The sequence below is a fragment of the Callithrix jacchus genome, chromosome 8, assembly GCF_049354715.1.
Source record: "Callithrix jacchus isolate 240 chromosome 8, calJac240_pri, whole genome shotgun sequence".
Lineage (NCBI taxonomy): Eukaryota > Metazoa > Chordata > Mammalia > Primates > Cebidae > Callithrix > Callithrix jacchus.
In genome coordinates this window covers 68,531,386-68,603,474 of record NC_133509.1, presented here as the reverse complement: position 1 = coordinate 68,603,474, position 72,089 = coordinate 68,531,386, and the positions used below count along the sequence as shown (strand labels likewise).

The window sequence follows — 72,089 nt, the reverse complement described above, 5'->3', positions numbered from 1 at the left end:
GGCAAAAGAAACAGTCACTAGAGTGAATCGGCAACCAACAGAATGGGAAAAAATTTTTGCAGTTTACCCATCTGACAAAGGGCTGATATCCAGAATTTACAAAGAACTCAAACAGATTTACAGGAAAAAAACAAACAAGCCCATTCAAAAATGGGCAAAGGATATGAACAGACACTTTACGAAAGAAGACATATATGAGGCCAACAATTATATGAATAAATGCTCATCATCACTGGTCATCAGAGAGATGCAAATCAAAACCACATTAAGATACCATCTCACGCCAGTTAGAATGGCGATCATTAAAAAATCTGGAGACAACAGATGCTGGAGAGGATGTGGAGAAAAAGGAACACTTTTACACTGTTGGTGGGAGTGTAAATTAGTTCCACCATTGTGGAAGACAGTGTGGCGATTCCTCAAGGCCTTAGAAATAGAAATTCCATTTGACCCAGCAATCCCATTACTGGGTATATATCCAAAGGACTATAAATCGTTCTACTATAAGGACACATGCACACGAATGTTCATTGCAGCACTGTTTACAATAGCAAAGACCTGGAACCAACCCAAATACCCACTGATGATAGACTGGACTGGGAAAATGTGGCACATATACACCATGGAATATTATGCAGCAATCAGAAATGATGAGTTTGTGTCGTTTTTAGGGACATGGATGAATCTGGAGAACATCATTCTCAGCAAACTGACACAAGAACAGAAAATGAAATACCGCATATTCTCACTCATAGGCTGGTGATGAAAAATGAGAACACATGGACACAGGGAGGGGAGTACTAAACACTGGGGTCTATTGGGGGGAAAAGGGGAGGGCCAGTCGGGGGGGGAGCTGGGGAGGGATCGCCTGGGGAGAAATGCCAAGTGTGGGTGAAGGGGAGAAAGGAAGCAAAACACACTGCCATGTGTGTACCCATGCAGCTGTCTTGCATGTTCTGCACATGTACCCCAAAACCTAAAATGCAATAAAAAATTAAAAATAAATAAATAAATAAAAGTTCTGGCCCTTTCAGCACACAAAATTAAGAAACACACAAACCCACACCCACACCGATATGCGCGCGCACACAGACACACACACACGTATAAATTTATATTCAGTTTCAATCCAGCAACACAAGATTTTTCATAGCCTACCTCTTCTTTATTCGTATCTCCCTTCTCTAACAGTGAGAGACCTGATTCACAACATCCTGAAAACATTTATTTGCCCTATTCTTCATGCCTAGAAAATAATTTCAGAATTGTTCATCTATACCACTGTGTAAAATGTACATGCTAAAGTATAGTTCACCATTTGTTTGTAGTTCTTTTTGTCTTTAGATCAAGGTTATATAAGCAAAACATTAAATTCAACAGTTATGTAGGGTGTGCACCTATAGTCCTAGCTACTCAGGAGGCTTGATCCCAAGAGCTCCAGGCTGCAGTGAGCTATGATGGTGCCACTGAAGTCCAGCCTGGGTGATAGAGCGGGACCCTATCTCTTTTTAAAAAAGAAAAGTTATTTGGTATTTTTCTCCAGATACTTATTCATTCAAGAATGTAAAGCTCATGTGTTTTTGTTTGTATTGCATTTTGGGTTTCTCATCTACCTCCATTTTTGTTGGTTTAACTTTATGATTTTGAGTAAGTAAAACTGAGTAAATAAAATAGTAACATGCTTTAAAGGCAAAATGGTGCCAGAAAAGTATATTTCAAGATCTCTCACTTCCTCCCCTATCCCTTTGCCCTGTTTTTACTCACACCGTATTTGTAACCAAAATTAGTTTTCTATTTATTCTTCCTGTGTCCCCTTTTGCAAAAATAAGCAGATACATGCATATTTTCTTATTTAATTTTTATTTTCTTACACAAAATGTAGCATACCGTCTTTCCTCTTTGTACTTCACTTTAGCTTAGAAATTAAAAAGTATACTCCACTTTTTAATTTTAGCTTGAAGCGATCTTCTGTAAATCACTCCATATCATCTCATAGAGATCTTCCTCTTTTTTTTTATAGCTGTACTATACCCCATTGAATGGATGTGCTGTTGCTTAATTACTGTCTTATGTATGAAAATTTAGGTTGCTGCCAGAAGTGTGCAATCACAAATATTGCTACTATGAATAACTGCTATGTCTTCTCTTATTGGTAGAGTTGTAGATGGGTGAAGTCATGAAAGTGGAATTGCCCATCAGAAGGGCAATTTAATTAGGTATTGCCAAATTCCTTTCTATAAGTGTTGTACCATTTTTGCATTTCCAGCAGGAATATATGAGGTGACTATTTCTGCACAGTCTTGCCCACAAAATATTTTGTCAAGCTTTTTATTTCTTGATAACCTTTTGATTAAAAAAATTTCAGTATTATATTAATTTATATTTCACTTATTTTGTCTTGGAACACCTTTTTTACATGTTCATGATTTTTGAATTTTTTTTTCTGTAAGTTGTCTGCTAATATTTTACTATCAGATATTTAGTCATTTATGTCCATTTTTTAGAGTTTATGCATATTGGGTGTATTTGGTTAACATCCCTAATATATAGAGGTCTCTATTATTATCTTCATCTCCATCTTTATCTCTATCTCAGTCTTCTTTTTTAAATGACACAATTCTCTCTTTTACTTTTTTTGGCCCATGTCTGTAACAACATTGTTTTAGAGACATTTAATGCCAAGTGACTTTGCCTGGATAATTACTGGTAAAGAGAGACCCTTGAGAGATGATAGAGGCCGGGTGTGGTAGCTCACACCTGTAATCCCAGTACTTTGGGAAGCCAAGGCAGGAAGATTGTTTGAGCCCAGGAGCTCAAGACCAGCTTGGGCAACATAGAGAGACCCTGCCTGTATAAGAGAGAGAAAGAGGAAGAAGGAGGAGGAGGAGGAGGAGGAGGAGGACAAAGATGAGGAGCAGGATGAGGAGGAGGAGAAGGTGGAGAAGGAGAAGGAGAAGGAGAAGAGAAGAGAGGAGAGAGGAGAGAGAGAGAGAGAGAAGATTACATTTCACCTTCCACCTTGGTGACTTTGTTAAGCAACACATTGCTTGTCCAGCAGATGGTTAAGGGATAATACTTATTGGAAAGGAAGACATAATTTGAAACCCATCTAACTATATAACTAGAACACAGACCAGGAAACCCCGTCAGAGACCACACAGTGATCTGCTGTGTTTTCTGCAGCAGTTTGCCTTTGCCTATAACCTCAGGCTGAGTCACAGGCAGGGCTTGTCTTAGGGGAAGAACTGGAGGATGTGAGTCCATGAGATTCCAGGCCAATGTCAGCAGCTGGGATCCCTGTGTGTGCATTAGGTAGGTATGGTGGAGTCATACACCCAAATATGAGACTTAGAGGAGAGCTTGCAGATCATCTGTGCTCAGAAACAATCTAACCTCTTCAGTTTACAGGCAGGAGTTAGAGGCCCAGAGTGGTGAGTAACTTGCCCAAAGTCACAAACCAAGTTATGTTCAGAGCTACGTAAGCCTTAAAGCTAATTCTTAAATATTAATGCTTAACTACTTAAAACTAATAAGCCCTTTCAAAAGGGCTTATTGAAACATCTATATTCAGATGAATTTTATATTTTAATGTTGTCATTCTTTACATACTTAAGAGTACATTAATATACTTAATCATATCAAAGTACACTTAATTCGAGGAACTGCCGCTGCCAGAACTTTTCTGAAATTCTCTTATCAAAGGGAAACTGAAAACTTGTTTTGGCTGGTCTATTCCTTCATTCATTATAGTAATACTGACCCATTTTTCTGATTTTTTTTTTTTTACTTTTAGACTTGAGTCAGGCACCATACTCTTCTATTAGCCCAGGGGTTTTTGTTTTTAAAAATACATTTCGGTATAAATAACTTTTTTTCTTTAGTTACATTCTAGTTTTAAGGATACACCTGAATTAACTTAATTAGACTGCTGTGTTTTGTAAGTCTTCGAGATAACCCATTTCTACCTAGATTAATCCAATCTGTTATGTTAGTACTTCCAAATCTGAGACTCACATGGGGTGCTTGTTGGACATGCATATTCAAATCTATTCCAGACCTCCAGAATCAATCTCTACATGACTGGAAATGCACAATTTTAACAATTTAACATGAATGCAAATTTTGGAAAATGATTCTGTGTTAGTTTTGGAAGTTTAACTGTCAGCTGGCAGCTTTAACCCCAAATCCTCTTACATGTGGATTATCCCCAGGCACTGAGGGCAATGCCAATAAAATTTCGGTTGATGGCAGAATCATTGGAGTAAATGTATAGTTTCCTAACAGAGGCAATTCATCAACACTCGCATGGTTCCTTTGAAAGGGAGAGAGTTCCTCAGACTGATTAGGCTTGTGTATGCCAAATCTGTCACAGTATTTTAGAGTGACAGCCATTATTTAGAAGATGAGTGGGGCAATGGTGATCAGCTCCCAACGCTGCTGTTACAGAGTTAGATGATCAAGGCGGTCATTCCTTCAGTGTCTAAGATCTGCTGACTAGAGCGCTTGACCAAGTATTAGGGCTGATTCAATGACATCAACAACACAGGTGGTATTCTGGACAGACTGACATCTCAGGTTGGGCTACTTATCACCCCAGTTGCCTTCCATTTCTGCCAATAATGCTGTCTGTTTCAGCCTCTCATGAATTCAGCCTTTCAATGTCTATCTCTTTGAACATCTTGCTATTTCTTCTTTAACACTTAGAATTTAATAAATGAGTGATTACTTTGTGCAAATCACTGTTGGGTGGAGAAGCAGGATGGAGAGCTACTAAGAAAAATAAATACTTACTCAGCCAGGCTGTCAAGACTATAAAAATGCTTAAGCAACAGTTCCTGCTCTAAAGGAACTTAGGCCCACTTAGGGGATAAAACAAATAAATAACCATTAAAACTTGGCAATGAGAACAGCCCAGGAAAGGCAGGTATAAAGAAAGCATTTTTATGCAGTAATTAAAACCGTGTGGTCCTGGTGTAGGAATAGATAGGCCAATGAAATGGAATTGTGAGCATAAAAATAGAACCATGTATATAAAAATAATTAATATTTAATACAAATTTTATTTCATATTGGTAGAGAAAATACCGATTATTCAATAAATCATTTTGGGAGAACTGGCTAGACTTTTTTAAAATAAGCTGAATTCTTACTTTCTCATACCAAATTAATTCCAAGTGAATTTAAATGTAAAAAATTAAACCATAAATATTTTAGAGAAAACACAGGTAAGAGGCTTTCTAATCTTCAGTATACAGGTTTTTCCAACCATGAAATGAAACCTAGAGGCTTTTCTAAAAAAGTAATTTTAATACCTAGAAATCTAAAACATACCATAAACAAAGTTAAAGACCAACAATGGGAAAAGTATTTGGATCACATATGACAGACGAATGGCTAATATTCACAATAACAAAACAGGGCTCACAAGTTAATAGACAACAAAGAAGTCAATGGAAGGATTAAAAAGGAGTCATGAATTAGGAATTCATAATAGAAGAAATACAAGTGACCATTAGGCAAATGAAAACACTCTTCAATAATTTTTAAAATGTAAAATAAAGCACTTTTTTGCCAGTTCGATCAGAAATAAGATTTTATTGAGATTGTTTTGCCTATTTGATTGATAAAGTGCCCAGTAAGATATGCTATAAGTGGAGTATAAATTGGTATATACTTTCAGGAACAACTTGGGAATATTTATTTAAAATAAAAATGTAGATTCTCTGATTCAGAAATTCTGTGTTTATAAAATTATAGGATTACTAAAACAACTGTACAAAGATGCACAAGGTTATTCATTGCAGCACTATTATGTGAAGGACTGGCAACAGTAAGTTTATTTTATTTTGTTCTTTTTTTTCCCACCATTCAGGAAGCTCATCCTTAAAAGGTAAGTTTAAGCAGATTATAATATATCCATACAATGGGATAGAGTCAGAGGCCTTGATGAAAACTGCAACGGGTAGTTGTTTAATTGAAAATTTTGTTAAAATTGAGAATCATAAAAATTAATACATTTTAAATGTAGCATTTTGACCTAAACTACCTAAAGGTAGAATGATTCATTAATCTTTCAATGCTAGGACAAAGCTCTTTGAGTAAGGGTTGGTTAACTAGAGTCCTACTCACTTTTCTTACATAAGCCACACCTCCCAATCTTGTCTCTTTCTTTTCCCACGTGCTTACACTGGCCTCCATTGCTCCAGCTTGCTAGCCTCTTTCCCACTTTATGGCCTTCTCACTAGTTATTCTCTCTTCTTCCCTTCTGCCTCTACCTCATTGGCTCTTGTGTCTTAAATGTGACTTCTTCAGAGACACCTTCCAGAGAGGTACCTCATGCTGTAACCATGTGAGGTCACAGCAAAAAGACAGTCGTTTATGAACAAGAAAGTGGGCCCTCACCAGATACCAAATCTGCTGGTGCCATGATCTTGGACTTCCTTCCCTCTAAAACTCTGAGAAGTAAATTTCTGTTGTTTAAGAAGCCAATCAGTCAGTGTTATTTTGTTGTCACAGCTTGAATGGACTAAGACACAGAGCAGTAACAAGAGCTCAGGTCAACTCTAGTCTTGGCCTGATCTGCAGAGGGAGCCTAAGTCACAACGTGGAATTGGCTCCCTTGGAGGCAATGTGGCCTTTTGCACCCACATATTAGTTATCTGCTGTGGGCTACCGTCAGGTGAGGCATCTCCTGTCAGCCAGGATAATTCTCTGGAAAAAATGAGCAGCTGGAAAAGTTTGCTGTCAATACTCATAGCAGCTGGTGCGGGGATAGGGGCAGCAGGGAGGGTACTGTGCCAGTAAAAGGTATCTAAGCTTTTTTAAAGGGCACACAATATCCGCTCCACCAGTGGGGCAAGAAAGATTGCTGTGCCAACTGGTTTAAGTTAGTCAAGGCCCACCTTTGGAGCCATGGGTTGTGCTATGGTCTGAATGTTGGTGTTTCCCCAACATTCAGGTATTAGGTATTGGAACCTAACACCAAATGTGACATATTAAGAGGTGAACTTTTGTGAAGTTATGAAGTCATGAGGGCTCCACTCTCATGGATGGGATTAGTACCTTAGTAAAAGAAGCTTGAGAGGGCTCCTTTGCCCTTTTCTCCATGTGATGATGCAGTAACAAGGTGCCATATCTGAAGCCCTCACCAGACAATACATTTACCAATGCCTGAATCTTGGACTTCATAGCCTCCAGAACTGTGAGCAATGAATTTCTGTTGTTTAAAAATTACCCAGTCTAAGATATTTTGTTATAGTCACCTGAACAAAGACTTGTAGGCTCAATCCCACCCAACAAACATTACCAAGCAATTCATGGTAATGTAAGAATGGGGAGAATGTATGATGATCAGTCACCCAAGAAATGTTCATACACCTCCTATCCTTAATTACTCAATATTATATCACCCTGTTTATTTCCTTCAGAGCATTTGCCATAATCTGCAATTCTCTCATTTATTTTTTTTAATTATCTGTCTGACTACTAGAATTTAAGTTCAATAAAAACAGGAACCTTATTTCTTTTGCTCACTGCTGTAGCCTAAGAACCTATTGGTATGTCTGGTACATAGTATTAATCAGTACATTCGGATTGCATTCCAGACAGGACTCTAAATATGTAGAGGCATGGAGATAAAAAGGAAAATAAATATGTAGGTAAAGAAGAGAATTCTGGCCAGGTGTGGTGGCTCACGCGTGTAATCCCAGCACTTTGGGAGTCCAAGGTAGGCAGATCACCTGAGGTCAGGAGTTCAAGACCAGCCTGACCAACATGGCAAAACCCCGTCTCTACTGAAAATATAAAAATTAGCCAGGCATGGTGGTGGGCACCTGTAATCCCAGCTATTAGGGAGGCTGAAGTAGGAGAATCTCTTGAACCCGGGAGGCAGAGGTTGCAGTGAGCTGAGCTCGCACCACTGCACTCCAGCCTGGGTGACGAGTGAGACGCCTAGACGCTGTCCAAAAAAAAAGAATTCTAGACAAGTGATTCTCAAACGATAGTCCCTGGACCAGCAGCATCAGCATCACCTGGGAACTAGCTAGAAATGCAAATTCTTGGGTCCCACACCAGCCTTAGTGAATGAGAAACTCTGGGATGAGGCTCAGCAATCTTTATTTAACAAGGCTGCCAGGTGATTTTGATGCACAGCGGAGCTTGAGAACCACTGCTCTGGACCAATTTGACTAAAACATGGGACTTGTGCAGAGTAGTCAGTGGTTGATAAAGTGGTAAGGGAAATTCAGGACCATGTTATTATGGGATGTCAATATGTTAACAATTTTTACCGTGGTGATTGCCCTACGTGTTGTTCATTTAATCTTACTTCTCTGAAACACAGGCAAGACAAGGGAGAACATGTAATTTGCCCTCCTGTTTTATCAGAGAAACCATTAGTTCTTTGGATTCTGGATACCCTTGCTGGTGGCTGGGAGAAAGAAGTGGGTAGATATGATGGTGTTTTGATTTTTCAGTCAGGAGGGAAGTGCCACCCTAAGGATGCCCCTCATTATCCCCAACCTTACCCTCATTCACTACCAGCTCCTTGCCCTCCCTGTGCACATGCAGTTTTAAAAAATAAACATAACTTCTATGCACAGTTTTAGATTTACAGATAAATTGCAAAGATAGGACAGAGTTCCCATATACCTTGTACCCAGTTTCTCCTAGTGTCAACATCTGACATTAATATGGTACAGTTGCCACACTTAATAAACCAAATACATAAATAATTAAAGTCCACACTTTATTCAGGTTTCTTGGTATTTATCTGATGTACTATTTTTGTTCCAAGATCTACCCAGGATACCACATTAAATTTAGTCATGATGTCTCCTTAGGCTCCTTTTGGCTGTGAGATTTTGAAACTTTTCTTATTTTTAATGACCTTGACAGTTTTGAGGAGTAATGGTTGGATATTTTGTAGAATATTTCTCAACTCGGACCTATCCAATGTTTTCCTCATTAGATTTGGGTTATGGTTTTAGACAGGTAGACCACAAATGATAGTGCCTATTTTCATCACATCATATCAAGAGTACATATTATTAATATGAATTATCACTGTTGACATTGACTTTGATCTGAAGTCCAGGCTAGGGCAGCCATGGAAGGAGGATGAATTTGTGAAATGCTACATGGGGATTTCAGAACTTGACAATTACTTAGATTTGGGGAGAATGGTTGGAGTAAAAGGAAAAGGAGAGAGAAGAGTGAAAACTGTTGCTGAGGTTTCAAAGGTAGGTGACTGGGCACCTGGCTAGTATAGGACAAATCAGCTGAGTGCCAATGATCTATCCCAGGAGAGAAGCCTAGTCTGCAGTTGACCTTCTCCTTTTGAAGCTGGGGAAAGTTTAGGGCAACCATGGCTGAGGTTGTCACTGCCCTAGAACATGAGGGTAGAGAAGTATGATTGCCACATAGTCCCTGCTGGATGCATCAGGCCACCTGAAAGAGTTCCTCCCAGAATAACTTGCACAGTCACCTGGAGGTGATGGCAGGGACATCATCACCTTAGATGACTTAAGACATCTGGCTCTGAGTTTGGGGGTATGGTGGGAGGACTCAGGGGGCACTCCTCAGTATTCTCCCAGCTACTCAGTTATTTGGAAAAGCAGTAAATGCTGTCTGAAGTCAATTAGAACTGTGGTTGAAATTTTGACGAAGGCAACTGGATGCCTGTGGAGGCCAAAGCAACCCCTTGGATGCTAATCCACCACATTGGCTTCTGATTAACCCCAGTTCTGGGAAGGCCTCTGAGATTTCCAGTTTATCTATTGTCCCTTGTGTAAGAACACCTACTTATCATAAACCCTGCCCTTAGGGCAAATTCCTAGGCATGTCCTCTGCGACACATGTGCTCCTCCCCTATGGTATGTCATCCCTGGGTCTGGGAGATAATGGTGCTGGGATCCACCATGGCTCAAGACACAAATGTGGCTTCTGTTCATAAATTCTTATTAAGGCTGGGTGCGGTGGCTCAGAACTGTAATCTCAGCACTTTGGGAGACTAAAGTGGGTAGATCACCTGAGGTCAGCCTGACCAACATGGTGAAACCCCGTCTCTGCTAAAGACCAGTCTGACCAACATGGTGAAACCCCATCTCTACTAAAAATACAAAAATTAGCTGGGTGTGGGGCACATGCCTGTAATCCCAGCTACTCAGAGGCTGACGCAGGAACTGCTTGAACTTAGGAGGTGGAGGTTGCATTGAGCCAAGATCATGCCATTGTACTCCAGCATGGGCAATAGAGTGAGACTCCATCTCAAAAAAAAAAAAAAAAAGAAGTCCTTATTAAATGTTTCTTCCTAAGGAAACTGGATTTGTCAGCCTGTTTCTTTAGCATCTCAGCTTCCTCTGACTTTGGGGTGGGTTTGCATAGACTTGCCCACTCCAAAACAACAACGATTTCATAAGATACATTTGGCTATAGAAAGAACTGAAGGACAGACATGCATTAAAATATAAATAGTGTGTCACTCTGGTTGGTGGGTTTAGGGGCTGTATCAGTTTTCTAGGGCTGGTTAATAAATTACTACAAACTGGGTAACTTGGAATAACAGAAATTTATCTCACAATTCTGCAGGCTAGAAGTCTGAATCCAGGTGTTAGCAGGGTCATGTTCTCTCTGAAGCCTCCAGGGGAGGATCCTTCCTTGCTTCTTCCTAGCTTTTGGTGGTTTGCAGCAATCCCTGGTGCTCCTTGGTTTGTAGCTGCAGTATTCCATTCTTTGCCTTTGTCATCACCTGGCATTCTGCTTGTGTGCCTGTGTCCAAATTTTCCTCTTCTCATAAGAACACCAGTAATACTAGATTAGGGTTCATGCTAATTTGATACCTCTGCAATGATCCATTTCCATTACAGGTTCTGGATGCACATAAATTGTAGGGGAGCACTATTCAACCCTGTACAGGAGTGATGATATTTCCTTCTTCATATATTTCTATTTCATCCAAGTTTCTTTTTGCAACCTCTATATATTGTTTCTATACCAGCAAAAATGCATATGAAAAACGCAATCAGGCTGGGTGTGGTGGCTCACACCTCTAATTCCAGCACTCTGGGAGGCCAAGGCGGGTGGATCACCTGAGGTCAGGAGTTTGAGACTAGCCTGGCCAACATGGCGAAATCCCATCTCTATGAAAAATACAAAATTGGCCAGGTGTGTTGGCGCATGCCTGTAATCCCAGCTACTTGGGAGGCTGAGGCAGGAGAATCACTTGAACCCACGAGGCAGAGGTTATGGTGAGCTGAGATGGCACCATTGCACTCCAGCCTGGGCAACAAGAGTGAAACTCCGTCCCAAATTAAAAAAAAAAAAAAAAAAAAAGAAAGAAAGAAAAAAGAAAAATGCCGTCTCCACCACCAATAAAATTTGTTCTCCTTTGAAAAAGACAACAAACTGCATTTATTGAAGAGGTTAATGCTGTACTGGAACATGCTGGGATGGTTACTTGTGCCAGTCATGGTGTCTTTGCTGGGAGCCTCCCTATACTCCCAGCCAAACCCTGTTGAAAGGACAGGGAGGAGTGTTGGGTTTTGGGTGCCTGGGGAAGTGTCTGGGCATCTCTGCTCAGGCCAGGGCCAGGGATGGGGAGTGTTCTGTCTTGCTCTGGGGTGAACTGTTGGTTTCCTTGATATGGGGCTCACCCGGAGAGATTGTATAGCTCTTCTGTGGCAGCACCCCTTCCTGAACCAACACAGGAGGTAACTTGGAAGAGCAGGGCTGTGATAACTGAAGCCACATGCAGCCTGGCTGGATAAACATTCCCTGGGAATCAGATGCTATTTTCCTGGCCTTTCTCAGGTACTGGGGCCCAGTGGGGAGGTGATTTCTCTCATGACAGCCACACCCCAGGCTGTCCTCTATTAGTCACAGCACATGCCTAACTCTGTTTGGTTTTGTTCCCCTGACGCTCTGCACGTCCCACCATCCAGCAGTGTGTGTTTACCCCTCCCCACAGCTAGTTGGACTGAACAACATCTCTCGTGCAACACGTTCTAAAGGAGCAGCTGGGAATCAGGTTTACATCTTGGATTTTCAGCATAACTGAGTTAAAAATCCCTGAGACGTTTTTGTCTGTGGGTGCCAAGGACAGAAAGCAAACAAGAGAGAAAGAAGGAATTCCTAGTGTGTTTCACTTAATCAAAAGTTCAGTCTGCTTCTCTCAGAAGGCACTGGTGTCAGAGTAATTTTTTAAATGTAAGAGCATCCTGTTTGGGGCTTTCAGTGGGTAGTTTTAGCTATTAAGAAACAAAAACACCACTGGTTTTTTAAGTGGGGGAGGGTGGGCTTCTCCAAACAGTTCCTAGGCAAACTCTTGTAGAATGTCAATTTCAAGCTCAGTCCCACCTCATTGAGAGGAACAGGCTTTCATTCTTTTCCTACACAGCTATTAACCATGTCCTAGGGTAAAGGATAGTCAAAGGATAAGAAAAAAATCTCCTCTTTAAAACAGGCTCCATCTGCTATCAAAAGACCCCACTTCCTGTTCAACACCTAACCACTATTTACTGAGGGCTCCCTGGGGGAGCCACTGTACTAAGTGCTTTGCATATATTATCTATTCTGTTCCCACAGCACCACGGTTATCCCCATTTCACAGAAGAGGAAATAGAGTGTCAGAGGAACTGAGTAATTTGCCCCAAATTGTAGTCATTGGCTACTGGAGCCTAGGTCTAAGTAACTACAAAGCCTGGAATCATGACTGATACATTGAGCGGCTCCAAAAGAGGGCAACACCTATGAAAGGGTCTTCCACAGAGGCTGAGAATAGTAGGCATTCATAGATACAAGATGGATATGGTTTCCGTTTCTACCTTTACCATTTACTTGCTGACTTGCATCCAATGACTCAGTTAATTTTCAGAACTGTAGGGGGGAGTCACTTGCAGAACATGAATCATTCCCTGTCCTGAAGGGTTCTGCTTCCCTGTCCTGAAGGATTCTACTGTCATCTGGTGTTTCCTTATCAGGCACCAACCAGAATGCCATATTTTAGGGAGGCTAAGGATTGAAAGAAGAACCTGCAAAGCATGGGCACCAATAGCATCATGCTCAGGACAGCCCTGGTCCAGAAGCCCTGGCCAGCCATGGCATTCCAGAGGCACCCAGCCCCACCCCAGGGTGCAGTTAGAGCAGAGGGGTCTTGGGGAACTTGCTCCATTCTCTGCTGTGACCAAAGATTGTGGATGTACAAGCCTAGCCTCACCCGAGACATGCTCTCCAGAACCACCCCTTTTATACCTTTATCATAGCACTTAACCTGCGAGGCTGTAATTATTTTTAATTTGCATATTCAGAAAAGTACAAATGAAAAAATAATGATTACTCATAATCCAACAACCTACAATTAGCCAGTGTTGACATATTTGCTTCTAGTTTTATTTTATATCTATTCCTTAAAATAAAAACCTGCATGATATATAAGCATATTTTTTTGAAACAGTTACTACAATATGAGAATAAGCTAAATTCCTGTGACTACCATTTCAAATCTGAATTCCTCCTTCTCCATTCAAAGACAATTTTAAGTTTGGTATCTATTTTTCCAGCACATATGTGTGTGTCTGTGTGTGTGTGTATATGGAATTTTTGTGTGTATGTATATTTTCTCTCTATAAATGACATAATGCTGCATGTATCATTTTGCAACTTGCTGTTTTTCATTCAATATACTTTTTTGAGATTTTGATATACATAGATGCAGCTTATCCTTTTAATAGATCTAATAGTACTCCACTGTACGAGTGTACCACATTTATAGATAAATGCATTTGAATTTTCCATTTTTTATGAACTATGCTAAAATAGACATCACTTGTACTCAGGACCATCACACTGCGCAGCTCCAGAAAGCTCCACTCACTTCTATGAACACGTCTTCTGGAGTTGTGCAGCTCACAGCCTGCTCTGCTGTGCTTGGCAGCCCCTGCCTGTATCTCCTCCATTTATTCCTTTAACAATACTTATTGAGTGCCTACTGAATGCAGGGCATTGTTCCAATGCTCTGCTTGTATTGATATATTTAGGCCTCTGAAATGTCCTAAAAAGTAAGTCGTTTTCACCATTTTTATTTTTCAAAAGAAGAAAGTGAGGGCAGATGGGGGTATTCACTTGGCTAAAATCATACAGTCTGTAAATTACAGAGCCAGCATCAGAACCTGCATAGCCTGGTTCCCAAGTCAGGGTGCTGAACCATTATACTACCTTTTCCTTATGTTTTACTGTGTACTTAATGCCTGCCACTTATCTGTAACCCTGAGAGCAAGGACCACGGGGAGCCACTTATTTTGCATCACTGGTGCCCAAATAGTGCCTGCTCTCCATGACAGGTTCAATAACGTTCTGTCAGTCACTTTACTCATTACTACATGCTCTTTTCCCAATCAACGTTTCCTCTGCCTCTCCCCCATATATCTTTTTCCCTTCATAAGCACCCACCTCATCTCCCTCCCCATGACATTCCAACCCCTAAGCAAGGCTTTGAAAAAGTGACGTAGGCACACCACAGATGTGCCTTTGGCTCTAATTTGTGAAAGAACATTTTACCAAGGGACAAAGGAGGACTTGGAATTTTTTTCCTGCCCCCAGGAGGCCCAGAGTTGCAACCCTGTAGGTCTAGAACTTAAGCGGAGGTCCTGCTATGTTCACACATTGAGTAGAGAGTACTTCTAATTCTGTCTTTCAGCTGTCAGGCACGTAGGCCACTTCCTTTTACAAAGCTGGTTGTCCTAACGAAACAGGTGCAGATTTGAGGAAATGCAGACGGACTGGAATGATAAGTCCCACTGCATGTGAGATTATGTTGGTAGAGGACTCCCCACCCACCCTTTCCTGACCTCAGCCTCCCCAGGCCGCCCTGCGCGCCACCCCCTGAGGCTTGGCTCTCGCAGCTACATCTCCATCTACCTCCCTGACAGCTGCGCGGGTCAGGGGCAACTAGGTCGGGCCAAACGTGAGCGAGCGAGTGTGTGGTTCAAAGACGCGAAACGCAAGGGACGAGGAAAGGTCGAGCCCCGGCTGAGGAAAAACCACGGGCTGGGCTCGGTCCTGCTCCTCACCCTCTCTTCCCTACTTCGGAGCGGGCAGGCGCCAATGGGAACTCCGCAGAGGGAAGGCGAGCCGCACGCCCCCGTGGCTTTCGAGGGGGACGACCTGGGGCAGGGGGGCAACTGCGGGGCAGAGGGAGCCCGCGAGTGGAATCCCCCAGGCGCCCCCTCCCGGAGACTGTACGTGCGGGCCGCAGGCGCTGCGCCCGGGAGCCCTCCCACAGCCCGGGGCTGCACTGGAACGCGCTGACTCACGCTTGCGCTACGTGAGCTGCGAGCCTGCCGGGCGGGCCGCGCTGTCCAGCCCTGGCCGCCGCCCGCCGCGCGGTGAGTTAGCGACTCCCTCAGGGGCAGCCGCGGGCGCAGGCGCAGTGTGCGGCGCGCCCTGGCAGGACTTCACTCCCGCGCCCCCTCGCGCGCTTGCCGCGGCTGCCCGCTGGGCGTTTTTTATCGTTTCGGTTGTCCCTCCGGCTCGAAAGCTGCAGCGGAGCTGTGATCTTGCCTCCGAAGCGGGGCACCAGCCAGTATTTGCTAGACAGGAGAGGCCAGAGTCGCGTTAGGGCGGCCTTGGGCAGGGTGCTTTGGTCCAGCCTCTCTTTGGCTCCTGGGGTAGCCTGCAGAGGCCGAAGGCCGGTCTCTGGGTCTGCACTTGATGGCCTCCTATCTAAGGAAGGGCCAGTTAGTATCCCACCTGCTCCGTCGCCATTGTAGCTCAGTTTATCCCCAAGGAACCCCGTGGAGTGGCAAGGGCAGGCACCACCCAATCCCTTTGGCAGAGGAAATCAAAGCTGAGGTTTAGGTTTTCATCTGTTGACAATGATGAGGATGTTTCATCGTAAATTTTCTATCTAGAACTTAGCTCTCAGTTCATCAGTTCTAGTGCTAACGTGGCCTGTTTTAGTGGTGTGGCCCATTCTGTGTTCTCTGGAAAGTTAAAGGGGAGAGTTTATATTAACAGATGTCACATCTTCCCACTGTAACTTCTGGTAGATTTAAATGGACACAGCTGTGCTTACAAAACCAGTAACTGGCCAGTCTTCCTCAGGTCCACCTAGTGGGTCCTTGGGTGCCATGGACAGAAGTCTTGTGGGGGCATGGATAAGGGGGGCCTCCAGCCCCTGAGGACTAAGGCCAGGGTCTTGCAGGGCAGCTGAGCTTCACATTGTCCCCATTTAGCCACTTATCGGGGTTGCTGTGTGGCTCAAGATGGGAATACATAGAGTTTCCCTAACTACCATGGGTCACAGAAGTGACACATGGGATTCTTTTCCTTGGTTGTAGGATACTGGAGGCAGGGGCAGTGAGAGACACAGTCCACCTCATGTAGCACTCTTGTTTGCTCATTTTGAGGAAGCCATGGAGAGCACAGTTTCTATGGATACAGCAGGAACAAAAATGAGATTAATTCACATGGAAATTCTGCCTTTAGATACAGAGACCTAAGTTATAGGATCTTGACTGTATACACAGTTAAGCCATTTGTAGAGTTTTCCCTATTTGGTGGTAGTTTTTGTTCTGATTTTTTTTCTCCCCCACACGGGATGTTTGCCAAATTCTAGTTTATAAAATGAATACAAACTCTCATAAAAGAGAGTAAACTAAAATATAAAGAAGAAAAAATCCTGTAATCCAACATTCATATACCCATAAAATATTAGCATTTGAGGTATATTTCTTTCCAAATATTTTATTTTATTTCATTTTTTGAGAGACAGAGTCTTGCTCTTTTGCCCAGGCTGGAGTGCAGTGGTGTGATTATAGCTCACTGCAACCTCCGCATTCTGGGCTCAAATCATCCTCTCACCTCAGCCTCTGGAGTAGCTGGGACTACAGGCACATACCACCACACTCAGCTAATTTTTGTATTTTTTGTAGAGACAGGGTTTCACCAGTTTGGCCAGTCTGTTCTCAAACTCCTGGACTCAGGCAATCTGCCCGCCTTGGCCTCCTAAAGAGCTGGGATTACAGATGTGAGTCACCATGACCAGCCACCAAGTACTTTAAAAATTTATTTTATATAATGTCTACTATAATTGAGGCCACATTCTATGTCTTGAAAATATTATTTGCCTGGTTTAATATTATCTCATACACATTTCCCATGTCGTTAAACCTTTTATAGTCAATTTATGAATGTATTATGTATTTTTTCAGCAATTCCTTTACTGTTGAAATTTAGGTTGTTTCTATTTTTTTGCTAAAGCAATACTCTAATGAATATATTTGTGTATAAATATTTGACCAACTTATTATCTCCTTAACATAAGTTTCCTAAAGTGAAATTTTTAGGTTTAATAATGTAAACATTTTCATGACAAAATCACATTACTTGGTGGCAATTTCCATGAGGACAGGAACTATCTCTGCCTGCTTTACTACTATTCTGCTTTTTTTTTTCTTTTCTTTTCTTTTTTTTTTTTTTGAGATGGAGGCTCACTCTGTTGCCCAGGCTGGAGTGCAGTAGTGTGATCTCGGCTCACTGCAACCTCTGCTTTCTGGGTTCAAGCGATTCTCCTGCTTCAGCCTCCAAGTAGCTGGGATTACAGGCTCATACAACCATGCCCAGCTAATTTTTTTTGTATTTTTAGTAGAGTTGGGATTTCACCATGTTGGTCAGGCTGGTCTTGAGCTCCTGATCTCAAGTGGATCACAGATGTGAGCCACTGTGCCTAGCCTTTATGTGCATTGTTGAATAAGTGAAGAAAGGGAGGAAGAAATTTCCCTTCTCGCCTAGGAAATATCAAAACTGAAGACTGTTTTAACCCAACTGGTTTTAACCTGCTGAAGCTGACCGTGACCTTTAAGGAAACTCCCCACCCACACACAGGACCTGATTGAAACCTCCTTCCTGACCAATGACAGTGACACTTGTTTAAACAACTGACTGTCTAGAATGCTGGTTGTCAGTGCTTAATTAGAATACTCATCAGGCACTTCTCTCCAGCACTTAAAACACAGCCCCCAACTTTTCCCTAACAGGGATACATGACAAATTTCTGTTTGGGTTTGTGTTCCCTTGCCTGGTAAATTAGTAGACTCAGCTGTGATGAAGCAACAACAGCAAACCTCTGGCCTTATTCTTTGACAAATGAATATTGCCAAAATGAAATACAGAAAAGTTGTAGCAATCTACAGTTCTGCCATCAGTTTACAGTTTCTATCTCACTGCTTCTTTAGTGCACTGTGTCTTAACCTTTGTTACTTAATGGGTTAAAATGTGGGATAATTTTTTGCCTATTAAATGAGGTAGACTGCTGAACCTTTTTTTTTTTTTTTTTTTGGAGATGGAGTTTTGCTCTTGTTGCTCAGGTTGGAGTGGCTGGAGTGCAACAGCGCAATCTCAGCTCACCGAAACCTTTGCCTCCTAGGTTCAAGCAATTCTCCTGCTTCAGCCTCCCAAGTAGCTGGGATTACAGATGCCCACCACCACATCCAGCTAATTTTATATTTTTAGTAGAGATGGGGTTTCTCCATGTTGGTCAGGCTGGTCTAGAACTCCTAACTTCAGGTGATCCACCCGCCTTGGCTTCCCAAAGTGCTGGGATTACAGGCGTGAACCACTGCACCCAGCCGTGAGCCACCGAGACTGGCTGACTGAACTTTTAAATACAAATGTGATGATTTACATTTTTACTTATCTATTGAGATGTTAGTGATGTTCTTATTAGTTTGTATGACCCTTTTATACACTAAGAATATTGGAGAGTAAATATTCATAATAACTTTAAAGTGAACCCCCACCAGGAAGATCTTTATGCAACACATTAATTTTGATGTATTAAGTTTTTGAAGTGATTGTGTATTTAAATTACTGCTGGAGGTGTTCTAAGATGAAATGGGTAGTTTCTAGTTACTGAAAATATCTAAGTAGAGGCGGTTCGATCCCTTGGGAGGGATTGAAACATATGATGAGAGGTTGAACTAGCACTCTTTCAGTTCCCTTACAACCTTGAGATTTTATGATTCCATAACCTGTCCAAAAATAAAAGGCTAATAACTTTTTTTTGGGGGGGGTAATTTTCTTTCTACTAATACTGTGTAAGATTGACAGGCTTCTACAGAAGTCTAACAACTAAGAGAACCAAAGGATGATTTTCTGAAGCTACTGCCTATATTCGCACTTCTAAAAAGCCCAGGGTGGCTGGGCACGGTGGCTCACACCTATATATAATCCCAGCACTTTAGGAGGCTGACGCAGGTGGACCAACTGAGGTCAGAAGTTCGAGACCAGCCTGGCCAACATGGTGAAACCCCATCTCTACTAATAATACAAAAAATTAGCCAGGCGTAATGGTGCATGCCTGTAATCCCAGCTACTTGGGAGGCTGAGGCAGGAGAATTGCTTGAACCTGGGAGGTGGTGGTTGTGGTGAGCCGAGATCATGCCACTGCACACCAGCCTGGGCAACAAGAGTGAACTCTGTCTCAAAAAAAAAAAAAAACAAAAAAACCCCAGCGTGGTTGAAGAGTATGAATGTGCTTTACCTTGCAGCTGTATCCTGGCCCTTTAGAATTTGTTATCAGAACAAAACATGCATTTCCACTGAAAATTTTTAGAGCATTGATTTTGCAAACTTTTTCTAATTTCACTTTTTGTTTCTTCTGTGTAGTAAAATCTATAAACTTCTATTTTGCATATTTATTCTTTGTTAAGTATCTGTTGTAGATTATTACATATTTATATACACACAACAATATATACTTATACACCAAAACCATGTATACTGTATTGTATGGATAATTCAAGGGATTGTTTTTTAAAGTGACTGCTTTCAGTTATGTGCTAACTTTGAAAACTACCACCAACATAAAAATCTGCTCTACTGAGATAATCTGCATAGATTTTTATTGTGGAAGTGCTTGATTCCTGTCCTGTGTCTGACCCTTAGCATAAATGACCTAGAGCTCATTTTACATCTATTATATAATATGAGAACTATCTGTGTTCTGACAGCTCCTGTATTTCCTTTATTGGAATGTTCAGTGTTCATTTGTAATACATATAATCCCTAGCTTCTCCTATACGCTACAGGTTTTGGGGGGGCATGGGGAGCAAGGGGACCTGATCCTGTTGTATCCCCAGAGTTTAGTGCTTGGCATTCTGTAAAATCTTCATTGAATTGAATTGAATGTAATAAATTACATATAAAAGCTAGGTATGAAAAGGTGGAAGAGGCTATGGACTTAGTGTGAGGTCAGAAAGCTGACTGAGAAGCTAAATGATCTGAGTGCCTCCTAGAACGTGGTTACATATCTGGCTTATCACATGCCTTATCTCATTGAATCCTCACAACTAGCTTAGAGAGTTTTTATGTTTGTTTTGTTTTTACAGAGGAGGAATCTATACTTCAGAAAGGTCAATGAAATTGGTCAACTGGTAAATGGGAGGACTGGGACTTGCTCTGAGTTTATGCTGGCTTGAAACTCCAGGCTCTTTTCTCTTGAGTGGGATGCCTGCAGTATGCCATCTAGTCTTGAATGGGGCAGAGCTGGGGAGGGAAGATGTTGCTTTAGGAAAGGACCTGGTTCCATCAACTTAGTTGAATTTTGTCTTTGTAATCTCTCTTTGCCACACCCTTTCCACTTCTCCATGCCCTTAGCTTTGTTCCCCTCACCCTGTCCAGAGAACAGTGCCCTCATGATGCCGCCCCTCCTTGCAGTGCCAGCTTTTGACCTCTTCTAAACAAGCCTTGAGCTCTGTCCTCCCCATGCAGCTATAGTCCCTGGTATGCTACTTCTGTTTAATCCAATGAACTCTTCTGGGGAGAAAAATGGGATTATTGTTCTAATGTTTCCGATCCTCCTCATGTGCTTTTGTCTTTTCTTTTTTTGAGACAGAATCTCGTTCTGTCACTCAGGCTGATGTGCAATGGTGCAATCTTGGGTCACTGTAACTTCTGCCCCCCGGGTTCAAGTAATTCTTGTGCCTTAGCCTCCTGAGTAACTGGGATTACAGGCATGTACTACCACACCTGGCTAATTTATATGTTTTTAGCAGAGACAGGGTTTCACCATGTTGCCCAGGCAGGTCTTGACCTCTTGGCCTCAAGTAATCCACCAGCCTTGGCCTCCCAAACTGCTGGGAATATAGGCGTGAGCCACCATGCCCAGCCTCATGTGCTCTTTTTAAATACAGATGCTGATGGTAGGAATTTTAAGTTTGCTAGGGGAGCATTTGGGCAACAGGATAATTTGTCTCTTTAAATAAAATCATAGCAGGCAGCTACTTACTGTCAAGGCACAAAAGACTCTCAGATCTCAGGGACAATACTAAGGGCTAGCATTTCATTCATTGAATACATTCATGTAAATGGCTACTGTGTACTGGTGACTGTTCTAGGTGTTTTGTGTATATTAATTCTGCCAATCCCAGTGAGGCAGGTACTAACATTGCTTATATAGTTGGTGAGGGGAGAGTTGAAGCTGGGAAAGGGGCTAAGAGAAAAAGGGATGCTTTTAACAGTGGCTTAGGAATTTGACTGGAGATGAAACAAAAAATCAGGTTAGCCAGTGAACTGTTTCTAAATCCATTACTAAAGACATAGTTTAGAATAATGAGAGTGGGGAAGAATGTGTGTGAGCGCCCGCGCAAAGCGGGCAGCTGCCAATTGTCGAGGCAGGGCCTGCTCAAGTGTGTGCCCCAAGGAGCAGGAGGACCACTGGAGGGATGTGCTGCCCTGTGGTTCACTACAGGCACTTTATTATTGGGTCGAGCTGGCCAGAAGCTCAGCCAGTCAGGAGGGAGTACAGAAGAGGAGTCTGCCAAGGGATTTTGTGGGGAAAGGTTCCAGGCTGGGAGAGTGAGCCAGATGGAGGGAGGAAATGAGATTTTCCTGTTGGATGGATTCCATCCAAATGGAAATCCAAATATGGGTCTCTAAGGGTGGGAGGGTTGCAGGAGGGGGTCTGGTTTTAACTGGGAATCCCAAAGCCAGAGCTATGCCTAAAGTTAGTGGGTGTGGATTCCTGAGAAATCTCCTCATCATTACAAAGCATTTACTGAGCCATATTAATTTCTCGTGAAGGAGTGTTTCTGGAAATGAGATTTAGAAGGTGTGGGAGAATTATTTTCTGGGTGAGTGGCTGAAGCAGCAGCATACTATGGTAAGGTGATCAACTGTCCTGATTTGCCTGGGACTGTACCAACTTTTGCAATAAAATTCAGTCCCCCTTTCAGAGTACCCAGGACTCGGCTCATATGCCAGCTCCCTGTAAAGGCCTTTCCTGACCATTATCTGAGATACCCTGTCCCCAGTGCTCACATCCTGTTCCCTCAGAAGGAATTTCTCCATAACACTTATCCTTCCTTGCAGTCATCTTGCTTATTTGTTTATTGTCTCTTATCCAAAACTAGAATATAAGCTCCAGGAAGGCAGGGACTTTGGCTTCTCACTATTGTGTTCCCAGTGCATAGAACAGGGCCAGGCACACAGAAGGTGCTCATTATATGTTCTTTTTTTAATGCCCCGATCCCACCTCCTCCCTCCCATTATATATTTGTTGAGTGAGTGAAAAAAAATATATATATATTTTGTTTCAAGTACTGTGCTAAGCTCTGATTATACAATGGTGAGAAAAAACAGAAATGGTCTTTGTACTCATGAAGCATAGTAGAGGAGAAATACATTAATGACATATTTCTACCTACACAAGTAAAATTATACCCGGGATGAATGAATGGCTGAATAGGGGCCTGAAGGAGAGGAGCTGATGCTATAAGAAGATAGGATGCTGGATGGAGTTGGCGGCCCAGTGACAGCGAAGGCTTGTCTAAGGAAGTAATGATTGAGTTGAGTCTAAAGGATGAAGAAGAAAATGCTTTCTAGGAAGTGGGAACTGCACATGCAGATGCCCTGCAGCAGAATGGAGCAGGAGTGTATGGAAAACCACAAGCAGGCCCTGTGGTTGCAGTGCCCAGAGCAAGATGACTCATGACGTTGAGGGCAAGAGCTGAGAGGCAGGTACAGGCAGGCCATCCAGGACCTTGTACATTGGAGACCTTGCTGAAGATTTGGCTGTTTTTCCTAAGAATGAATGGTGAGAAATCACTGAAGGGTTTTAAGTATGTGTGTATTTGTGTGTGTATGTCAATCAGTCTTTGCCGTGACCTTTCCGTAGATTATCAGGGCTCCTCCATCCAAGTGGCTAAAGGATTAAATAGTTAAAATTAATTAGGAAAAGGACAATGAAAATGTTAACAATTATTAGCTCTTATAGTCTTAGTTCTCTTCTGTCTTCTGCTGGACTAAATATGGCATTAAGGACAAAAGGGTGGGGAGCAAAGCTTAAGGCCAAATAGATTTTTGAGGAATCTTTCTAGAGCTTGGTACTCAATGAAGAACATAAACTGCGAAGCTAGTGTATTCAAAGCACTCTTCTAGGCTCTGTGGGCAGAGACTAAGGAAACCACAAGAATGTTCTTCCCCCTTAGGGAGCTTAGATATTAAATAAGAGGTATGAAAATGAGAGCACAGGACAGACCCAGGAACAGTTCAACAAATACTGCTACTGAGATACCCGGCACATGGTGATATACAGCCTCCCCTGAGCAAAGTCCATGTCTGAGTCATTTCTGTTCCTCCCACAGACATTAGCCAAGTGCCTTGCCCACAAGATGCACCAAATGAATGAAGCTGAGGCTGCTCACTTAAGGAGAGAAAAGCAATTAGTCAGTAGACAAGCCAGGCCTCTAGTGACACTTCCATTATACAAATGCTTCTAACAGAATGTAAGCTCCATGAAGACAGAACTTTGTGTCCCTTTTTGGTTGTCCACTGGTGTGTCTTTGATGCCTAGTACATTGTCGTTCAACAGTATTTGTTGAGTAAAGAATTTATTAGCTTACGTTAGAGCCTGTGTAATGTTAGAGGACTTTGTGAGGAATGGGTTAAGTAAATTAATTTTCCCTCCATATGATGGGGGGTACTAGTCAGCATCTAGAGCATGTCATGGAAGAAGTCTTACTGATGAGGCAGTGTAGCAAAAGCACAGGCCATGGAGGCCAAGTGCCTGCAGCAGAAGCCTGGTTCTGCCACTCCCAGTGGTGTGACTTTGGGGAGCTTATTATTTAATCTCTCTGTAATGCTGTTTCCTCAACTGTGAAATGGGTATAAGACTGCACACCTTTGAAGTCTTATGAGAACTAATGAGGTAATGCATACTGAGTTCATGTATGTAGGGTATGTAGGGCAGTGCTTGATTCAGAGTAAATACCTCGTGAATATTAGTTTAAAGTGCTTTACATATATTGACTTTTTAAATCCTCACAACAACCCTCGGAAGTATTATCATGATCCCCATTTTATAGCAAGTGATACATAACAGTAATTTCCTTGAATGTGATAGGTAGAAATTGGAGGGTTTTGAGGAAAGGCATAACATGATCTAATTTATAGTTTCACAAGATTCCTGTATCTGTTATATGAAAACAGACTGAGGAGAGTGGAGGGGAGTGAGGACAGAACCAAGGATACCACTTAGGAAACTCCAGCAAGAATCCAGGCGAGTTTTAATGCTGTCTTGCCTCAGGGCAGTGGTTGGTGGTGTAAAAACCATCTGATTTACATTATCTTTTGAAGACAGAATTCAAAGGATTTGCTGATGGAATGGAAAGACGGGAGGTATGAAAGAGATGAGTCATGAATGCCTCTACTATTTTGGATCCAATCAACCAAAAGGATGAAATTGCTATTAGCTAAACCAGGAAAGACTGCAGGTGAGCAGGTTTACAATATATAGTTTGAGGTGCATATTGGCATCCAAGTTGAGATGATGAATAGGCTGGTAGAATATGAGCCTGGAGTTCAGAGCATGCTGGGCTGGAATGTGGGAGTCATCAGCCTATAGATGATATCAAAACCCCTGCAACTGGATGAGATCACCAGTGGAACAAGGAGAGAAGGAAAGCAGAGGTCCAAAGGTTAAGCCCAATATTCAGAGGTTGGGGAGAGGAGATGAACCAGCAAAGTGACTGAGGAGGACCAGTCCGTGAGACTAAAGGAAACCAGAAGCATGTCAGATACTGGAAGCCATGGAAGAAAAGACTTCCAGTGTTTCATGTGCTTTTAAATCTATTCTTTTTTTTTTTTTTTTTTTTTTTTTTTTGAGACGGAGTTTCACTCTTGTTACCCAGGCTGGAGTGCAATGGCGCGATCTCGGCTCACCGCAACCGCCGCCTCCTGGGTTCAGGCAATTCTCCTGCCTCAGCCTCCTGAGTAGCTGGGATTACAGGCACGCGCCACCGTGCCCAGCTAATTTTTTTTTTGTATTTTTAGTAGAGACGGGGTTTCACCGTGTTGACTAGGATGGTCTCCATCTCTTGACCTCGTGATCCACCCGCCTCGGCCTCCCAAAGTGCTGGGATTACAGGCTTGAGCCACCGCGCCCGGCCCTTAAATCTATTCTTTTCTTGGCAATGACCTTAGCAATTGCTCCCATGTCCGTGTCAGTGATATCACAGATGAAGGGACTGATGCTCACAGAATTAGGCCCAAGATGCAGGTTTGTAACAGCGATTGAAATGGAGCCCACGCCCTCCCGGTCCATGTCCAGTGATCTTTCACTGCACCACAACAGCCTCTCATTTACAGACTTGCCTAAGGCTATTTTGTTTATACAAAATTATTCTCCCACCCCCAAAATTGTCTGTTTTAAACTAGACATTCAACTTGGCTGCCTTAGTACAAAAACCTATTTGATATTCAAGTAAGAGTGCTATAAAAGCTGACCAAAAAGGAAATAGGTTAGGCAGCGTCATTGCCAACAGCTGAAGGATATGATAAAATCAGTAGCATCTGCTTAGAAGGGCCTGACCTCACGAACGTTGACAGGAATAATTTTGAGCCTGTGTTTGGAGCCACAGAGGATTAGAGGAGTCTCTCTCTGTCTCTCTTTCTCTCTCTCTCTCTCTCTCTCTCTCTCTGTGTGTGTGTGTGTGTGTGTGTGTGTGTGAGAGAGAGAGAGAGAGAGAAATAATGGAGAGAATGTGAGAGCATGAGCAAAATTAGTCACTGCCCTGATCAGCCCTTTGGCTTGGTAAACTGTTTCTTGGGTTGCCTGGCTCCTGGTAAGTCTTCAGGACTCTGCAGGGAAAATCCTGAGGTCAGGCAGAAGAGAGGCAACTATGATGACCCCATGATGGAGAAAGAGTGCAGGGGCAATGATACATTCTGTGCTTTGTTCCCTGAGCCTTATCGAGAGGAGGGTGCCGTGGGGAAAGCCATTTGGAAATGGAAATGTTCTCTACCTACTCTGTCTTCTCTCTCTGCCTTCTTCTATCCCACGGTGGCATGAACTTGGAACTGTGAAAACAAAACTGAGTTAGGCAAAACTCAGTGAGGAATTCCATAGCATAGCATTGAAATGTCTGTAAGAGCTGTGGTGCGAATAGGATAAATAGAAAAATAAATCAGAATGGAATGGAGCAGCAAATATTATACATTAGTTGAAACCAACCAAGTGGTGACTTGGGAGAAAAGCATCAGGTAAGGAGTTACCCGAATGGAGAGGAGGAAGGCTAGAAGACAAGGCAACTCAGAAACAGGCCTGAACACCACAGCGGGATGGAGGCAGGGGTCTGAGATGAGTAGCAAACCTAATACAGATGAGACCGACCCCACAAAATTGCCTGGGAAGGTAACCCAAGAGTGTTTAAAATGACATGATTATTTCCTTATGGAGTAAGCATTTTTAATCCTGCAAAAAATTTTTTTAAAATGTAGAAATGTTTAAGAGAATCAAATTCATCATATTTGTGTTATACACATTTGGCTTTTTAAGTATTTGTACTATTTAAGGGAAACTGACCCATTAGAATAACAATCATCCTCTTGATGCCAAGCAAAATATATAATTAAGAAATTGATTTAGTTTTCTAATTTTAAATTAAAAGACATTCTAAAATTGCGATCAGTATTGGGATACTTGAGAGAATATGGTTTTTCACATTTTAAAGTTCAATTTGTTAAAGCTAGAAGTTTTTAGACAATTGACATGAGAGGAATAAAATATATTAAATATATAAACATGACATAAAGTATTTGAATGAGTTTTATAAACTAAATTTATAAATGGGACCCAACATTTAATTAAAAAGCCCTCTTAAAAGTGATTATTGGCTGGGTGTGGTGGCTCACGCCTATAATCCCAGCACTTTGGGATGCCGAGGAGGGTGGATCACTTGAGGTCAGGAGTTTGAGACCAGCCTGGCCAACATGGTGAAACCCTGTCTCTACTAAAAATACAAAATTAGCTGGTGGTGGTACAAACCTGTAATCCCAGCTCCTCAGGAGGCTGACGCAGGAGAATTACTTAGAACCTGGGGATTGGAGATTGCAGTGAGCTGAGATCGTGCCACTGTACTCCAGCCTGATGAGTCTCCAGAGGGAGACTCTGTCTAAACAAAAATCGATTGTTAACATTTGTTATAAAGAGTGATAATATCTCTATATTAAACTTGAAATCCTAAGGCAGACCTAAGATTTTAAATTAGTAATTTAAACAGATTGAAGATTAAGTTTTAAAAATTAAAGTAGCTCTTAATAATCTTTTCTGGGCAAAAAAGCGTCCTTGAGATTGAATATGGTTTGGATGTTTGTCCCCTCCAGAGCTCATGTTGAAATGTGATCCCAGTGTTAGTGGTAGGCCCTGGAGGGAGGTGTGTGGTCCCTATGAATGGCCTGGTGCCCTCCCCATGGTGTCGAGAGTGTTCTTACTCTGCGAGTTCACAGGAGAACTGGTTGTTTAAAACAGCCTGGCACCTTCTCCCCTCTCTCTTGCTCCCTCTTTCACCATGTGATACGTCTTTTCTTCCACCATGATTGGAATCATCCTGAGGCCTCACCAGAAGCATATGCTCCTGCCATGCTTCCTGTACAGTCTGCAGAACTGTGAGCCAAATAAATCTCTTTTCATTTTAAATTATCCATTCTCAGGTATTCCTTTACAGCAATGCAAAATAGACTAACACAATTACCTCCACCCCTCCAAAAAAAAAAAAAATCCTGTTACTCTATCAAGGGCCCCAGGGGCAGCCTCTGGGTATCTTTTGTTCCATGTGTGTCAGTGGCTTGTACTTCCAGGAAGCTTGCTGCTGGGGGACAGCTGGATAAGACCAGCACTCCATGGGGAAAGAGCCGTGGGGTTTGGTAGCTGGGGAGGCAGAGGCAGCTCTTCTCTTTTTGTTCGGGGGCTTGTTGATCTTGTGCCTTTAAGATTGGGCCAAAGGACTGAGAGATACAAAGACAATAGAGGAAGCAAAAAATGAGAATAGACAGCAGAGTGGAGAAACTCTTGAAAACATCAGAGGAACCACAGATGGCGGAAGCTGTGAGCATGCCTGCAGAAGAGGATGAGTCTTTTAGCATGAAACCAGCAGAGTGACTGCCTTATTTTGTAGATACAGAAAAGACACAGAGAGGTTAAATTACTTGCCAAGATTCCATGGCTAGCAGAGTTAGAGATAAGACTGTGGGTTGGGTCCTCCAATAAGGCCTAGTTAAGGATTCTTCTTAGAGCACTTCTTTGGCAGGGCAAGTGGCTTTGATGGTGAGAATGAAATCAGAGCATGAGTTGGTGGTTCAGGCTTTACAATTCAACTGAGGGGACACTGCTGCATTCCAAAGCTTTGGATGAAAGTTGAATAATTTTTAAATACACTCACTTCCCCCTGCAAACTTTCAAGTCTCTCCTAGATTCCGGGCCTGAATCCTCCACCTTTCAAAGCAACCTGGTTCTAAGGAAACTGTTCTCAAGACTAAGAGAAGGTCTCTTATTCTTGGAGATGTCTTTGGAGGAACACACCTCTGAGGTGCTCTCTCTCTCTGAGGCCCTGTGAAAGATCCCAAAAATGATAGCTTGGCAGGTGACTGTAATTGAGAGAAATGGGCCTGGGCGGAGCGAGGGGCAAGTCAGTGTATCCCGGTAAATGCAAGGTTTCTGCATAAGGCGGGTATAGAAGATCTGATTCAGGAAGGCTGCCCCTGAAAGTCAAGAAACAAGAAGAGGCACAAGGGAGGAGTCCTTGCATTTCAATCTCTAGCTAGCTTGTGCATGGAGGAGCTTTGGAGGGATTTTCCTGAGGCAGGCTGAGGGAGTGTGACCAGTGAGTGAACATCCCTAAGGAAGAAGGGCCATGATGTCATTGATGGCATGCAAAGGACAGAGACTCCCCCATGTTGCATGTTCTTCTGTGCCCCTTGTCCTATCTAGTATATTTATGTCTGGTTTGTTTGTTTCTGTTTTTGAGACAGGGTCCCACTCTGTTGCCCAGGTTGGTGTGCAGTGGCACAATCACAGCTCACTGCAAACTTTGCCTCCAGGGGTCAAGCGATCCTCCCACCTCAGCCTCCCCAATAATTTTTTTGTAGAGACGGGGTTTTGCCATGTTGCCCAGGCTAGTCTCCAACTCCTGGGCTCAAACTCCTAGGCTCGAGCCATCCACCTGCCTCAGCCTCCCAAAGTGCTGGATTACAGGTGTGAGCCACTGTGTCTGGCCTGGTATGTTTATATCTGGGCATGTTTGTGCAATATTGCAATAACTCCTCACAGGACAGAGAATAGATAACAGTATCTCTACATTAAAATTGAGGAATCTAAAGTCCCCCCAAAATAAGAATGTGCCACATATAAAAAAACTGGGAAGTAGCAAGGCCTGATTTCTGGACTCGGCTCCACTATTGTTTATGTTCTTCTTCTGCTGTTCTTATGCTTCCTTTTTATTTTAAAATCTTCATTAATTTTCTTGTTTTTCACAGAGGTAATACATACATTAAAAAATAGAATAGGCTGGGCGCAGTGGCTCACGCCTGTAATTCCAGCAGTTTGGGAGGCCAAGGTGGGCAGATTGCTTGAGGTCAGGGGTTTGAGACCAGCCTGGCCAACATGGTGAAACCCCGTTTCTACTAAAAATACAAAAATTAGCTGGGCATGGTGGCAGGCACCTGTAATCCCATGTACTAGGGAAGCTGAGGCAGGAGAATCACTTGAGCCCGGAAAGCAAAGGTTGCAGTGAGCTGAGATCTCACCATTGCACTCTAGCCTGGGTGACAGAGCAAGACTCTGTCTCAAAAAAAGGAAAGAAAAAGAAAGAAAAAATAGAATAAGATAAAGGTACATTTTTTAAAAAGAAAAAAGTCATAATCCTACAACTTAGAGGTAGTCATTTTTAACACCTTGGTATATGTCATTTTAGATATTTTCTATGTATGTAATAGATATAATTATAAATGTCATTTCATACTACTTATCATTTTGGTAACATGGTTTCTTTTTCTATTTTTTTGCATTGGTTCAAAGAGGAAAAAAAAAGATCTTTTAGACTATGCCCTTAGCAGTTTTAACAATATATGTACATAGTTTAAAAAGTCAAAACAGGCCAGTGCGGTAGCTCACACCTGTAATCTCAGCATTTTTGGGAGACTGAGGCAAGAGGATTACTTGAGCCCAGGAGTTTGCAACCAGCTTAGGCAACATAGTGAGACACAATCTCTATTAAAAAAATCAAAATGTTAGCTGGGTGTGGTAGTACATTCCTGTAGTCCCAGCCACTTGGGAGGCTGATGCAGAAGAATCACTTAAGCCCGGTGGGTGGAGGCTGAAGTGAGTCTTGATTGCACTACTGCATTTTAGCCTAAGTGACAGAGAGAAACTCTGTTTTGATAGAACGAAAAAGAAAAGAAAAAGTGAAAACAGCACTACAAATGTCACATAAAGAAACATTTGCCCTGGCTACCTTGCCCCATACCTGATTCCTTACCACTGAGGCAACTGCTTCCAAATCTGAAAGCCTTCTAAACAACATGCTTATGCTGCTATTTCTTGATTTTGCAGGTCTGGGTCTTATGCACCAACTTCCTGCTAAGTCATATGAGGAGTTAGTTTTCTTGTGTTTACATCCCCCTTTCTGTCACTCTTCCCTTCCTCCCATGCTCCAAATATGGTAATAGGACTGTTGTATGATATGGATGAAACAAATATTTCAGTGTTCACATTTCTGTAAGTATGTGACTATCATTCAAGCTGAGCCATGTACTGTGCTAAGATTATTCATTCTCTCTTATTTAACTCTTTACTTCTGGAGTGAATCGTTGATTTATTTTTGTTTTAATTGGCATAGTTGGTTGGTTTTCCATACAAAGCTCCCTGGCAGAACTGTGTATCACATCCTGATCTATGTGCAAACATTATTCCCTCTTGTATTGACAGACTCCTGCTAAAGGCCCCTGTCCTGCCTGAATTTGGGAGTGGTGGTTCTGCAGGGCCACTGCGTTCTCCTTGCCATCATTCTGGAGTTCCGCTACCCTTCTCTCCTGGGTTGGACGCCCTGTGTCTGGCACCTGTGTCTTCCTTTGTCTTGGTTGACTTTCTCCAGTTTGTTGCACACATCCCTTTTAGTGGATGAAGAGATAAAAGTTGATTTGTTTCCAGATCAACACAAATTAACGAAAGGAATTCATCTCATGTGGGATCCACCAATTCCCATTTTACTTTGGGGACTCAGGATTCTGGTCAAATTTGTTTTTCTCTAGATTCAGTAAGCTTTCTACACTTAAAAACTTTATCTGAAAATCCAAGCTGTGGCCATTGCAGGAAACAATAGCATAAAGTGTGCTCCACTTAAAGAAGAGGATAATTTGAACTGAGAGTCTTCACCCAGAAGTGAGCTCTGGAGACTCTGGCAGGCAATGTGCAGATTGTCACGTGTGCTGGCTTCACACTGCTCTTTCTCAAACCTCTGCTCTGGATGTGGCCTGTGGGTTGTAGGATGTGGCTCAGAACTTTGCTTGCTACACTTCATTTCAGCACGAAGTACAAGGCTTGGACAGGTGTTGGGGACTTCGTGGTGGCTTCTGAAATGGTTTCCCAGAAAGGCAGTGACTCATCACAGGAAACCCTTTTGTTTCTTTCTGACCTTCCCCCAGCTTCCTCCTCCACCCATCTGTGCATGAGTTTTCACATTCCTTACTGAGAGACAGCAGCTTACTTCCAACTTTAGTCAACGGTGGTGACTGGAGACAGTTCTGGGAGTAAGATAAGGACATCCCTTCTGACAGTAAGGTCCATGAGGGTAGTAGGGTTTTCCCAGTGTCTTGGCATCTTGCCTTTGGGGCGCGGGTTGGTTTCCATTCCATGACACTTAGAGAATCCCTTTTCCAACATCCTTAATCAGAATAGATTGGAACATTATAAAAGACACAGGTTTGCTCTCTTAGCCCTTGCTTTATTTATCTTTTTTAAAAAAATTATGTATTTTTCTGAGAGAGTTTCACTCTTGTTACCCAGGTTGTAGTGCAGTGACATGATCTTGGCTCACTGCAACCTCTGCCTCCCAGGTTCAAGCAATTCTCCTGCCTCAACCTCCCAAGTAGCTGGGATTACAGGCACACGCCACCACGCCTGGCTAATTTTGTATTTTTAGTAGAGATGGGGTTTCCCCATGTTGGTCAGGCTGGTCTCCAACTCCCGACCTCAGGATCCGCCTACCTGGGCCTCCCAAAGTGCTGGGATTACAGGCGTGATCCACCACATCCGGCTGTTAGCCCTTGCTTTAATGCGGGATTACTTTTGCACAACTCTTTTTCTAGAAAATATACATCGATCTACATTGAGTAACAGATGTTCAATTTTTTTGGATTGATGTGAGCTAACTGGAGAGGAGGTTTGTAGTTGTTGATCCACAGTGCTTTAGATATAGCCATGGAGTTTGAGGCTAGCCTGGGAAACATAGTGAGACATCATCTCTATAAAAAAATAGAAAACATTAGCTGGGTGTGGTGGTACATGCCTGTAGTCCCAGCCAGTAAGGAGGCTGAGGTTAGAGAATCTCAGCCAAGGTCTTCAATGGATATATATTGGCATGAATTATACAATTCAAATTCCTGTATGTTAAAAGGGATCTTAAAGATCATCCAGGATCCTGAGGTCCAAAGAAATTACTTTCTCATGGCTGCCTAGCCATGTCCTTGGTCTTATTGGACCTGGCCCTTCTAAGGCTATTACTCACACCTGCCTGTGTGCTGCCCTCCCACTAAACTCCAGTCTCTCCTTCCATCTGCATTTGTTCACTCTGCACCACAGGGAATAGTTCTCAGGCTGCAAAGACTCCTTGGCAAGGTCTCACCCTTCCTTTGCCACTGGTTTCCCTGAAGCCCCTCCCGGGTTCTAGGCTTCTCTCTAGACTGCAGGCAAATTCAGACTGGTGACTTTGGTTTCCTTCTGCTGAGGATCCATGACTTCCCATGAAGGATATGTTTCAAAATAATTCTTCAAAAATCTAATAGGAAAATGCTCACTGAAGAAAGTTTGAAGAAGACACAAAAAGGTGATGTTTAGCTTTCCTGGTATTTCCTTGGACATTTCCCCACTAGATCCTCTTCCTCCTAAGCAATAGGTTGTTTGTGTTTTTTATTATAATCCTCACCTTACTCATTCAGTTTTGTGTCCTGCTATTTTCCCTTTGTGCTCTTTTAGTGTTACTTTATGACAGATGAATTGGGAACAAATACACTTTTTAAAAGGAAACTTCTATAGATTACTGCTACCTATTTATAAAAATAGGTCACAGACTGGGTGTGTCTGTAATCCCAGCACTTTAGGAGGCCAAGGCAAGAGGATCACTTGAGGCTAGGAGTTCAAGACTAGCTTGGGCAACATAGGGAGACTCCATCTCTATAGACAAAAAATTAAAAAATTAGTCAGGAGTGATGGCACACATCTGTGGTCCCAACTGATGAGGCTGATGTGGGAGGATCACTTGAATCTGGGAGTTGCAGTGAGCTGTCGTCACGCCACTGCACCCCAGCCTGGGCGAAAGAGTGAGACCTTATCTTAAAAAAAGAAAAGAGTAAGGAAAATAGGTTTCTTTACTTTTTGTAGGGCAAACAATAATGTGCATATTCAAGGCTAGTGTTTGGAGACAGGAGCCATGCTCCATATGCCTCTACATCTTCCAGTTTTCCCCCCTTTAGGGCAGTTAGGGGTTGCATTCTCTATTATTGTCAATGGGACTTGTGCTTCCTGATAGCCTATGAATCAGAATCCTTCCTCTGTCACCATATCCATATTCAATCCTGTCTTCTAGTCTCCATGATGGTAACTTCAGAGCCTCAGTCACCATCTTGACCTGTCTGCCATCTCTTTGATCTCTCATTTACCGTCAGTCTGTTGTAAAACTCTGCAACATTAACACCTGTAAACCCCATAACTCTGTGAAAGCAGGAACCAAGTCTTCCTATAAGCCTGTCTCTTTATCCCCAGTGTGATGTCAAGCATAGAGAAGGCACTGATACATGTATGGTGACAGACTGAATGAATGCATGAATGAATGAATGAATGACTATAGTCATGATTGCAGAGTAGTCTTCCCTTGTAGTGATTCCAAAAGCAAAATAAATACTGGGATAGGAACATTCTCTTCAGTGCATTGACTGCCACAAGTTCAGAAACAAACAGTAGGAAACTGGAAATCAGAAGGGGTTGAGATTTATCTTGGATGCAATTGATGGTTCCTGGTTTCTCAAGCCTCTTTCTCCCTCCTCACAGCCCCCAGTCCCTGGACATTACAAAATTCTTTTTATCATTAGAGAATATTAAATGGCTATTTTTTCTTTAATTAACTGTCCTTAATTTTGAGACAAAAAAAAGGTTGGGTTTATTTCCCAAGATAGCAGCAGCAAGCTCTGCTCTAAGGGAAAGCCCAAATTTGTATAAATTTTCCTTAACACCTCAAAACTTTAGTCCTGGGGTAAACTTGCTTGAGATGTAAAATTGCTTGTAAGTAAAAAACTAAATCAGCAATATAAAAGAATGAACAATTGATACATACCACAACATGAATCATTCTCAAAATAATTACATTGAATGAAAGAAGTCAGTCCCCTCCCATTCTCAAAAAGCATGTATACTGCATGTTTCCATTTACATAAAATTATAGAAAATGCAAACCAATATATAATGACAGAAAGGAAGTCAGTGTTTATCTTGTGGGTAGGGTGGGAACATTGGGGAGGCAGGGATGATAAAGGAGCAGTGGGAAACTTTTTGATAGTGATGGATGTGCTGGTGATGGTTGATTGTTGTGATGGTTTTGCAGGTGTGTGCCTGTGTCAATGCTTATCAAATTGCATGTTGTAAACACATGAAGTGTACTGGATGCCAATTATATATCAATAAGGCTATTTTAAAAATTGCTTCTGGGGGAATGGAGTTTTAGTTTAGGCTGCTATAACAAACTACTATGGACCAGGTGGCTTCAATACAGAAATTTATCTCTCACAGTTCTGGAGGCTCAGAAGTCAGCAGATCCAGTGTCTAGTGAGGGCCCTCTTCCTGGATTAGAAACAGCCATCTTCTCTTTGTATCCCCACATGGCAGAAACCAGAGAGAGAGCATCTTCTTATAAGGGCACCATCTCTCTTATAAGGGCACTAATCCCATTCATGGGGGCTCCACCACCATGATATAAAAACTTCTGGAGGCCCCACCTCCACATACCATGACATTGAGGATTTAGGTTTCGACTTATAAATTTGGGTGGGGAACACAAATATTTGATCTATAGCAGAGTCCTGCCCCTCACCCTGTATGTCCTACCTCATTTCCCAGGTTCCCCCCACTAAAAGATGATCATCCCCGATTTTGTTCCTAAAGTGCAATAGGTCTTTTGCAATGGTAGACACTGAGATTTAATTGTTTCCTCTGGAAGTACAGAAACTATTTTAACTGGGCTACTGTTTCCTCCTGGTTAATTCCCAGAGCCTTCTGAGTGCCGTAGACAAGTTTGTCCTCTTTTTCTATTTCACGCCCTTTTAAGGGTTGCCTCCCTCACAGTTCAGTGGCGTGTTTTGAACAGATAGCAGCTGATTGTGTTGGCAGCACCTACATTACTGTTGCTCTGGGCCATGACTCACCAGCCCCAGTGATAACAATCCTTAGACCTTTGACATGTTTTCAGGATGCTTTTCAAAATACCTATTGGTTCCACAAAGGAAGCCCTGGGACCGTGACTGACTTATCAGTGTTTGCCTCTTCTTCTCTTGTGTGTTTCTTTCATTACTCTCCAAGGTGCTTTAATATTAGGTGGTTCCAGATCAGTAGTAAGAAATGCAAACAAACACCCTTCTCAAATGTTCAGCATTATTTTAATGTCTTTGAATATTTTTAGAACTTCATGGAGAATCAGCAATGAGTCCCTGGAATATATTGATGGGGCCATTGTTGACCAGCTGAGATAATGACTATCCTCCCATCTTGCAGAAGCAACAGGTCTAGGCTCTAAGTGGTTGAGAAAATAGCTAAGACCTTGAGCTAGAGCAGGGATACTCAAACCTGTGCTGGTTTGTGGACAAGATAAGAAATGGAGAGCAACTGTTTAAAACATTCATAGCAATATGATGGAATAATTTTATGACATACTTAATAACAAAGTTGAGCTTCTATTTTTTATGCCTTTTATTTTTATCTCTTTTCTAATAATTCATTTTTGTTTATTTTACAAAACTGATGATTGGGAATTTTAGAAAAAATCAGCTGACCCTTTACCACAGATCCCTTGAGAAGCACTGAGCTAATTTTATGGTCTCTGCGGCGCAGTTCTGGGTGCCTTACTTCCAGTGAAGATCATGAGTATCTTTCTTCCAATGGAAATGATGGGTGAACTGTGCCAAGAAGGACGGTGTCCCTTTGTCTCTGGTTCCTTTTCCTTTTTCACCAAAGAGCACATGCATCCCTGGAGAAGCACTCCACTAATAGCAAGCAGAGTTGAGACAAGAATAGAGGAGACTGCAATTAGAGAAGGGCTTGGAAGTGGCAGGGGTGGCAGGATAAGCTTTGCGTTATCACCTAGCATGCTGACTTAGGCAAATGCCCTGTACTCTAGACCTGAGGAGCAGGTGGAGGAAGCAGCTGAGAAATACCTGACTCGTCTGGAATGAAGCTGGAATTATGAGTTCCACTATGTTTAAGATGCTCATATAACCTAGGAGGTGGGAAAAAAAGGCTGGCTATCATCACTCTGTAGTGTGAGGCAAGATTTTGACTATTCCTATGGAGTCACGGATCAGAGGAACTTCCCTTTAAAAACAGGGAGGGGCTGGGCGCGGTGGCTCACGCCTATAATCCCAGCACTTTGGAAGGCCGAGGTGGGCGGATCACAAGGTCAAGGATCAAGACAGTCCTGGCCAACGTGGTGAAACCTTGTCTCTATTAAAAATACAAAAATTAGCTGGGCCTGGTGGTGGAAAAAGAAAACCTGGAGGGATCGGCACACTGGACAGGTACATTGTAGTGAAAAGAAATGTGATCAGAAAAGGGCTGAGCCTAAGATGGCCTCATGATCTATCTTAAAATGGGGAGATCCAAGCAGCTAAAAGGCAGCAGGAAGATGTCACCATCTCATTTCACATCTGTCTCTGCTGGTCCCTGTTTGCTTTTGTTTTAGTAAATCATGGTGTGAAGTAATGTTCATGTTCCCAGGAGACATGGAACAGCCTACTGCCCTTCCTGCCTTTGAAGCAGTTAGCTGACAACACCCTCACTATCACATCTTCCGGAGAGGTGGCAGAAAGAGATGACACCTTCTTTTTGTTGACTTTCAGACATGATTATATCAGTCTGGACACTCTTATTGACATCCATGTGCTTGTTGACTGAGAAGAGAGGATCAGGTTGGGTGGGTTCAGGCTTTGTACTATGAGAAAAGCTTTTGTGTCTTTACTTCGGGAAATAAAGGAGACACCCAGCCGTCTTGCTTTTTTGTTAAATTAGAAGGCGTTTTTTTTGTATTGTAAACGACCCTGGAATATATGTTGGCTTTGACTTGGTGATGATGCACACATGCCTCAGTGTGCCTGCCCTGTGGCCTTAATATTATTTAATCTGATGTGTTGGGATTTAGGAGAGGGTTTAGGAGAGGGCTGAGATTAGGCTCATGTTGGTTGGCCCCACCACAGGAGGAAGGGCCTGCAGCATGGTGGGCTGCAGTCAAAGAGAAGCAGGATTGGAAACTCAGCTACCTTTCCCTCTTGTGCTAAACCCAAGTTAGTGACAATACATCATAGGTAGTTACTTTCGGGGAGGATTTGCAATATCTGGATTCAACTGAAGTAGCTGTAAAGAGATTGACAAAGGAGGGCAAGAGTAACATGCAAGCTATTCCCAATGAAGGGTTTAGAAACTCGTAAAGCCAAACTGGTACCTTCTACGGATGAAGTGACTGACCTACCCCAACTAGGGAGACCAGGCTGTGGTTCTAGGTGTTTAGTTCTCCCAGTTTGTCTGTCCTGAAATAGCCTGAAAAAAATTCAACCCAGTGTCACTGCTTCCCAAAATTTACAATCTGATTGGCTAATAAGACTGGCCCAGCATGAAACAATGGTAATAAGTGCAGATTGTGGCAAAGATGACAGGTAATAGAGTTGTGTCAAGATACAGGGGTTGATGGGGGTCAGAGGAGACAGGGAAGTCTCCTGGGAAAGTTGGGCTTGGACTGGCACTGAGTTCTTCCTTCATTTGGATTCAGATAGGGTTTGAGTCCTAGATTCACCAGAACTTATTTTGGGCAAGTATATAAGATCTCAGAGCGTCAGTGTTCTCGTCTACAAGATGGGGAAAATAGTAATAATGTCCTAGGCTTTTTGTGAGCCTTAAATGACATAAAGTACCTAGCTGGTTAGGTGGTCACTAATGTTAGATCATCCATTACTTCCATGGCTACAGAGGATTCCTTCTTTCTGGGAATGGCTCACCAGTCTGGCCACAATGTTTAGATTTGTAATGCTGCTATTTCTCCCTGGGCTGAGGTGCCTGGGTAGTGGTGGGGGTGGAGAGTGCTATACACAAACCATAAGCTGCTTTTCCTAACTGCATACCCATTTCCCCCAACTGAATTACAAGTGTCTTTTAAACTAGAAAATATAAGGCATAGCTTGTACTAAGAGGGATATTTTGTCCAAGTTCTCACTTGGCTAAAAGGATCAAAGTTTTCATTATAAAGCTGTTATCACATTTTTGAGCTGCTCAGCTTCCCTTCCTAGCCTCTCCTAATTTATCGACATTTCTCAACTTTACTATACACAAAATAGGAAATTATGAAATCCCAGCTCTGAACTTGAGGGCTATTCATTCTGAAAAAGCAGGCCTAGCTTGCTTTTGAACTAATTTTAATCAGTAAGACTTGAATATGAACCAAGAGGAAATATAGGATAATGTTTAGGAGCAGGGACTCTGGGTTCATACTACCAAGACTTGCTTCCTGGCCCTGCCACCTTACTAGCTACATGACTTTGGGTAAGGTATCTAACTTCTCTGTGCCTTAGTTTACTCATCTGTTAAATGGGAAAACGATGGTACACATCTCATAGGGTGGCTGTGATGAGTAAATTAGTCAACATATATGTAAAGCACTTAGAGCAGTAAGTGGCTGATGTAAGTCCTAAATATGTGTTAGCCATCATTAATATTATTATGTCCTGGTGAAAATGGGAGAGGGAAGGTTCTAGGCCTTGATGGATGAAGTCCCCCTAAACAAGAGGGCACTAAGAGAGCCAGCACCAGCTGGGCCTGGCAACAGTGGGAGGCAGGGAAAAGAATACTCTTAGGAAGGTATGGCCCAAGCGCCAGATCCTACTGAGAGAGCCCAGGTTGAATCACCGACAGGAATCTGCCAGCAGAGAGCCCCTTTAGAATTTGACAGTCTCCATTCCAGAATTCTAGGCTTCCTGGGACATAGCCTCTCTGCCAGCCTGCCCAAGACCTTTTTCAGTAAGGATGACACACTTACACAGGGCTGCTCAATAACAGGCCCTTTGTTCTGTCTCTTGGACCTCTGGGTGCCACTGCCTGGACATGTCCAGCTTGGCAGGCAGCTGGCATCTTAAGGATTCAGGCCGTTATCAGCTGGACACTGACTAAACAGAGCCCCTCCCAGCCTCGTGATGTGTGAGGCAGTGCACGTAGGCCTGCATACCTCATATCTTTGCCCAGGCAATTACATCCCAACCACCCTGCCCCATTCCAAGGCAGCTGGGGCCAGCTAGGGCACAGCATTTGGGGCAGAAGCCAGGTATTTTCCCTCCTTTTATCCTTTTTGATTTCATAGGCATTTTTTTTCTAAGCTCGGCATCTAACTGCAGTGTCCCACTTGGGAAAACAAACCCGAGAAGCAGGAACTAAGCCGTGTCTGCTCATAATGCTGCCTTTTGCTGCTCTGAAATGGAGCCAAAAGGCACAGCCTCTGTCCTCCAGGACAGAAAAGCTAGAAGCAGTGTGTCCTTCTTTCCCCAGCTGCTGTTTGCCGTGTGAGCATGTTGCATATACCCACATATTAGTGGGGCACTGTCTAGTCTGATGTTCAGATCTATATTTAAATACTGCTGTGGGATTCAGAGTCCAAGTGTGTAAAGTGTAAGTATGGGCTTGGCCAGGCTTCAAGGTTTGCAGCCTACCCAGCGGGTCCTCAAAGCTGACCTCTTGCATCAGAAGTGATCCCATGCAGTTCTGATGACAGTTTGTGACAACTCCCCCTGGTTTGGGAAGTCTCCCTGTGCATGTTCTCTTATCTCAGTAGAGAGGACCATGTGTGAATATTAACAATTGGTACCATTTATTGGATGCTTGTTCTGTGCCAGGCAGTGTGCTGAAGGTGCTTTCTATAGCAATTTCCTGTATCCTCTCCTATCCCCAGTGCTCCCATGGAGGTAGTGTGATCAATTCTGCTTTACAGATGATGACACTGAGAGGCAGTGACATTAGGTAACTTAAGGTCACCCAAGTAGGAAGTGGTAAGGCCAGTATTTGCCTTCTTTTCTTTTTTTTTTGAGATGAAGTGTCACTCTGTCGACCAGAATGGAGTGCAGTGGAGCACTCTCAGGCCACTGCAACCTCCACCTCCCAGGTATAAGTAATACTTCTACCTCAGCCTCCCAAATAGCTGGGATTACATGCACGTGCCACCATGCCTAGCTAATTTTTGTATTTTTAGTAGATATGGGGTTTCACCATGTTGGCCAGGCTGGTCTCAAATGCCTGACCTCGTGATCTACCCGCCTGGGCCTCCCAAAGTGCTGGGATTACAGTCAGGGGCCATGGTGCCTGGCTGGGCCGGTGGTTGGACAAGAGTTTGATCCAGAGATGGTTCCTAATCACAGTTGTTCATACTTCTGCAGCATCTCTCTGCTTGTATCTCTCCAAAAATTAGACCAATGCCTGAGAATTACCCTCATTGTCATCATCAGGTTTATCAGCCAGCAGGGGGAAGAAGCTTCTATGTGGTTGACACATTTGGCTGATTTGCTTCACCCTTGGTGATAGGGAGAATAATGCAAAAAGTCGAGTTATTTGCTTACCAATTTCTATTACTTTGATTCAACAAATGTTTAGTGAGCATTTGCATTGTGCAAGGCACTATACTAGAACTAGCAAAGAGGGCTGCTACAATGTAATTGCTTTCAAAGAGCTTGCACTCTAGAAAGAGAAATTATCTTTCCAAATTCCCAAGGTGGCCCACAAGGCCATCATCTTCAGTCTCTTCAGGGCAGTTTTCTTCAGTCTCATTACTCTGCATTCCCCTCCTTTGTCTGAAGCCTTCTCCAAGTCCTTTTGTTTGTTTGGGGAGCACCCAGGGCCTTGTACCTTCTGTGTATCAGCCTGAAATACTCCACACCTTTGCCTGGTTAACTCTTCATCCTTCAGGTGATTATCTCCCACCCCCATAGAATAGTCCATCACATCTCATCACAGCTCCCTCTACTTTTAATTTTTGTAATTATTTGATTAATCTGTTACTGATGAGGGCACATATGCTTTTGTTGTTCACTGCTGTATTCCCAGCACATAATAGGTGTTTGCTAAATACTCTTAAGGGAATGAAGATTACAAATTATTTATTAAAGCCAAAACTGGGGTATGTTAGTCCCCAGTCCCCCAAGAAGCAGACATCAAGACAGTATCAAACATGCCAGGATTTTAGTAGGTGTGATAGTCTATGAGAAAGTGGCAAGGGAGCTAGAGGAAGCTCAGACAGTCGTCAAACTGTAAGTCTGATCCTAGAGTGAAGAAAGGAAGGTTGGGTGGAGTGTGTGTGTGTGTGTGTGTGTGTGTGTGTGTGTGTGTTTGAGACAAAGTCTTACTTTGTTGCCCAGGCTGCAGTGTAATGGAGTGATCTCTGCTCATTGCAGCCTCTGCCTCCCAGGTTCAAGTGATTCTCCTGCCTCAGCCACCTGAGTAGCTGGAACTGCAGGCACCTGTCACCATACCTGGCTAATTTTTGTATTAGTAGAGATGGGGTTTCACCATGTTGGCCAAGCTGGTCTCTAACTCCTGACCTCAGGTGATCTGTCCCCTTCAGCTTCCCAAGTGCTGGGATTACAGGCATGAGCCACTGCGCCTAGCCTGGGTGGAGTGTTCTGTACCTTCCTCTGCAATCTGAGGAACGTTTGGTAAGGCCGTGGAGGACTTTAGGCCAGATAAAGTCAATTGAAGGTTGGGAGCGCATCAGAGGTGGGGCCTGACTCTGGGCTTGTGGGTGGAAGCCTGAGAGCTCATTCTCTTGTTTGTCATGTAGGGGTTCTGAGGCCAGAGGAGGTGGCTTCTGGTATATGGAAAGGAGAAAAAGCATGTCTTCTGTAAAAGGGCAGAATATCTTACTGTTGAGGCTCAGTACGTATTTGTCAAACACGTACCATTCTTTGTGTGGAAGACACTATAGGTTTGAGTACACATGGGCTCACTTTAAACACGAACTAATTAAGAGACAAAGTAAACTCACATACATGTTCCTGAACCTCAGTGTTCTCATTTCTGAAAAGGAGATAATGCCACTTACCTCGTGTGACATGTGACAGATCCAGTAACTTCTGTGAATAAGGTAGGTGCTCAATGAGTAAGATTTGAATATGAGTTTAAAAAATAATAATAATGCATTGGCCTCTCCACCTTTTCTGTTTTTCTAGTCACTTCAACAGGGTCAAAAACTCTTAAAGTAACTTTTGGCTTAGGAAGTGTGTTTTCCTTGTAATTACTCTCATCAGCAGTCTTCTGAGGCTTTTTTAAAAAGATCATTTCAGGTAGAAGAAACACAGTTCAAATATGTGACCAGCACCAAGGGAAGATTTAGTATCAAGTTACCACAGTTAAGGAACTCTTTGGCACAAAGCTCAGTAGTGTGCGCTTGGCCTGGTGAACTGCTGGGGGGTTGGTTTCTGAACTCTTAGCCCTGGGGCAGTGTTCAGGTTGTCCTCTGTGACGGCGCAGTCATTGGGACATTGCTTAGTTGCCATCCTTCCCACAGATGAAGGTGGTGGATCCCTGAGGGAATTGCAGATTTAATGTGGGGTGGGCCTCCTCCCTTTTCTCAATGCCAAAAAAGGGGGTGTGGTTCTGGCCCCACCTCCCCATACACCCTGTTATTATATATTGTGCTTTTGATATACTTGCCCCTGAAGTTAATCTTACCTGTGACATTGGGCTGTCTTTTTCTAGGAATTGGTTTTCATTCAACAACTATTTCCCAAGCAACTAACTAGTAGATGTAGGTATTGTGCCTCCTCCCTCCATCCAGTATATGTGAAATGTAAATTGCTCTAAAGAATAAAGCCTATTAAAATATATGTTATGTATTACAAAGTATCATAGGAACAAAGAGGAAACAGGTTTTCCAGGGTGAGGAGGCAGCATTTAATCTAGGACTAATGTTAATAGTCAGAAAAAGGGATGAGGAAGTAGCTTTAGCAAGGGTAGGGTGTGTTTGTCATCTCACACATTAGACAAGTAATTTGTAAGGGCTGAAAGACAGGGAAGGACCCAAGGACAGGTGAGGATAGCAAAATGGGGTTGCAGATAAACCATGGCTGCCCTTGAAAATCTTGTTTAGGAGCATTATAGTTCAGGAAGAGCCACTGATGTTTGGTAAGTAGGAGGCAATGTTTGAGCTGTTTAGGAAACAGTGTCTGGGTAAGACAGAGTGACGGGTACCAGAATGGTACAGTCATTTAGGTGGGAGAGAGAATTGTTTCCATAGAAATGAAAATAAGAGGTAGATATGAGAGAGAGAGAGAGTGGGTATCATATTGGAGAAGGTGTCTTTGAAGGTGACCCAAGGCTTCAAAACCCTGTGTGGACAGGGAGGGATACCGCTGAGAGGGGGAGCCCCAGAAGAGGGGCTGCTAGTCTGGGGATGGTGATCCCTTTGTAGATCACATTGCATTTGAGGGGCTGGTGGGATGTACATTTGTGCCTGGTTAACAGACACTGGAAATTCAGATCTGGAGCTCAAGAGTGTGGTCAAGGCTAAAGATAAAGATGTGGGAGTTGTCATCCCAGGGATACTAGTTGAAATAGCAAGTTGTTTAGTTTCCTTAATCACCTGAAGAAAGACTTGGGTTTCTGATTGCATGAGTGACAGCAGGTTGATGAGTGTTTCCTGGTGCCTGGATGACCAGTCCTGATTCTCCCAACACAGTCCTTGGAGCTTTGAGATTCCAAGAAAGGGATACACTGGGTCTGTCCTCTTTCACTCAGCCCAGCTTTGTCTCTTCTCCCTCAGTTGCCCAGCTTCTAATTCTGCAAACAACAGCTGGAAAACATGAGGGCCGACTCAACAGCTTTGTGTTGGGAATCAAGAGGCATCCAGGATGAAGATACCATCTGGCTACAGCTGCTGCCAAAATGAGTGTGTGTGTGTGTGTGTGCATATGTGTGACATGGAATGGAGTGGCTAAAAATTTCTTGCCAACTGTTTTTAAACATGGTAAATTAAATAGTCTTTAAAAATAGTTTGAATGCCATCTCAAAGATTATTTCATTTTCATTCAAAATCTTGGTGATTAGAAAATCAGAAATCTGGCATGCAAGGTCTTCTGATGGCAGGTGACCACCCTTTGTACACACACCACAGCCGGACCTTGCACTGGCAGTGGAGGGTGCTCAGAGACTCTGAACTTGGCTAGAAGCTGCCTCCTTTTTTCAAGGAGAGGCACAAGGGTCTAAGAATATATGAAAAGATTAAAAGTTCAAGAAAAGGCTTTTGTCCCCAATCCCAGTTCAAGAGAGGCCTCTTCCTGGAAAGTGATTAGGGATTTGTGTGTATGGTTTTATTCCTGGCCAAACAAGTCTCAAGCTAAGAAATCTGTTTCTAATCATAATTTGGATTACCCATCAAATGAACCAAATGTTTGTTTATCTACAGAGGCCAATCCTCAGGCACAAGAGAGGTCTGACAGACCTCCACCAAGGAACTGGGAAAGTTGTTCCCTCACCTCCCCAACCCCACCACCTGGTAGGCTTCTTCCAAGGTCAGCAGGCTACAACTGCCACCTCTTCATGCTGGAAAGTGCAGGAAAGAACTGCTTTGCATGGCATTCTGGCTTCTTCAGTTTGGGCTGTCCCTTCTGATCACTGCTGATTCTTGAATCAAACAAATTGCTATCCCCTCCCCAGCGCTTCCCTGCCCCCTGGAACATTTGGCAGTGTTTGTGGACTTTTGGCTGTGACCATTGGGGTAATGGGGTGTGTTATCAGCATCTAGAGGGTAGAAGCCAGAGATGCTGCCTAACATCCTGCAACGCACAGGGCAGCTTCCATAACAAAGCATTAGCCAGGCCCAGATGTCCGTTGTACCCACAGTAGAGACAGCTTTAATTAAAACCTACCTCACTAGTGTTTGTTCCTAACAGAGAGTAAATAGCCTTCCAGTAGATGTTGGTAAACCAGCTCTCTATGGGGAAAAGCCCCTAATTTGTAGCCTTAGCCAGTTTCCCTAAATACTCTCACCATATTTGATATCAATGCCATGTTCTTAATGTGGAGTTGGAAAGAGTCGTATAGAATAGGCTCTCGCTAGCTACTACACACCAGCTCCAGATATTCACCTGAGTCTTAGGAAGAACAACTAAAGCCAGCACACTCCCACAAATGAATGCGGGTGTCAGGGTCATGCTGAGGTACATTGGAACCTCAGCAAAAGGAAAAATCAGTGATATTGAGCCTGTCTTTCTTGAAAATTTAGATCGTTTTTCATTATGGAATTTTTTAATTAATGTAAAATATTGCATTAAATATTTATTTTATTTCTATTTCTCCTCCTTTTTGTCCTCCTATTTATTTTTGTTGTTGTTAAAACAGGATCCTGCTCTGTTTCCCAGGCTGGAGCATAGTGGCACAATCCTACCTTGTTGCACTCTGACTACTGGGCTCAAGCGATCCTCCTTCTTTAGCCTCCTGAGTAGCTAGGAGCACAGGTGCACACCTTTATGCCTGGCTGATTTTTAATTTTTTATAGAGATGAGGTCTTGCTATGTTGCCCAGGCTGGTCTTGAACTTTGGCCTCAAGTATCCTTTCATCCCAGCCTCTCCTCCTCCTCCTCATTCTCTTCCTTTTTCTCCATCTCCTCTTCCTTCTTTTCCTTCCTTCCTTCCCTCCTTGTTTTCTCCTCCTGCCTTCCTTCCTTCATAGTGGAATGGTTAAGCCACCTGACCAAAGGTTTCTGTTCAGGGCAGTGTCCACCATCACAAAGCAAAGCAAGAAAGCATGGAATTCATTAAGGTGATTTTCCTGCTTCCTGAAGAGAGAGTTATTGAGGATAGTTGAAATCTCTTCCAATGTCATTTTAAAGGTAGAATGGGAGAGGAGTGGCAACAAATGTTCTGTAAGGTCACAGTTGCTCAATTATCTTTCCATCAAATTAAAATTTTTACTTGAAAATTCAGGGTTTGCCATTAACTGGCTGTGTGTGCAATTCTGGAAGCCCCATTCATAGATTACGATGTGAATGATGCCCCAGAGTTTCAAGGCAGGTGATCTGGCTTCTTGAGGTCTCTTCAGACTCTACAAATCAAAGCAAATGAAGGAGGATGCCAATCCTGATTTCTTTTGGAGGCAAACCCTGAATGACAGCTGCTTTTCTTTTAAGGAGTTCTCACCAGAACTGGAAGGCAACTATGAGAAGCATGCTGTAGCTGTGGCACCCACTGGGCCAAGCATTCAGGACAGATGGCCTGACAAATGCTGTTGCACAAGTGTCCTTCGTTAGATCGGCCTGTTATATTCCTTCATGGCATCTAGTACTCTAAGAAAGCATGTATCATGATTCGGTAATGATGCAGCTATTTGCCTGATTGTTTACTGTCTGCCCTCAAGAATGTAACTCCAAGAGGACAGGACACACTGTGTCTCCAGCATGAGTCTGTACACACTAAGTGCTCAATAATGGTTGCTAAGATGCATGAATGAAAGAAAAACAATGAGACAATGCATATCCAAATGGGTGGAGGGACACCCAGAAGAACAAAAGGCAAGGCGGAGAAGAGTTTCAAAGTCTCACTCCCCTTCCCAAGGCGGAGAAGAGTTTCAAAGTCTCACTCCCCTTCCCTGAAATGTCGAGAGCAAGAATTCTAATATGATACCTGAAGCAGGGTAGGAATGACATTAACTCATACAATTCCTAGAAAATGGTGAGATACAGATGAGACTCTAAATCTGATAGATCACAGCTGTTGGGGTCAAAATCTGCTCTTCAGAGTATTCTGCTCACTGTGGAGGGCGACAAGCCACAGGCATACTTTTTTATTATGCTTCGCTTTGTTGTGTTTTGCAGATACTGCATTTTTTTACAAATTGAAGGTTTTAGCAACTCTGTGTGCCATTTTTCCAACAGCATGTGCTCACTTTATGTCATTTTGTGGTAATCTCACAGTATTTCAGATTTTTTCATTATTATTATTATTACCTGTTACGATGATCTGTGATTAGTGATTTTTGATGTTACTATTGTAATTGTTTTGAGATCATGAACCACACCCATACAAGACAAATGTGTGTATTCTGACTGTTCTACTGACTGGTCATTTCTCCATCTTTCTGCCTTTCCTCAGGCCTCCCTATTCCCTGAGACAATCACTGTTTCCTCCTACTCTTAAAACTTGGCCAATGAAAAAAAAAAAAAAAAAAACCTTGGCCAATGAATAACCCAACAATTGCCTCTAAGTGTTCGAGTGAAGGGAAGAGTCATGTGTCTCTCACTTTAAATGGAAAGCTAGAGATGACAGTGCTTAGTGAAGGAGGTGTGTCAAAAGCTCAAACAGGCTGAAAGTTAGGTCTCTTGCACCAAATAGTTAACTTGTGAATGCAAAAGGAAGATTCTGGAAGGAAATTAAAGATTCTACTCCAGTGAACACATAAATTATAAGAAAGTAAAACAGACGTGTTGCTGATATGAAGAAAGTTTGAGTGGTCTGGGTGAAGGATTGAATCAGTCACAACATTCTCTTAAGCCAAAGCCTCATTGAGAGCAAGGTCCTAATTCTCTTTAATTCTATGAAGGCGGAGAGAGGTGAGGAAGCTGCAGAATTTGGAAGCCAGCAGAAGTCGGTTCATGAGGTTTAAGGAAAGAAGAAATCTCCGTAACATAAAAGTCCAAAGTGAACGAAGTGCTATGTTGAAGCTGTAGCAAGTTCTCCAGAAGATCTAGGTAAGATTATTGATGAAGGGAGCTACATGAAATAACAGAGTTTCAGTGTTGATGAAACACCCCTATATTGGCAAAAGATGCCATGTAGGACTTTCATGGCTAAAGAGAAGTCAATGCCTGGCTTCAAAGCTTCAAAGGACAGGCTGACTCTCTTGTTAGGGTCTAATGCAGCTGGTGATTTTAAAGTTGAAGCCAGTGTACATTCACCATTCTGAAAATCCTAGGGCCCTTAAGAATTATGCTAGATCTACTCTGCCCGTGCTCTAGAAATAGAACAACAAAGCCTGGATGACAGCAATGTTTACAACGTGGTTTGCTGAGGTTTTTTTGCTTTTTTGTATTTTTAGTACAGATGGGGTCTCACCATGTTGCCCAGGTTGTTCTCAAACTCCTGAGCTCAAGCAGTCCCTGCCTCAGCCTTCCAAAGTGCTGGGATTACAGGCGGGAGCCATGGTGCCCAGCTGGCTTACTGAGTATTTTAAGCCTACTGTTGAGAGCTACTGCTCAGAAAAAAAAAGATTCCTTTCAAAATATTACTGCTCAGTGACAGTGCTCAATGAATTAGTCAACTACTCTGATGGAGATATACAGGGAGATGAATGTTGTTTTCATCTCTGCTAACACAGTGTCCATTCTGAAGCCCATAGATGGAGTAATTTCGACTTTCAAGTCTTATTATTTAAGAAATACATTTCATGGGAGGCCGAGGCAGGTGGATCATGAGGTCAAGAGTTCGAGACCATCCTGGTCAACAAGGTGAAACCCCGTCTCTACTACAAATACAAAAAATTAGCTGGGCATGGTGGCGCATGCCTGTAATCCCAGCTACTCGGGAGGCTGAGGCAGGAGAATTGCCTGAACCCAGGAGGTGGAGGTTGTGGTGAGCCGAGATTGCGCCATTGCACTCCAGCCTGGGTAACAAGAGCGAAACTCCATATCAAAAAAAAAAAAAAAAAAAAAGAAAGAAATGAATTTCATAAGGCTATAACTGCCATAGTAATTTCTCTGAGGGATCTGGGCAAAGTCAATTAAAACCTTTTTGATAAAGATTCATCATTCTAGATGTCATTCGGAACAGTTTTTATTCGCAGGAGGAAGTCAAAATATCAACATTAACAGGAGTTTGGAGGAAGTTGACTCCAATCCTCACAGATGACTTTGAGGGGTTTAAGACTTCAGTGAGTGAAGTAACTGCAGATGTGGTGAAAAGAGCAAGAGAACTAAAATTAGAAGTGGAGCTTGAAGATGTAACAGAATTGCTGCAATCTCATGGTAAAACCTAAACAGATAAGGAGTTGCTTCTTATGAATAAGCAAAGAAAGCTTTTTCTTTCTTTCTCCCTTTCCTTTTCTTTTTCTTTCTCTCACTCTCTGTCTCGTTCTCTCTCACACACACTTGTGCGCGCGTGCTCTCTCTCTCTTTCTTTCTTTCTTTTTTTTCTTTTCAAGACAGAGCCTTGATCTGTTGTTCAGGCTGGAGTGCTGTGGCATGATCTTAGCTCACTGCAAACTCCACCTCCCGGGCTCAGGTTCAGGTGATCCTCCCATCTCAACCTCTCAAGTAACAGGGATAACAGGCATGTGCCACCACACCTGGCTAATTTTTGTACTTTTTTGAGACAGAGTTTTACCCCATTACCCAGGCTAGTCTTGGACCCCTGGGTTCAAGCAATCCACCCACCTTGGCCTCCCAAAGTTCTGGGATTACAGGTGTGAGCCACCGTGCCAAATTGAAAATGGTTTCTTGAGATGGCCTCCTTATGAAGGTGCTCCTTATGAAGGTGCTATGAACATTGTTAACATGACAACAAAGGATTTAGAGTTTAGTTGATAAAGCAGCAGCAGGGTTTGAGAGGATTAACTCTAATTTTGAAAGAAGTTATGCTGTGAGTAAAATGCTATCATACAGCATCTCATGTTACAGAAAGGGAAAGTCCATTGTTGTGGCAACTTCATTGTTGTCTTATTTTAAGAAATTGCCAAAATCACCCCAACATTTGGCAACTACCAGCCTGATTAGTCAGCAGCTATCAGCATCCAGACAAGACCCTCCACCAGCAAAAATATTATATGACTTGCCGAAGGCTCAGATTGTTCAGACATTTTTGAACAATAAAGTGTTTTTTAGTTAAAGTATGTACATTTTTTTAAAGACATAACGCTATTGCATTCTTTTTTTTTTTTGAGATGGAGTCTTGCACTGTTGCCCAGGCTGGAGTGCAGTGGTACAATCTCAGCTCACTGCAACTCCATCTCCTGAGTTCAAGCTATTCTCCTGCCTCAGTCCCCTGAGTAGCTGGGATTACAGGCACCTGGCACCATGCCCAGCTAATTTTCATATTTTTAGTAGGGACAGGGTTTTCAACATGTTGGCCAGGCACATTGCATTCTTAGTAGACTGCAGTATAGTGTAAACATAAATTTTATATATATTGGGGAACCAAAACATTTGTGTGACTTGCTTTATTGTGATAGTCACTTTATTGCAATGGCTGGAACTGAACAGTATCGCTAAGGTATGCCTGTATATGTGATGGTGCTTGAGATGCCAAGCCCTTGGATGATGGATGATGTGAAGTCGTGGGCCTCAAGGGGCTCATGACCCTTACAGTCTGCCCTGAAATGAAGTACAGCTTCTTCCCTTAGGGACCAACTCAAAATGGCCTGAGGTTATCCCTGTGGCTAGGCTGGGCCACTGGGGCTGGATGCTGGAATTGGAAGAAGGACCCTGGGGAGGAAGCCTCAGGGAATATTCAGGGGACAGAAGCTCCCAGGTTTCTTCATGGTCTTGTTTCGACTTAGTACTCCAGGTAGGAAAGAAACCAAAGGGAGGTAGCACAAGGTAAGCAAAAGTTAGCTGATGATGTAGGTTATCCACACGTTTTAAGAAAATTTCCTGGCTGGGCGTGGTGGCTCACGCCTATAATCCCAGCACTTTCAGAGGCTGAGGTGGGCTGATCACCTGAGATCAGGAGTTTGAGACCTACCTGGTCCAACATGGTGAAACCTTGTCTCTACTAAAAATACAAAACTTAGCTGGGTATGGTGGCAGGCACCTGTAATCCCAGCTACTAAGAAGGCTGAGGCAGGAGAATCACTTGAACCCAGAAGGCGGAGGTTGCAGTGAACAGAGATCGTGCCATTGCACTCCAGCCTGGGTGACAAGAGTGAGGTTACATCTCAAAAATAAATAAATAAATAAAGGAAAAAAGAAAATTCCCTAGGTTTTATAGCTCACTCCAATGGGCCAAACATGTTTCATTAATTTTGAAAATAACCCACTTTTAAGAACAAATTTACCCTGTTCTGAAATGCACAGTTATTTATAGGAGAAGCTCAGCACTTCAGGACTACAAAATGGACTAGGAGATGAGAAAAGCCTGGTTTGGCTAAGATGGATGACAGGCAACCTCACAAATGGAAATATATTCCCACTCATTCTATTAATGGTGTGCAAGAAAACTTGAGGTCCTTGTTGACACTTATGGTATATAGATGACACGGGCCCCACCCCTACTGTGAAGATCAGAGTGAAGAATTTCCCAGCCTTGCCACCATTTAAACAATGTCTTAGTTTCTCTCTCCCTCTTTCTCCACTCTCTGCATGTGGGTGCACATGTGGGTGTGCATGTGTTGGGGAGGTGGCTTAAGGATTTCAAAGAATATGCTGGTAGTAGTTTTAGGAGTAAGTCATATAATTGTTGTGTTTCTTCTTCTAGCTTTAAGGAGGAAAATTCAGGGGAAGAGATTATTAATTCCAGTTTGAAAAGTGCTTTGAGATCCTCTAATGAAGGGTTTTAGAAGTATGAACATGTTTCCTGAATGTGTGCTTACAACATGTGAGTCTATGTTAGAATGGTGCTAGGCTATCAAATATACCCCTCTCCTATGTCCCTGAATAGGAAGGTACATGCTGACAGGAGAGGGGAGGGGAGGAGAAGAGAAGGGAGAAGGGCTGGAAGGAAAGAGAAGATATTGGAGAAAAGACTAGTGTTTTGTGTTAACCTGGAGGAAGGACAGCATGGGCACCCAGTGTCTGTGCATAAGTTGCACGTCTGAGAGTGAAACCAAGGCCTTCCTTTGTTCCCCAACAGTTTGCTCCTTGTGAAGTTTGTTCTCACTTTGCAGTCTGAAGTCTGTTGACTTTCAGGGTGGTCTGTTAGTTCAGGCTTTACCAAAGGAGTTAATAGTTACTGTATTGTCATGCTGGAAGCTACCTTTAATTTTTCAAGAGAACTGCAGAATTGTTTTGTTATATTATTAGTATTATTGGAATAATAATCATCAACCATTAAAATCTTTATTATTCTCTGCATTTATGGAGCTGCTCTTCCTAGAAAGCTCACATTTATTTTTCAGCAAGGTCTTATTTTGAAAGAGGGGGTGCTTTCTCTCATAGCTAATGTCTAGCTGGAGTGCAGACATCTACACCAGCAGCAAGCAGTCACCTACCGCAGGAACTGACCGGGAGGCAGCAGCGTGTGCTAGTTAAACTTCCGACTCCAGATCCAGCTTGAATTCCTGATCTGCTGCTCCCACCCTCATGACTTTAGGCAAGTTACTCAACTCCTCCAAATCACAACTTCCTCATCTGTGAAACAGGATAGGGTTATTATCCTTTCTGTGTTACTGTGAGAATTAAAAGTATAATTATATATAATGCTTACAATAGGATGTGATGCATAAGAAGCACCAGATAAGTACTTGCTGCTGCTTCTATCATCATTATCATTATCTTCTAAGAAACCGTAGGCTGATTTAAAGCAAATTATTATAATTATTTCTGTAACTATTATTAATAAGGCCTCCTAAAGAAATTAAGGTTGCTTTAAAGCAAAATACTCAAGAGGATAGAATTATTTTTGGTGCTCTCCTACTTCTATTCTTAGCTTCTCTCTTTTCCTTTTAGTTTTTCCAAATTTTTGATAGCGTACTCAAGGTTTTAGTAATGTGGCTGGTCACAGTGGCTCATGCCTGTAATCCTAGCACTTTGGGAGGCTGAGGTGGGAGGATCGCTTGAGCCCAAGAGTTTGAGACCAGCCTGGGCAATACAGTGAGACTCCATCTCTCTCTCAAAAAAAAATTAGTGATGTGTAAAACATATCCTCTATCAGTGTAACTAATTTAGTCACACATACATACGGGTTTTAATTCATACTTTTAAAGGACACTGGAAGCTTGAATTTTTTTTCTGAAAAACAAATAGATCTTATAGACTTCTAGAACTTTGAAACTGGATTTCAGGGAACGTCTAGTTCAACTCCACAGTAGGCAAATGATTCATCTTTAGAGATAGGAGTGACTGGTTAGTGGCAGAGTGGGCCCAGAGTCTTAGGTTAAGCTAGACAACTAAGAGCCGTGAACATGTGGCGCATGGTGTGGCTTCTCGTACACCTGTTTCCACTGAACTGCACTGTGACAATATACCAGGAAAGGATCAGACTGTCTGCAAACCCATTACTTTATGCACTGAAGAGGGGTGTTGCTAAGGGCGATATCCTGATCCTCTTTATGAATACTCTTGAGGAGCAGTATTGAAAATAGTTATTGCTTTTGGAACAACTGTTTTTTTTCTTTAATTTTTTTGTTATTTAAAAAAGTATTATTATTTTGATTACCAAATCATAGTTACATACAAAACCAGTTTGTTTTCATTGGATGAACACCATGAACTTTTAATCTATTAATGTATCACATTTTTGTGTTGGCTACTAGGAAGCTCAAGGACAAATTTACATTCTGTGTCTGTGGTTAGAAGCCAAAAGCTTCCACAAATTGCAGTTATATATTAGCGCTGAACACCTTGTAGCCAGCTTTCCTAAACTTTGATCTATTAAAAAAGGGAGTGTTGGAGCCCTTTCCATTGTATGCTTTACTTTTTTCTTGGATATTCATGGTGTACACATTAGCATCTTAAAGGTTCTGGGAAGTCTGACAGTTTTAAATAAAAACAAAAGAGCTTTAAAGGTTTGTTCAGCCTTGTACTTGTAAAACTTACCTGATTACATAATCTTTAAAAATATTATCTCAAGCCGTGCATGGTGGCTCACACCTGTAATCCCAGCACTTTGGGAGGCCCAGGAGGCAGATCACGAGGTCAGGAGACTGAGACCATCCTGGCTAACATGTCTCTACTGAAAATACAAAAAATCAGCCAGGCGTGGTGGTGCGTGCCTGTAGTCCCAACTACTTGGGAGGCTGAGGCAGGAGAATCGCTTGAACCTGGGAGGTGGAGGTTGCAGTGAGCCAAGATTGTGCCACTTCACTCCAACCTGGGTGACAGAGGGAGACTGTCTCAAATATATATATATATATTTTATATTTTATATATATATAAATATATATATATTTTATATTTTATATATATATAAATATATATTTTTTTATATTTTATATATATATAAATATATGTATACCCAGAAATTTCTAGTTTTATACAAAATACATTTCGGAAAATACTACCTTTTAGTACTCTGTAATCAATTCCTGTTTATTATTATTAATTTTATTATTATTTGAGATGGAGTTTTGCTCTTGTTGCCAAGGCTGAAGTGCAGTGGCATGATCTCAGCTCATTGCAACCTCTGCCTCCTCAGTTCAAGTGATTCTCCTGACTCAGCCCCCTGAGTAGCTGGGATTACAGGTGCCTGCCACCATGCCTGGCTAATTTTTTTGTGTTTTTAGTAGAGATGGGGCTTCACCATGTTGGCCAGGCTGGTCTCAAACTTCTGACCTCAGGTGATCCACCTGCCTCGGCCTCCCAAAGTGCTGGAATTATAGGCATAAGCCATTGTGCCTGGCCAAATCCTGTTTATTAGAGTCATGGCAGTACAAAGGTTGGTGAACTTGGTTCTTTCTATTTCTGTGCAGCAGGAGGAAGTCCAGGACGTGTACACTGGACTAGATACCTGATGCGGCCACTGCTAGCTCTAAAATTTTTGATTCCCAATTTAAAAAATGAAGAAAGTTTTCAAGAATGTGTGTTCCTCAAATTTGGAATTGCAGTTTGCTAAAGTAAATACTAAAGTTAGAAATTAAAACATTGTATACCATTTCTGGCACTGTTTATCCCATCTAATCTAAAAGATTGTTTAAACAATTATGTTTATAGAAACAACCTCCAGGAGTGTTTACAAAGACACAAATTTTCTTTGAAAAGCATCAGAGTAAAAAGATGTAAGATTTTCTTGAAACTCTGGTTTGGTATAGAATTTATAACCCCTCCTTCTTGCTTGATAAAGGCTTGTATAATGAGGTGTTGAAACTTCATAGTGTATCTTTCGGAGGCTGTTCAACTAGATTTATTAACTCAAGCATGTGGCCCATTCAGAGGCAACATTGTTCATTTATGGATGCTTTTGCCTGTAAAATCCCTTCCTCTCCCTTCTCCATTAAAACTAAAAAGAAACAACAAGGACCTCCAATACATACCTAATTATGTATGGGATAATGGGTACACACTCCAGCCATATCCCTGGGCATGTGCTTGAGACTTGTCCCAGAAAGCACATCCAGCCTCTGGAGTTGTTCATCGCCTAGACCAGTAAGCCAGACCTAAGGGGAAATAGCAAAGCAAGGTCACCTGCAAGGAGAAGCGGCAGGCTGCAGGGAGAAAGGACTGGCTTTCACACCTGGTTCTTGGGTGACATCCAGCTTCTTCAGCAGCCTGCTGGATGTGTCACCACAATCTCAAGTAGCTTTCATTGCTTTTCTCTTTTTGTATGCCCTTGTAAAGGGTGGGTGAGATTTCATTGCTTCTCTGGGCCACCTGTCTTGCTGATTGTATCTGTATGTTGTTTTCTCCCTGTTTGATGTGTATGCATTTAATTCAGATTGGATGCCTACTATGTGTCAGGCATTATGTCCCCAAAATGCATATCTTCCCATACTTGCCCTTGAGGAGCTAATGATATAGAAGAGCACATGGATACCAGAAACAATTTCCGTTCATTGTGGCAAAGACTCCAGAAGAGCCATGTGTAAAGACCAGAAGGTGACATTTGAGTCAGGTCTTAGAGAATGTGTTGGACACCCATTTTTCCATTAATAGAATTACTTTTTCTACTTAATAGCACTAGCCTGCTAGAAAGAGAAGTAGAAGCCAATAACTCGTTTTGGTTAACTCAGGAGACTGACAGAACCTATTAGCTAAAGGCTAAACTCTTATTTCAAGCAATTCAGCAAATATTCAGGCCTTAATCATTTCAGTTATTGGAGGACAGTGCCATCTGGAAAGCGGACTCTCTGGAACTTACCCTCAAGTTTCCCTGATGTAAAGATATTCTAGGAATTGTGTTTGACTTTGGAAATTCCTAGAATTAGCTTTGCTTTATGTTCAATAGCCCTAATTTCCCAATCTTGTGGCAAACACTCAGAAAATGAACCACATACTTAATGTTGCAAAGATGAAAACAGAGATCATTACTGAAGAACCGGTTTTAATTTAAATTTCCAAAGTAATTTTACAAAGTGCAAGAACATGTGAAGTAAGCTGGCTCCTTGAGTTTGCAGTTCCTTGGAGAGCTGACACTGAAAGCTCATAGCCTTCTTAGTGCCCAGTGGAATTCTGTGAATTTTTTTCAAGTTACTTCTATGAGACAAACTCATGGATGTCAACCATATGACACAATATCCATGACTTTCCTGGCTGTACAAATAGTTCTCTAATTTGATGCTAATAATAGGAAATCTTTTTCTTTGGCAAATACTCTTTTTTAGACTTAACATTTCAGACACACCCCTCTCCCTGAAAAAAAAAGTTCAATTTAATAATGATTTTTGTCTGTCTGTGTTTATTATACCTGGACCCTGAGAGTACATTTATCTTCTGTCATGGAGTTGAGACAGTATCTATTCAGCTGGTTTTCCAGCCCCAAACTTAAGTAGGATCCTTCACCTGCAGAACATGGGGCTGGCCTCGCCTTTGAAAGTAGTACCCATGCTTCATTTTCCAATTTGAAACTTAGCAACTGCTTTTTCCAGACCTGAGAGTTTTCCTCCTGCCCAGCTATTACACACCGCCTCATTGGATTCTAATACAGATCTGTCACTCCTTCTAGACCTTGAACTCCTTAAGAACAAGGACAGTGTCTCACTTGTCTCTGCATTCCATAGTTCATTATGAAACGAAGGCCTTTAAGAATTATTTGCAAAATCTGTATTGCATTCTTATCCTAAAAGTTTGTAAATTGGGCCATCAAATGTGTGAAAAAGAGCAAATACCATGTATGCAAATCTCAGAACTTGACTTCTCATAATAATAGTAATTATTATTATTGTTTTGAGATGAGCCTCTATTGCCCAAGCTGGAGTTCAGTGGTGCAATCTCAGCTCACAGCAACCTCTGTCTCCTGGATTCAAGTGATTCTTCTGTCTCAGCATCCTGAGTAGCTGGGACTACTGGCACGTGGAACCATGCCTGGCTAGTTTTTTTGTTGTGATTTTTCTGTAGAGAAGGGTTTCACCATATTGGCCATGCTGGTCCCAAATTCCTGACCTTGTGATCCACCTGCCTCAGCCTCCCAAAGTGCTGAGATTACAAACATGAGCCACCTCACCTGGCCAATTATTTTTTAAAAAGAAGGCAAACCAGGCTGCAGTGGCTCACACGGTACCCAGCCTAGTTTGCACAGGCAAATAGGGTAAGTAGGTTGCTTAAAATTGCCCAGAAATTAAGTGATCGTTCTGACCCAAGCCATTTGGCTCTACATGCACATTCATAAATCCCTTTGCCATCTATTCTTGGCTTACCTCGTTTAATTTTCTTTTCCTGAGTCCCTCTAATAAGTTCTTAGCTTCTGTTCTTTTTCTTTAAAATTGGCACTCATCTCTGATTTATCACCTCTTCTGTCCCCCTGCCCCTATTCTCTCCCTCCATTTTCCCTTATTCTCTTCCTTCTAATTCCATTACTGATGAGAATCATATTGTGTACCTGAAATTTGTATTTCAAGCAGCTTTCTGTCAACAACCAGGAGCTTCCTGCATCCTGCAACTTTATAGAACAAAATGCGTATGAGCGTTATAAATCTCTAAGTGCGCATGTTCTTACTTTGATGACTGGTTAAGAGAGTGTTTAAAAATCACCTCCGATTTTGAGCTTTGAATTTGGGCTGGGAAAGATAATAAAAGCAATATAAAGAAAGGGAAATGAACTTCAAAACCGGCCGCCTGCTTTTCCCTGTAAGAAGACCACTATAAATTGTGGAGATGCTTCTCAAATACAATTAGACTCTGCCGCTGCCTGCCGCATCTCTCCACACTGCATCACTGTTCTCGAAATCACTGAAGCCTCTCTTGGGACACTAGGTAATCTGAAGAAAGAATAGAGTGTTCAGGCAACACAAGTTCTACAGAGAACTAAGGCACACTGATTTGCATTTCTGGGTCAGCATGATTTCACTTTCATTTAACCCTTGTACTGACCCTTGTTTTTCAACACATTGGCTCCTTCTGCCTTCTGAGACTGTGTGATGTGCTCAAGCCAAGAAGGTAACCCAAAGCCTTCAAACCTCTCTCCATGCCCTCTTCAAATTTCCTGCCATCATTGAGGTCCTTTCAGTGAGGAATTGGCCAACATTTTAAGTGTCTCTGGATGCAGGTTTTATTCACCTTTAATAAGGTAGTTTTGTGTGTTAATGTAAAATGAAATGAATATTAGAAATCACATATTCAGATATGCTTGTGGCTGCCAGGGTTTTGTATTTCCAGCGTGATTGTTATATTCTCTCTAATCTCTCTCTCTCTCTCTCTCTCTCTCTCTCTCTCTCTCTCTCTCTCTCTCTCTCTCTTTGTCTCTTTGGTAGGAGTAATGCTGAGAATCTTATGAAAACCCACAGTGTGTCAGAAGGACAGACATGACATATTTCTATTTGTCTTATTCACAGTGAAATTTCCAGTAAGAGAGAGCAAAGACCCCCAACAAGACTTAATTACTTGCACCTTAACAAGTGCAGGTCGTTATTTGTTTATGTGCAATGAGGTCCACTTGGCTGGAAGAACCTTGTATAAAAGTAAAGGTGCATTGCAGAATGCAAAGTGCTGGATAAATGCTGGCTATGAACCCAATGTTAAAATAATTGAGATGAAATGTTGATTAATTATTTGCCCAAAAGAGGTTTACCTCGATCAGTAAGAATAATGTTATTGCTTTTTTTCTTAATTGTAAAAGTAATAGCTGGATGCAGTGGCTCACGCCTGTTATCCCAGCACTTTGGGAGGTGGAGGCAGGCAGATCATTTGAGGTCAGGAGTTTGAAACCAGCCTGGCCAACATGGTGAAACCCTGTTTCTACTAAAAATACAAAACAATTAGCCGGGCATGGTGGCATGCACCTGTAATTCCAGCTACTTGGTAAGCTGAGTCAGGAGAACTACTTAAACCTGGGAGGTGGAGGTTGCAGTGAGGTGAGATCACACCACTGTACTCCAGCCTGGGCGACAGAGCAAGATGTTGTCAAAAAAAAAAAAAAAAAAAAAAAGAAAAGAAAAAAAATAATAATTTTATGATATGTGAATGACATCTCAACAAAGCTGTTTTTTTTTTTTAAAAATATATGAAATTATAGAAAAGACAGGTAAACAATTGGAATAAAATCAAAATCATCAATAATCCCAGTTCCCAGAGATAAGCACCAATAGCATTTGTTTTTCTATAATTTTCACTGTGTAAATACAAAACTGAAATAATACAATAAATAGTGTTGAAATCTCCCTTTCTCTCTCTCTCTCTCCCCTTCCTTCCTTCCCTCCCTCCCTCCCTCCCTCCCTCCCTCCCTCCCTCCCTCCCTCCCTCCCTCCTTCCTTCCTTCCTTCCCTCCCTCCCTCCCTCCCTCCCTCCTTCCTTCCTTCCTTCCTTCCTTCCTCTTCTTTCTTTTCTCATGGTCTCACTTTGTCACCCAGGCTAGAGTGCAGTGGCACAACTGTGCCTCACTGCAGCATCGAACTCCTGGGCTCATGCGACCCTCCCACCTCATCCTCCCAAAGTGCTGAGATTACAGGTGTGTGCCACCATGCCTGGCTTCCTTTTCGTTTAATATATTATGGACATTAAATATTCTTCTGCCTCTGCATAGTGTTCTGCTGTATAAATGTTTTATAACATAAGCAACTCTCTATTGTTGGACATCTAGGCTGTGTCCAAGTTTTTGATAATGTTTTTGATAGCTGTCTAATGCACATTCTTGTAGCTATATCTTTGAGCATATCTGTGATTATTTCTGAATAAATTTCTAGATATCTAGTTCTTGAATCAAAGAATATGCACTCTTTTAAGACTTTAAAACACACATGACTCTGTGTGTGTGTGTGTGTGTGTGTGTGCGTGCGTGCATGTGTAACATACAGGACATGAATTTTAGAAATCACATTTCAGATATGCTCATGGCTGCAAGAGCTTTGCACTTCCTGGTTGTTCATTCTTAATGTAATGAGAATAGTTATGGAGAACAATGGATGTTATATTCTCTCTCTCTCTGGTATGAAGTATGCTGGGAATTCCATGAAGACCATCTCTTCGTGGTCCATTCCATTTCTTGATTCCATTAAGAATCTTCAGGAAGATTCTTCCTTAGATTCTTAATGAAGTTAAATGTTGTTTCAAATGCTTATTGCCCTCTAAATATAAATATAAATATATTTAATATGTATCTAGATACATACACATTCATATATTTGTATATATTCCTATACTTATATATGCATATATATAATCAATTTGAATCAATACCTTTTTGAAGTTATATATGTGGATGTGTATATGTACACGCAAATACTCACTACATTTATACTAGCAGTGGACATCATTGCATTTATTTTTATATACATTCCCTAACATTATTATTATTTAAAATTTTTCTTTCCAACTGCACTAGTGAAAAATGGTACCTTATACTTGTTATAATTTGTACTCCTTAGATTGTTAATGAAGTTAAGTGTTGTTTCAAATGTTTATTGGCCATGTCAAAATTATTTGTCCTTTGACCATTTTTCTTTTATCTTTAATTTGTAAGATTTAAAAAAATTGAATTAAGGCTATTAATTCTTTGTCACCTTTTTTATTTGAGTTGAACAAAAAACTCAAATGAAAGTGATGCACATTTTTCTTTTTTTATCTTTATTCATAAGTCAGTATAATATTTGTCAGTTTGAGTGTTATACACGTGATAAAACATTATGAAAAGTATCATATTTATAACAAGAATATTATTTTATATAACTGACTCACCAAATATGCAACCTCTTGCAACAATAGCACAATGGACTCAACTCTGTCCTTTGAATGAACCAATTTCATGATTCTTCTGAAAAGTTTTGAGTGAGTATAGTTTCCTGTTGCTTCTTTCTGTGGATCTAAGGCTTAAGAATCAATCTCTGGAAACCAGCGGCTGGAATCTGACCTCCCCAGAATCAAGAGGAGACAGCAGTGGGAAAAAGAACACAAGCCCCAAAGTCTCCAGCACTGTACCAAATGCTCGATTTCAGAGCATTCAAGCACTCAAGGTCAAGTGTGGGGCCATATATATGTATGTCCTGTCATCTCAAATGCCACAACTGTTAGTTAGCAGGATATGCGAGAGAGGATGCATATCATGGAGGAATAAATCAGTCCCAACAATTATATAAGCATTTCTAAAAATTCAATAGCAAGGATTTTCTAAAATACAAGTTTACAGACAGAAGCTATACAGCCAGCCATTAACTGAAGTGCACGTGCAATGCCATGAAGGAGGAGCTATGTTTATGAAACCATACACATCTTATTTATCTCTAATTTTAAAATCATTCATTCTCTTTTTGGGTATGCAAGTGAGCAGTGGAGAAAGGGGTGCATCTGCAATACGAGCTGGTGCTAAGGATTTCAATGCTTCCAGAAGATGTGGGCTAGAGAACTTTATTAGGCGTCGGAGGGGTTCTTCCCTTTCAGTCAAGATGCTCCCATTTAAATCACTTTGAATTTCGTTTCAAGCTTATATTGTGCAAATTCTAGTCATGGTTGAGGATAATCTCCAAACATTTCCTGAGTTATTTGTTGAACTCTTTTTCTACTATGTTTTCATGAATGATCCTTGAATCCATATTTATATCTAGTCCAAGGCTTCTTTCCTGTAGGGGTGTCATAGAGTTGTGAGTTCAAAGGTCTGATTATACTGTTTAAAAACAATAGCCTTAAGAGAGTCCAGATATCAACTTCTCAGGTCCATTTTCACAATCTGATGGTGTTTGCTAGCAATTGTCAGCGCCTGACCCAGAAGTGGCATATTGCGCCTCATCTTGGAGGAGGATGTGAAGGCATACGGAATCTGGGAGTAGTATACCAAGTAGGTAGGTTTCTACTGGTTTGGCTTAGTGTACTGTGTTCCCCCAGGCAATTTGAATCCAGACTACATTCTCCTCAGTTTCTCTGAAGCTGACTTTCACATTTTTTAATGCTCTCTGAAGAATTTTCTTAAAGGAATTTTTGAATTGTTTCATATCAAAAAGGTCAACATCTTCCCCTGCTCCTTTACTCATCTGAAAAACATTCCACACTTTCTGGTGTTGATGAAATGATGTCTAACAGGGTAGTATCATTGAGACCTGCATGCTTTTCCTCACACAGCTGAACCAAGTGCTGAACTACAGATTCTTTTTCTGCTGGAAATTTATAGTCTACAGTTGATTTTTAGACAAAAAGTCCCAGGCTTTTAGGATTGTTGTCAGTTCATTCATGGGGATTTTTCAAGATGGTCCTCTTGATGAACTCAGCAGCAGTCTCATCCATCCCTTTGGATATATCCACATAGCCCGCATATCCTGCTGTCTCACTCCTCAGCTGCCGTTCCCACCCATCTGATGCACATTTTTCTTTAAAAGAAGGGCAATTCAGTTAAAATTAGTTACAGGTAAACAAAGCATACTCCTGACCGCATACATCCAATGTGTGTATAGGTTTAACTTTGTACATTTCTGAGTTGCTTTCTGGAAAATACTTCCAAATGAAAAACCAGATACCATCATCTTTATAAGTAACTGTGATTTCATTTTGAGGTAAATTATTACTTTGAGTTAAATAAAGGAAAATTACTGTTTTTGAGCATTAGCCAATCTTACAGTCTCCCGTCCCAAAGAAGCTGAATTCAAACTATTTTTAAAGGTCAGTTTATGTTTTCTTTTAATTCAGCTGCTTCATGGGTGGGGTATTTTTTCTCCATTTTAGCAGTAATCTAAATTGAGACAAACATAGACTCCAAGATAAATAAAAGGAACTCCAAAGACTGAGTGATCTGCTAGACTGGATACTTTAATAGATTTTGATGTGTGATGATACCATATTCCTCTCTCCTTTCATTCTCATGTATTGGCTTCCTGGTCTTAAATGAGTCTCCCTCTTTGCTTCTACCCAAAAGAATAGCACCTGCCTGAGGTAGGGGGTGGGGTGAAATGCCTGAACTGCCAGTGAGATCTCTTAAGCATGGGGTATTTTCCAGAGGAAGATGCTTAATTATTTCAAAGTATATTTTGTCCTGCTACTTAAAAATGCAATCATGCTTAAGATATGCATACATGTATGTGTGTATCAGTTTGCATGTCTATTTAGAATCATCTTTTTTTATTTTTGAGATGGAATCTTGCTCTGTCACCCAGGCTGGAGTGTAGCAGTGCAATCTCAGCTCACTTGTAATCTCTGCCTCTTGGGTTCAAGTGAGTCTCCTGCCTTAGCCTCCTGAGTAGCTGGTATTACAGGCACATACCACCATGCCTGGCTAAATTTTTTTGTATTTTTAGTAGAGACAGGGTTTTACCATGTTGGCCAGTCTGGTCTCGAACTCTTGGCCTCAAGCGATCTGCCTGCCTCTGCTCCCTAAAGTGCTGGGATTACAGGTGTGAGCCACCGTGCTCTGCCTGGAATCATTCATTATTAAAAACACTTATTGCCTTTTAGAATTGTGAAATGTGGCCAGGCGCAGTGGCTCACACCTATAATCCCAGCACTTTGGGAGACTGAGGCTGGCAGATCACCTGAGGTCAGGAGTTCAAGACCAGCCTAGTCCAACATGGAAACCTCATCTCTACTAAAAATACAAAAATTAGCCGAATGTGGTGGGGTGGGGGTGCCTATAATCCCAGCTACTTGGAAACCTGAGGCAGGAGAATCGGCAAAAGTTGCAGTGAGCCAAGATTGTGCCACTGCACTCCAGCCTGGGTGACAGAGCGAGACTTTGTTTCAAAAAAAAAAAAAAAAAAGGAATTAAGGAATGTATGTGTAATTTTAAAAATTCTAATAGTATTACTATTTTTTAAAGTCACTGGCAGCAATAACTCTTCTAATTAACTAATGGAGATAATGATGGCTACATCTTAACCCAAAGAGTAATTAAATGGTTCTGTCCAGTCTTCCTAATCTGGAAGAGATCCGCTATCGTTACACAGAGCAACACCGTCACTTGTTTCCAGATTGTGGGGTGAGAGTGAGGATAATACTTTAAGTGATGAAGTTGGCATTTCCCATTTGTTGTCCCTCAGACACAGGCCTCCTTCTCTCTACCAATCACAAATATAAAACCTCTGCCCATAGTTTGACCATCTGGATTTCCCATCATCCCCTGTTTTCACACCTGGAGATTCAGAGCAGGTCTTTGATTGATGTTTTTCAAAATTGCCTCATAAAATCAAAGGACAGACAAACAATATTTTTCTAAAATTATAAAAGATAGAACCAACATTCACAGGTTGTGTTTACTGCTTTTATAATCATGAATAACCTTAGCTTCTGGGGTTTTGTCAGAAGTGCTTTTTTTCCTTTCTTTGAAGCAAGCCACTATGTTCTCCCTAGCTGCTTGCATTTAACAATGTCAGGGCTAAGACTCAAACAGTGGGCCACAGTAGTACCAAGACGTTCAATACCAAGCACAGTGAGTTCTGTATTCAACTTTAATTAAAATATCCACATGCTGCCGGGTGCAGTGGCTCACGCCTGTAATCACAGCACTTTGGGAGGCCGAGGCAAGTGGATCACCCGAGGTCAGGAGTTCGAGACCAGCCTGAACAACATGGTAAAACTCTGTCCCTACTAAAAAATACAAAAAAATATTAGCCGGATGTGGTTGTACGAGCCTGTAGTCCCAGCTCAGGCTGAGGCAGGAAAATCACTGGAACCCAGGAGGTGGAGGTTGCAGTGAGCTGAGATTGCACTACTGCACTCCAGCCTGAGCAACAAAGCCATACTCCATCTCAAAATAAAAATTTTTTCAAAGGCCAGGCACGGTGGCTCACGCCTATAATCCCAGCACTTTGGGAGGTCGAGGCAGGTGGATCACAAGGTCAAGAGATTGAGACCATCCTGGCCAAGATGGTGAAACCCCATCTCTTAAAAAAAAAAAAAAAATCTGCATGCTCATGGTTTGCCTTCTCTTAGGGAGCCAAATACCATCTAAGTTTTGTTGGCTGTCAGCTTCTGCTAATAGAATGTCATTTAAAACACCACTTTGAATCTAATAATGCAATGCATTACTCTGAACTATTACTAAATTAGTTATTCCTCAAGTAGCAATTTACCTATTTTTGCTCTGACCTAATTTTTTGGAGGAATGACAGACAAACACCAAGCGTTGGTTTCTCTCTAGATCCTGTCTGTTTCCTCAAACACAGTGGTCTCTGTTAGCCCCTGGTGTGCTGCTGGGAATTACTGGGCCCCACTGGCCAGCTGCTGTCTCTTCTCTGAGGACCTCTTTGCTTTTAGGGAGCAGGAGTGTATATCTTCTAAGTGATATACACTTGGAGACCCTTTAGCATGAACAGCAGTGAAGAAACAGGTGCTCTCATTGCTTTCCTGCATCAGACAAAAGGCTCTGGCCACTTAAGGACCACGTTTTTACTTCCTTTTTAGTTCAGATGAGGGAGCAGGTGCAATCCTGCAGCAAAATGAAGCTGACCCTTGCTAAGATGGTAATGTCTGCTAAATCTACCCCAGTGAGGCAAGGCCTTGTAAACAATAATTAATAAATTAGAAAGGCCCAGGACACAGGAAGAAAATTAAATACAAAATTTGGACCATCCATTTTGACTCATGTGGTATTGCTAATTAGTGTGATTAAAGAAACTTTCATCTGTTAAGAATGCGGTATTTGAAACACATTGCTGCCTTGTTGGTAGGTTTACTTCCTCCTTTCTTTGTAAAGCTTCACAGTAAGTATCCCGGTGTGAAACTGGAACTCAGTGTGGGGAAAGAGGACGGGTGGAGGAACCGTCATGTTATTAAGTTATTGCAAATATAGTGACTGGTAATTTCACACGTACACATTCCACATTACAGGAAGTTCACACGTCTAGGAGAAATCATCCCTTATTGGCCCCTCACCACCAAATTTTCCCATTACCTACCTCTAAAATCCTAACTTCCCGAATGGCTTGCTTATTTTTTATCATGTCAATTGCTTTTCTGTAGTAAAGTAAGAATATGATCACTTGAATTTCAAGAATAAGAAAGCAATCTACATGAATCAAGCAAATCTAAAGGACAAAATAAATTTGTTTTGAGTCACTTGCAGATTATGATGTTCCTCCTTCACTCCACAGAGCTTCCTTAGAGATTGTCAAAAAACAAGAGAGAAACCAAAGCAACCTTGACAGTAGAGTCATGGAAAATTTTACCAGTTTCATTTGTTCACAGTTCATTCCTGCTCATTCCTTTCCCTTTTTTTTTTATAGAAAATGTTTACTTCTTATTTACTTTTCTAGTATAACAAGTAATCTCTAAAGAAAAGCTTATAAAAATTCAAGGATATAAAGGCATGTAAGTTAAAAACCATCCACTTCCTGCCCCAGCCTGCCTCCGTAATCATCTATCGATCTTTTGGTGTGTATTCTTCCAGCCACATTTACTTTTTACATTTTAGGTAAGGCAGAGTCTGTGAGGGTTCCCATGAATCCTTGACAACATAAAGAAGGACAGGCAGGTGGGCAGGGTTGCTCAGCCTCTTATCTCAGCACTTTGGGAGACCAAAGCAGGAGTGATTGCTTGAGGTCAGGAGTTTGAGACGACTCGAAGAGCCTGGGTGAAATAGTGAGACCCCCACTGCTACAAAAAGTATTTTTTGAATTAGCTGGGCATGGTGGCCTGTGTCTGTAGTCCTAACAACTCCAGAGTCTGAGAAGGGAAAATCGCTTGAGGCCAGGAGTTCAAGGCTTCATTAAGCTATGATGACTCTCTACCTGGGTGACAGAGTGAGACTCTGTCTCTAGAAAATAAATAAAATAAGTAAAGGAAACACAGGCAAGGAAGGAACTGACTGTGAATGGGCACATTTACCCCCCAAAAAATGCACAAAGTAAAGGGGAAGGGTGGAGAGAGAGAGTTGAACTGGGGAAGAGAGAGATGAGAAGAAAGAGCGTACATGCTTAGTCCTGTCTTACGAGTCAGCTGTTTGAGGGTAGGGTTTCTTCACACTAGAGGAACACCTGCTAACTTGGTGGTGCTGAATGAATGAATACGAATGAAGAGCAGGAACTAACTGGCTATAGTTAGCAGAGTTCACTGAAATAAGTTTAGGCTTTTTCAGTTTATCAAAGCCTTGTTAAACCCGTATTTTCTGTTTACCTTTGGTTTTTAATCAGTAAGCAGCCAGCATGTGCTGCTTTGAGGGTTAGTACCACAAGTAGTTGTTGCTATAAACTGAGCTAATAGTAAAGACAAAAACCCTTCTAGAAGGAATCTGTAAGCAGAAGAGGAAGTTGAAGCCATTAGCTCACTGGGGAACAGTACTTGAAAGGTCATTAAGACAAAGTAGCTTCCAGGCCCACTGCCTCCTTTTGGGGAAAAGGAACCAAATTCTCTAACCTTGGATAACCACTTTCTCCACCATTTTGGCAATGAATGGTTGAACCAGGAATTAACAACTGACTAAAAGACACACTGCTTCATGCTCTTTAGCCTATAGGAGGTAGCCTAGGGTGGCACTGGATAGGGACTTTCTGAACCGATCAAAGCCTCTCTTGGAGAAATTTGAACTAGAGACAGAGATGAACAGAGGTACCTAGAGTTCGAGAAAAGCAGACGGCTGATAGACAGCAGTCCAGTGTTGACACAGAAACCAAAAAATGTGGAAAGAAGGCAGTGAGCAGACAGTATGAAGCAAGTGATGACTTCTGTGAATAGAGGGGCTATGAATGGAGGCATAGAAAGCCATCTGCTAGCAGAAGATTAACAAGAAGACGCAAGTAGAGAAAGGAATCAGTGCAGGAGATGTTTCAGGAATGGCAGGCTGCTGGAAAAACTGCTGCTTCATTCTGAACCATGTTCTAGTTCTCATGAGGCTTGGCATGTATCCCTGGAAACCATTTTCTCTGTCCTCAAGCCTTCTAAATATCCTTATCCTGAGGTAAATGAGAAGGTCTCTATATTTTGCAGCTTGAAACCCCCCATTGCAAAAAGGGCAGGTTGTCTAGAGAGAACCATGAGCATTCCTTCTGTTGCAGTTTGAGAGGAGCGTTGTAAAGATATAGACCACCTGTGGGGAGTGTCACATGTGGCCAGTGCTTTGCTGGGGTGACTGTAATTCAGGTCTTGTGTTTTACACTGTAGCTCTTGAAATTTGATTTAATTTGTGCAGCCAGTGTTGACTTGCCCCAACTAGGAGATTTATAGATAATCTAAGATGCAGATGTATAATGTGAGATCGAACTTTCCAGACATAGGGATTGCTTTCTATAGTTTCTGATACTGTTGAACATCTCCTTACTGAAACTCTCTTTAGAGATTTTACTCTTTTAATTCTGAGCATTACTTCTCTTTTTTCTCTCTTGGGAGCACAAATGTATCTGATTCTTGGTGTTTGCCCTTCATCTGCCTTTATTATCTCCTTGTTCTCCTTGGAAATGCCCTCCACTGCCATGGTTCTCCTCTATCCCAATGACTTCCATCAGCGTAGCCCTCTCCACTCTAACACCTTTTGCCATATTTTCAAATCTCCAGGGGACACATTCACCTGAAAATCTCATCAGCCCCTTGAATTTAATGAGTTCAAAATGGAAATTATTTTCTTTCTCCCCAAAATTCTTCCTCCTATGTTCCAACCCCTTCTCTAAAAGTAGAACTTCAGTGAGCCAGGTCCAAAGCTCAGTTTTCTTCTTTCTTCTTTTGTGCCTCCATACCCAATAGCTATGACTGTAAAGTCCTAGCAGTTCCACCTATGTATTATTAATTTCATTCCTCTGTATTCATTATGCAATGTGCATAGCAAATTGTGCCAAAACTTATCAGCTTAAAACATGTTAATTATTTCATGCAGTTTGTGAAAGTTGGCAATCTGAGGGTGGCTTAGCTTAGCTGATCTTTCATGAAGTTCTAGGCCAGTTGTTATCTGGGGCTATAGTCATCTCAAAGGTAGATTATGGGTGGAGAACCTACTTTTTTTTAAGTTGCATAATTATTTCATTATATATTAGAGAATCCACTTTTAATATCATTCGTGATCAATGTGATTTTTTATAGAATTGGAAAAACTGGCCAGGTGTGGTGGCTCGTGCCTGTAATCTCAGAGCTTTGGGAGGCCAAGGTGGATGGATCACTTGAGCCCAGAAGTTTGAGACCAGTCTGGGCAACATGGCAAGACCCTATCTCTAATATTATTCAAAAATTTTTAAAACTATCTTAAATTTATATGGAAAAAAAAATCCCAAATAGCCAAAGCAATCCTAAACAAAAATAACAAAGCAAGAGGCATTACATTATTTGACTTCAAACTACACTACAAGGCCATAGTAATCAAAAAAGCATGGTACTGGTAGAAAAATAGACATATACACCAATTGATCAGAATAGAGAACCCAGAAATAAGGCAGCATGGCTTCAACCAACTGATCTTCAACAAAGTTCACATAAAAAAAAGCAATAAGGAAAGGACTCCTGGTCAAGAAATAGTGCTGGGAAAACTAGCTAGACACATGCAGAAGAATGATACTGGACCCCTCTGTTTCACCATATTCAAAAATTAACTCAAATGGATTAAAGACTTAAATGTAAGACCTCAAACTATTAAAAACTATGCATTGACAAAGAATTAATATCCAGAATCTATGAGGAACTTAAACAAATCAACAAGGAATAAATAACTCCATTAAAAAGTAGGCAAATCAGGAGTTTGAGGTCACAGTGAGCTATGATCATGCCTGCATTCCAGCCTGGATGACAGAGCAAGACCCTGTTTAATTAAAAAAAAAATAAGTGGCCAGGCGTGGTGGCTCACACCTGTAATCTCAGGACTTTGGGAGGCTGAGGCGGGTGGATCACTTGAGGTCAGGTGTTTGAGACCAGCCTGGCCAACATGGTGAAACCTCATCTCTACTAAAAATATAAAAATTAGCCGGGCATGGTGGCATGTGCCTGTAATCCTAGCTACTCGGAGGCTGAGTTAGGAGAATTGCTTGAACTCAGGAGGTGGAGGTTGCAGTGAGCCGAGATTGCACCACTGCACTCCAGCCTGGGGAACTCTGTCTCAAAAAAAAAAAAGTGAGCAGAGGTCATGAGCAGACACTTCTCTAAAGAAGACATATAAGTGGCAAAAAGAAAGGTATGAAAAAATGCTCAACATCACTAATTATCAGATAAATGCAAATCAAAACCACAATGAACTACCATCTCACATCTGTCAGAATGGCTATTATGAAAAAGTTTTAAAAACCTAATAGATTCTGGTGAGGCTGCAGAATGGGAACATGAATTACTTTAGCTAGCACTATAGAAAGCAGTTTGGAGATTTCTCACAGAACTTAAAACCAAATTACCATTCAACCCTGCAATCCAGTTACTGGGTATACACCCCAAAGAAAATAAATTGTTCTACCAAAAAGATGCATGCACTTATACGTCCATCCTGGCACCATTCATAATAACAAAGGCATGGAGTCAACCTAGGTGGCCATCAATGGCAGATTAGATAAAGAAAATATGGTACATATACATCATGGAATACTACACAGCCAGAAAAAAGAATTAAATTATTTCCTTTGCAGCAGTGTGGGTGCAGATGGAGGCCATTATCCTCAGTGAATGAACATAGAAACAGAAAACCAAATATCTCATGTCCTTAGTCATAAGTGAGGGCTAAATCTTGGCTACATATAGACATAAGATAGCAACAGTAGACACTGGGGACTTCAAAGGTTGGGGAGTAAGGGCTGAAAAACTTACTGTTAGGTACTATGTTTACTATTTGGGTCACAAGACCAGCAAGTAATATGTCCTTGTAACAAACCTGCATATGTACCCTCTGAATGTAAAATTAAAATGGATATTTAAAAAAAATTACTCATCGTCATAAGCAGATCTCAGTTCCTTGCTGGATATTGGCTGGAGACTTCAGTTCCTCCCCAGGGACTTCTCTACAGGGCTTCTTACCATATGACAGTTTCCTTCCCCCATATGGGGAGGGGTAGTGGGAGAGGAGGAGGAGTGGGAGGGGGAGAACATATGGGCTCAAGATGGTGGCTGCAGTCCTCTTTAGAACCTAATCTTGGAAGTCACACACTATTACTTTTACCATATTCTATCTGTTAAAAGCAAACAACTAAGTCCAGACCACACTCAGGAAGACAGAATTAAGGGAG

General features: G+C 41.9%; 1 long non-coding RNA gene and 1 pseudogene across 5 annotated transcripts; one reads left to right on the top strand and one right to left on the bottom strand.

Moving 5' to 3' along the window:
• Positions 1-15,312: 15,312 nt before the first annotated feature.
• Positions 15,313-60,250, top strand: LOC118144912 (uncharacterized). Of its 5 annotated transcripts, XR_013521141.1 has the most exons (4): positions 15,313-24,767; positions 48,363-49,782; positions 52,229-52,348; positions 52,909-60,250. It is a non-coding gene; the product is annotated as an uncharacterized LOC118144912 (long non-coding RNA). The 5 variants fall into 5 exon arrangements; XR_008474379.2 differs by having other exon boundaries at positions 48,363-52,348; XR_013521139.1 differs by lacking the exon at positions 52,909-60,250 and having other exon boundaries at positions 15,313-20,778; positions 20,891-24,767; positions 48,363-52,884.
• Positions 60,251-62,016: 1,766 nt separating this feature from the next.
• LOC108593638 (centromere protein N pseudogene) lies at positions 62,017-63,267 on the bottom strand (annotated as a pseudogene).
• Positions 63,268-72,089: the final 8,822 nt, after the last annotated feature.